Consider the following 72,089-nt stretch of genomic DNA (forward strand, 5'->3'; position numbering starts at 1 on the left):
CCTCTGTGGCAGGGAATTCCACAGGCTCACCACTCTTTGAGTGAAGAAATTCTTCCTCATCTCTGTTTTAAATGATTTGCCCGCTATTTTTAGACTGTGGCCCCTGGTTCTGTGCTCCCCTGCCATTGGAAACATTCTCTCTGAATTCAGCCTGTCCAGGCCTGCCATAATTTTATATGTTTCGATGAGATCCCCTCTCAATCTTCTAAACTCCAGTGAGTACAAGCCCAAACTATTCAATCTCTCCTCGTAGGTCATTCCCGCCATTCCAGGTATCAGCCTGGTGAATCGCCGCTGCACTCTTTCCATGGCAAGAACATCCTTCCGCAGATGGGGCGACCAAAACTGTACACAATACTCCAGATGTGGTCTCACCAGCACCTTGTACAGCTGTAGTAAGGTATCCCTATTCCTATACTCGAACCCCCTTGATATGAAGGCCAACATACCATTTGCCTTCTTAATCGCCTGTTGCACCTGCATGCTCTCCTTCAGTGACTGGTGCACAAGAACACCCAGGTCCCTCTGCACTTCCCCATCTCCCAATCTATTGCCATTTAGATAATAATCTACCCTCCTGTTTTTACCCCCAAAGTGGATAACCTCGCATTTATCCACATTATAGTGCATCTGCCACGTATGATACTGAAGATTGGACCACATATGTGGAAAGGGTGGAGGTATATTGCAAGGAGAATGAAGTAGCGGATGATAAAAAGGCATCGGTACTTCTAAATCTGATGGGCGCAAGGACATACGGGCTGTTACGAAACTTGATCACTCCAGCCACGAAACTTGATCACTCCAGCCAAACCGATGGACAAGAATTTTAATGAGATTGTTGATACCTTAAAGGAGCACTTAAACCCAACAGCGCTGCTGATAGCGGAACGATTCAAATTCTTCAGGAGGAATCAGCACAAGAATGAAAGTAACGCTGATTACCTCACCGAATTACGAAAGCTGTCAAAGCACTGCCAATTCGGGGCAGGCCTGGCAGATTCTCTACAAGACAAATTCGTCTGCGGTCTCCTAAGCGAAGGAACACAGAAAAGACTACTTTCTGAGAAAGATTTAACACTGGACAAGGCTTTCAGTGTGACTGTATCATACGAAGCAGCAGCAAGATGAGCTGCAGAGATACAGCAAAAGCCACAGGACTTCGGCACCCATGAAATGACACGGGGTTTTGAGAGATGTTACCGCTGCGGCAGATCCACCCATGACCAGAAGGACTGCTGGTTCAAGGACAAAGCATGCAGGCAATGCGGAAAGATGGGACACATTGCACGTGTGTGCAGATCCGGAAAGAATCCGCTGACAGTAAAAAGGTCAATAAGGAAAAGTACAGAAAGGTACAAATGATGACGGACAGTAGCTCCGAAGACCAGAAGAGCGATAGCGACTCCGGAAACAAGAGACTAAGCTGTCTCAAATTACATAATGTAATTGCGAAAGAAGATTACCAGACCATTTGGGTTACCCTCACGATAGCGGGGTCCCCAGTCAAAATGGAGCTAGATACAGGATCAGCTCTGACCGTCATGAGTCAACGTGATTACGAGCGGCTATTTCCACATATACCTTTGAAAGACACATCCATTGTCTTGAAGACATATACGGGGTAGAAAGTATACCCCAGAGGGAAAATAAGGGTGCCTGTTGTATACAACGGCAAGGAAATACAGAAGTTGTATTTATACGTTCTGCAAGATGGTGGTCCACCGTTGTTGGGACGTGAATGGATCAGAAAGATAAGTTTAGACTGGCACTCCATTCAGGCACCGACGGTGACCAGTAAGAAAAAAAACGATGATGACGTCATACCTGGACGATTAAAAGAAATTTGGCTAACACCAAAGAAGTGTTTCAACAGGAACTAGGAACCCTGAAAGGCGCCACCGCCTCAATAAAAGTGGAAGATGCGGCAATTCCCAAGTTTTTTAAGGCAAGGCCGGTGCCATACGCAATTCGTCCAGCCATCGAGGCAGAGCTGGAGAATTTGGAAAAAGCAGGCGTGTTATCCAAGGTAGATTGGAGCGAGTGGGCAACACCCATCGTCCCGGTCATGAAGAAAACGTTGAATAATGATAAATCTGAAGAACAGAGAAAAGTTCGCATCTGTGGGGACTTCAAGGTGACTGTAAACCCGGTTCTTCACATGGTACAGTATCCTCTTCCGAGGATAGAAGATATTTTCGCCTCACTATCCGGAGGGAAACGTTTCACCAAAATTGACTTAGCACAGGCATATCTACAGATGGAGGTTGAGGAGGCCTCTAAAAAGTATCTCACAATAAACACACACAAAGGCCTGTACCAGTACAATTGACTGGTTTTCGGAGTGGCATCAGCTCCGGCTATCTGGCAAAGAGCTATGGAGCAAGTCCTGCAAGGGATTCCGGGGACTCAATGCTACCTAGACAACATCCTTGTAACAGGAGAAAACGACAACGAGCACCTTGCCAACTTGGAGCAGGTGCTCACGAGGCTGAGAGAACGGGGCCTACGAGCAAATCGCCCCAAGTGCGAATTTTTCCAGAAACAAATATCATATTGTGGCCATGTCAATAACGAAGAAGGGTTGCATAAGTCACCTGAAAAAATCGAAGCAGTCGTAAAGGCCCCAGTGCCTGAAAATGTCTCACAATTAAGGTCGTTCCTGGGATTAGTAAATTACTATCATAAATTTTTACCAAACTTGTCGACGGTTCTGCACCCGCTTAACGCACTGCTACAAACGGGAGTAGTTTGGAAATGGAGCGAAGACTGTAAACGTGCCTTCCATAAATGCAAAGGCTTGATCACGTCCAGGGAAGTGTTGGCTCATTACAACCCATCACTGCCAATCAGACTGGCGTGCGATGCATCCCCTTACGGTGTGGGAGCGGTATTATCACATAGATTCCCTGATGGCTCAGAGCAGCCGATAGCTTTTGCGTCACGCTCATTGAACTCAGCTGAGCGTAACTATGCCCAGATCGACAGGGAGGCACTCAGCCTGGTGTGGGGGGGTGAAGAAATTCAACCATTACATACACGGACAAAAATTTACCTTGTTGACTGACCATCAACCCCTCGTCTCCATATTCAACCCTAAAAATGGTGTTCCCATTATGACAGCGCAAAGGCTGCAGAGGTGGTCCCTTTTCCTAGGGGCACACCAATATGACATAGAATACAAAGGAACAAAACAGCATGGGAATGCTGACGGATTATCGCGCCTACCATTGCCAACGGTGGAAGAGGCGCCTACAGTGGACCCAGTGGAGGTGTTCCACTCAACCATAGTGGAATGTCTACCGGTGACAAATTCTACCATTGAAAAGGAAACGCGAAATGACCCGACTCTCTCACGAGTCTACGATTTAACGGTGAATGGGTGGCCAGCACATGGCGAACCACTGTTGCCAGCATTCTCGCAAAGAAGAGAACAGCTGTCAGTGTGCCGAGGAACCTTGATGTGTGGATCCAGAGTGGTGATTCCACCCAAACTCAAGGATAGAGTGCTAAAAGAGCTTCACGAGGGGCATCTGGGTGGAGTGAAAATGAAGAACTTAGCCAGAGCGTGTGTGTGGTGGCCAGGTACCGATGGAGACATCGAAGAAATGACCAAGAGCTGTCTAGGATGCCAGAAGGTCCAAAACGCCCCACCACAAGCCCCTCTACATCCATGAGAGTGGCCCTCATCTCCATGGCAAAGGGTACATATCGACTTTGCTGGTCCATTTATGGACTTAATGTTCTTAATCGCGGTGGATGCATACTCCAAGTGGCCGGAGGTAATAAAGATGTCCTCCAGCACCACGGAAAAAACCATCACAGTATTAAGGACCATATTCACCAGGAATGGGCTGCCTGAACAGATCTGTTCTGATAATGGACTGCAATTTGTGTCCGAAGAATTCAGGAAGTTCTTAAAAAACAATGGGGTTAAGCACTACACATCCGCCCCATACCATCCCGCCACCAATGGATTGGCTGAAAGGTTTGTCCAGACCTTCAAGAAGGCCTTAAAGGCCATGGGTAATGAAGACATAAATCTACAACATAAGGTAGATAACTTCTTGTTTGCATACAGGAATGCAACACATGTGGTTACAAACCAAACACCCGCCATGATGTTTCTCAATAGAAGCCTAAGATGCCGGCTGGATTTGGTCAAGCCAAACATCAGAAGGGACGTAGAGAACTGGCAATTTCAAAGCATGAATGAAAGGCCAACTAGAACCTTCCAGATAGGTCAACCAGTTTTGGCCCGGGCCTACCGTATCGAGAAATGGCAGCCTGGAACTATTTGCACACGACTAGGACCACTGATGTATACCGTGGACATTGGAGAAAGCATAATAAGGCGCCATGCTGACCAGATCATAGAGTCATCCGAAAAAGGACAACCTGCACCACAACTCTATATGCCTAGTGATGAAGCAGAGATACCCATAGTATGTACCTCCGATCCGGTGATACTGGAACCAGATGAACCCGACACTGGCATTGAAGCCGAATCGACCTTGCCAAAAGAACCTACTACACCACCGAGGCGTTATCCGGACCGAGTCAGGAAGCCTCCAGAGAGACTGAATTTGTAATTGATTAACTTCAGCAAATGTGTATATTATTGTTCTTGTAAAAATGTTATTTAATGATTACTTAAAATGTTATGAACTATTTATCTAAAAGGGGAGGAATTGTAGTGTATGTACCTTTAAGAGGAACTATGTTTTTGAAGCCACTGTATACTGTAGTACCAGTAGTGACCACTCGGGTATATAAGCCTGTGTAGCGTCTTGTGTTGTTAGTTCACCTCCAGACTTTGTTCAGTAAACACTTGTTAAATCAACTCCTGCATTCCGTGTCTCCATTAACACACGGATCTAACAAAAACTGTATGCAGTATTCCAGGTGAGGTCTCACCAATACCTTGTACAACTGAAGCAATACCTCCCTATTTTTATATTCTATCCCCCTAGCAATGAAAGCCAACATTCCATTGGCCTTCTTAATCACTTGCTGCACCTGCATACTAACCTTTTGAGTTTCGTGCACCAGGACCCCCAGATCCCTTTGTACTTCAGTACTTTCCAGTTTCTTGCCATTAAGATAATAACTTGCTCTACGATTTTTCCTGCCAAAGTGCATAACCTCACACTTTCCAGTATTGTATTCCATCTGCCAAATCTCTGCCCACTTACTTAGCCTGTCTATGTCCCCTTGCAGGTTTTTTATGTCCTCCTCACTCACTACTTTCCCTCCCATCTTAGTATCATCTGCAAACTTTGGTATGTTACACTCGGTCCCCTCCTCCAAATCGTTAATATAGATTGTAAAGAGTTGGGGACCCAGCACTGACCCCTGCGGAACACCACTAGTTACTGATTGCCAGTCTGATAATGAACCATTTATCCCAACTCTCTGCCTTCTGTTAGATAGCCAATCCTCTATCCATGCCAGAATATTACCCCCAATCCCGTGATTTCTTATCTTAAGCAATAATCTTTTGTGTGGCACCTTGTCAAATGCCTTTTGGAAGTCTAAATACACTAAGTCCACTGGTTCCCCTTTATCCACCCTGTATGTTACTTCCTCAAAGAACTCCAACAAATTTGTCAAACATGACTTCCCCTTCATAAAACCATGCTGACTTTGTCCTATTAAATTATGATTATCCAAATGTCCTGTTACTGTCTCCTTAATAATGGACTCCAAAATTTTACCTACCACAGATGTTAGGCTAACCGGTCTATAGTTTCCAGCCTTCTATCTACTGCCCTTTTTAAATAAGGGTGTTACATTAGCAGTTTTCCAGTCTGCCAGGACCTTTGCTGAGTCCAGGGAGTTTTTCAAAATTATTACCAATGCATCCACAATCCCTACCGCCACGTCCCTCAAGACCCTAGGATGTAAACCATCAGGTCCAGGTGATTTATCCGCCTTGAGTCCCATTATTTTACCGAGTACCACTTCCTTAGTGATTTTGATCATGTTTAGCTCCTCCTCCGCTATAGCCCCCTGTTTGTCCAGTGTTGGGATATTTTTAGTGTCCTCTACTGTAAAGACTGATACAAAATATTCATTCAGTGTTTTTGCCATCTCCATATTTCCCACCATTAATTTCCCGGTCTCATCCTCTAAGGGACCAACATTTACTTTAGCCACCCTTTTTCTTTTTATATTTTTTGCTAATTTACTTTCATAATCTATCTTCCCTTTCTTAATCAATCTTTTTGTTATTTTTTGCTGTCTTTTAAAGTTTTCCCAATCCTCTGTCCTCCCACTAGATTTGCCTACCTTATATGCCCTTGTTTTTAGTCGAACACTATCCTTAATTTCTTTACTTAGCCATGGATGGCTGTCTTTTCTTTTACACCCTTTTCTTCTCAGAGGAATATATTTTTTTTGTAAGTTTAAAATAACTCCTTAAATGTACACCACTGATCATGTATCGTCTTACCCTTTAATCTATTTTCCCAATCCACTCTACTCAATTCCACTCTCATACCTTCATAGTCTCCTTTATTCAAGCTTAGCATGCTTGTTTGAGATCCAACCTTCTCACCCTCAACTTGTATCGAACCTTGGTTAGACCACACTTAGAGTACTGCGTACAGTTCTGGTCGCGATAATATAAAAAGGATATAGAGGCACTGGAGAGGGTGCAGAGAAGATTTACGAGTATCATACCAGAAATGCGAGGGTATACATATCAGGAAAGGATGAACAGGCTGGGTCTCTTTTCTCTTGAAAACAGAAGGCTGAGGGGTGACCTAATAGGGGTCTTTAAAATTATGAAACATTTTGATAGAGTGGATACAGAGAGAATGTTTCCACTTGTGGGGAAGAGCATAACTAGAGGCCTCAATATAAGATAGTCACCAAGAAATCCAATGGGGAATTCAGAAGAAACTTCTTTACCCAGAGAGTGGTGAGAATGTGGAACTCGCTGCCACAGGGAGTGGTTGAAGCAAATAGTATCGATACATTTAAGGGGAGGCTAGACAAGCATATGAGGGAGAAGGGAATCGAGGGTTATGCTGATAGATTTAGATGAGGAAAGACGGGAGGAGGCTCGAGTGGAGCATAAACACCGGCATGGACTGGTTGGGCCGAATGGCCTGTTTCTGTGCCGTATATCCGATGTAATCCTATGTCAAGTATCCCAGCTGGCTTAGCTCCAGGCACTTTAGCTCAGTGGGCAGCACTCTCACCTCTGAGTCAGAAGGTCGTGGGTTCAAGTCCCAGTCCAGAGACTTGAGCATAAAAATCTAGGCTGACACTCCAGTACTGAGAGAGTGCTGCGCTGTCAGAGGTGCCGTCTTTCAGATGAGATGTTAAACCGAGGCCCCCGTCTGCTCTTTCAGGTGGATGTTAAAGATCCCATGGCACTACATTGAAGAAGAGCAGGGGAGTTCTCCCCGGTGTCCTGGGGCCAATATTTATCCCTCAATCAACATCACTGAAATAGATTATCTGGTCATTGTCACGTTGCTGTTTGTGGGAGCTTGCTGTGCGCCAATTGGCTGCTGTGTTTCCTACATTACATCAGTGACTACACTTCAGTGGTTCTTCATTGGATGTAAAGCGCTCTGGGACGTCCTGAGGTTGAGGCGCTATATAAATGCAAGTCTTTCTTTCTCAGCAAGAGGGCGAGTGTCAGTGGTTGGAGGGAGGAGCTCAGTGTTGTCACTGGGTGGACACAGACAGATTGAAGCTAAAAGACAGAGAATGCTAAAGTTTGGAATGATAACACCCAAAGTCAGGAGTTGGGCCCTTTGCCTAGATATGGGAGCTGGTTGCTAAGAGACCCACAGACCTAATAACACTGCAAATTGCTCAGGCAGCAGACTTGTTGCAACATGTGAGGTCATTAGTGAGTTGGTGCCCAGACAACAGAGGCTTGCGCATTCCTGAGGGAGACAAACTGGTTCTGTAACCGGGAGAACAGGTTGAGGGACCACGATAGGGTTCCCCTTGTCCTCACCTTTCACCCCACCAGCCTCCACATTCAACGGATCATCCTCCGCCATTTCCGCTACCTCCAAAGTGATCCCACCACCAAACGCATCTTCCCCTCCCCTCCCCTTTCAGCATTCGGTAGGGACCGCTCCCTCCGAGACACCCTAGTCCACTCCTCTATCACCCCCAGCACCCGTTCCCCTTCGCCTGGCACCTGCCCGTGCAAGCGCAGGAGATGTAACACCTGCCCCTATACCTCCCCCCTTCCCACTGTCTGGGGCTCCAAACACCCCTTCCAGGTGAAACAGCGATTTACTTGTACTTCTTACAATCTAGTATACTGTATTCGCTGCTCACGATGTGGTCTCCTCTACATTGGGGAGACCAAACGCAGATTGGGTGACCGCTTTGCGGAACACTTCCGTTCAGTCCGTAAGGGGGACCCCGAGCTTCCGGTCGCCTGTCATTTTAATTCACCGCTCCATTCCCACTCGGACCTCACCGTCCTTGGCCTCTTGCATTGTCCCACGGAAGCTCAACGTAAACTCGAGGAACAGCACCTCATCTTCCGATTAGGCACTTTGCAGCCTTCCGGACTCGATATCGAGTTCAACAATTTCAGATCATAACCTCGGCCCCTATTACATTTTACTTATATTTTTTATCCACCCTTTGCGGTTTCTCCCTTCCCCCCCTTTCCTTTTTTCTCTCTCCCACATGGCAGCTGCCTCTCATTCTGCCAGAACATTTCACACCTAATCTGAGCCGTCTTTTGTCTCCACCATCACCATCTCGTCTGGTTTTGAATACCTCTTAATGTCTCTTCACTTCTTTTGTTCTGTCCCAGCCCTGCCTTTCGATCTATTTCATTTCCTTTCCAGTTTTGAAAAAGGGTTAGACCCGAAACATCGACAATTAATTTCTCTCCACGGATGTTGCCTGGCCTGCTGAGTTTTTCCAGCATTTTCTGTTGTTATTTCGGATTTCCAGCATCTGCAGTATTTTGCTATCGAACAGGTTGAGGGAGTCACCCTACGTGGGACGGCTCGTCCGAGGTGTTAACACAGAGTCAGCTTGGGAATGGGATGATCAATGAATCATAGAATCATAGAAATTTACAGCACAGAAGGAGGCCATTCGGCCCATCTTGTCTGTGCCGGCCGACAAAGAGCTATCCACCCTAATCCCACGTTCCAGCATTTGGTCCGTAGCCTTGTAGGTTACGGCACTTCAAGTACATATCCAAGTACTTTTTAATGTGATGAGGGTCTCTGCCTCTACCACCCTTTCAGGCAGTGAGTCCCAGACCCCCACCACCCTCTGGGTGAAAAAAATTCTCCTCAAATCCCCTCTAAACTTCCGACCAATTACTTTAAATCTGTGCCCCCTGGTTATTGACCTCCCTGCTAAGGGAAATAGGTCCTTCCTATCCACTCTATCTCGGCCCCTCATAATTTTATACACCTCAATTAAGTCTCCCCTCAGCCTCCTCTGTTCCAAAGAAAACAACCCCAGCCTATCCAATCTTTCCTCATAGATAAAATTCCCCAGGCCACATCCTCGTAAATCTCCTCTGTACCCCCTCTAGTGCAATCACATCCTTCCTGTAATGTGGTGACCAGAACTGCACGCAGTGTTCTAGCTGTGGCCTAACTAGTGTTTTATACAGTTCAAGCATAACCTCCCTGCTCTTATATTCTGTGCCTCGGCTAATAAAGGCAAGTATCCCGTGTGCCTTCTTAACCACCTTATCTACCTGTCCTGCTACCTTCAGGGATCTGTGGACATGCACTCCAAGGTCCCTCTGATCTTCTGCACTTCTCAGTGTCCTACCATTTATAGTGTATTCCCTTGCCTTGTTAGCCCTCCCCAAATGCATTACCTCACACTTCTCCAGATTGAATTCCATTTGCCATTGTTCTGCCCACCTGACCAGTCCATTGATATCTTCCTGCAGTCTGCAGCTTTCTTCTTCATTATCAACCACACGGCCAACTTTTGCATCATCTGCAAACTTCTTAATCATACTTCCTACATTCAAGTCCAAATCATTGATTTATACCACAAAAAGCAAAGGACCTTGGAGTGCATGTCCACAGGTCCCTGAAGGTAGCAGGCCAGGCACATAAGGTGGTTAAGAAGGCTTACGGAATGCTTGCCTTTATTAGCCGTGGCATAGAATACAAGAGCAGGGAGGTTATGCTTCAACTGTATAAAACACTAGTTAGGCCTCAGCTAGAGAACAGCGTGCAGTTCTGGTCACCACATTACAGGAAGGATGTGATTGCACTAGAGAGGGTACAGAGCAGATTTACAAGGATGTTGCCGGGAGTGGAGAATCTTAGCTCTGAGGAAAGACTGGATAGGCTGGGTTTGTTTTCCTTAGAACAGAGGAGGCTGAGGGGGAGACCTTATTGAGATGTATAAATTTATGAGGGGCATAGATAAAGTGGATAGAAAGGACCTATTTCCCTTAGCAGAGGGGTCAAAAACTAGGAGGCACAGATTTAAAGTAATTGGGGGAAGGTTTAGAGGGGATTTGAGGGGAAATATCTTCACCCAGAGGGTTGTGGGGGTCTGGAACTCATTGCCTGAAAGGGTGGTAGAGGCAGGAACTCTAACCACGTTTAAAAAGTACTTGGATGTGCACTTGGGATGCTGTAACCTGCAGGGCTACGGACCAAGAGCTGGGAAGTGGGAATAGGCCGGATCGCTCTTTGTTGGCCGGCGCGGACACGATGGGCCGGAATGGCCTCCTTCCGTGCTGTAACTTTCTATGATTCTATGAAACGGCCCTCAACAGAAGTCACGAATTACATCCTCCGCGGTGGTAACCGGTGGACTATCTCTCTTCATCCTTCTCGACCTGTCTGCGAGCTTCACCACGGTTGATCACAGCATCCTCCTCCAACGCCTCTCCTCCATTGTTCAGCCCAGTGGGACTTGTTGGTGTGATTACAGGATAGTCGCTGAGCCAGACCCCCGAAACAAGCTCGTGGAACAGGAAACATTGAGATGTCTGATTGATAGACTTTATTTCACAAATCAATGGTAAAAGGTAGCTGTTGACAGTGGCAGAAGGTGGGTGGTGGTGGTCCACAAGGATCAGTGCTGGGTCCACTGTTGTTCACAACTTATATTAACGATTTAGACTTTGGAATCAAAAACACAATTTCTAAATTTGTGGATGACACCAACTTTGAGGAATAGTCAATATTGATGAGGACTGCAACAAATTACAGGAGGACATTAATAAACTTGCAGAATGGGTATATAATTGGCAAATGAAGTTCAACACAGATAAATGTGAGGTATTACATTTTGGTATGAAGAATGCGGAGGTCACTTATCACTTGGAGGGTGCGAGCCTAGGTGGGGTAGAGGAACAAAGGGATCTCGGAGTACAAATGCACAAATTACTAAAAGATGCACCACAGGTTAGCAAGGCCATAAAAAAAGCAAACCAAACACTTGGGTTTATTTCTTGAGGGATAGAATTGAAAAGTAGGGAAGTTATGCTAAACCTGTATCGAACCTTGGTTAGACCACACAGTTCTGATGAAGGGTCCCAGACCTGAAACGTTAACTCTGTTTCTCTCTCCACGGATGCTGCACTGGCCTGCTGAGTATTTCCAGCATTTTCTGTTGTTATTTCAGATTTCCAGCATCCACAGTATTTTGTTATTGAATTTAAGGGGAGGCTGGACAAGCATATGAGGGAGAATGGAATAGAGGGTTATGCTGATAGATTTAGATGAGGAATGACGGGAGGAGGCTCGAGTGGAGCTTGGACTGGTTGGGCCGAATGGCCTGTTTCTGTGCCGTATGTCCTATGTAATCCAATGTAACATAGTAAAAACATCCCAATCAGTTCACAGGAGCACCATCAGACCAAATTTAACACTGACTCTTATAAGGAGATATTAGGACAGGTGACCAAAAGCTTGGTGAAAGAAGTTGGGAACCTGTGCAGGGAGACAGAGGAAAGGGAAGCAAGGATAGAAGCAAAAGACAGGAAGGAGAAAAGCAAAAGTGGAAGTCAGAGAAATCAAGGGTGTAAATCAAACAGGGCCACAGTAAATAATAATTCTAAAAGGACTAAGAGTTAAAAAAATCAAGCCTGAAGGCTTTGTGTCTTAATGCGAGGAGCATTCGTAATAAGGTGGATGAATTAGCTGCGCAAATAGATGTAAACGGATATGATATAATTGGGATTACGGAGACATGGCTCCAGGATGACCAAGTCTGGGAATTCAACATCCAGGGGTATTCAATAATCAGGAAGGCATTGCTGGTTAAAGAGATTAACACAATAGTAAGGAAGGATATTAGCTCTGATGATGTGGAATCTGTATGGGCAGAGCTGAGAAATACCAAGGGGCAGAAAACGTTAGTGGGAGTTGTATACAGACCCCCAAACAGTAATGCTGAGGTTGGGGATGGTATTAAACGGGAAATTAGAGATGCGTGCAATAAGGGCACAGCAGTTATCATGGGTGACTTTAATCTACATATAGTTTGGGCTAACCAAATCAGTAACAATACTGTGGAGGAGGAATTCCTAGAGTGTATACGGGGTGGTTTCCTGAACCAATGTGTCGAGGAACCAACTAGAGATCAGGCCACCTTAGATTGGGTATTATGTAATGAGAAAGGATTAATTAGCAATCTTGTTGTGCGAGGCCCCTTGAGGAGGAGCGATCATAATATGATAGAATTCTTCATTAAAATGGAGAGTGAAGTAATTGACTCAGAGACTACGGTCCTGAATTTAAATAAAGGAAACTTGATGCGCTATCAATCACTCAAAAGACTGAGGTTAAGCGAGTAACTAACAGGCTTTTATTAACAAGAGAATGAAGGTGTGCCTCGAGTGGTCGACCAGTCCAGAATACAGAGGGACTGTGGAGCAGTCACCTTTATACCTGGACTCGTGGGAGGAGTCAGGCGAGGCATGTACAGACATGTACACAGTGGAATACAAACAGTGGTTTACCACATTCACCCCTTGTTTAAAAATGAGGCCGGCGGGGTGAAGTGTATTAAAAGTTTGTGTATTGGAGTCTCTCCAGAGGTTTTGTCTGCCGCTGTGATCGACGTGGCGACGGCAGGGGTAGTGAAGCTTCCGGCGTCGAGTCCCGCGTAGGCTGGGGCACTGGTGTGTAGTCCTCGTGGGTGTCGAGCGGGTCGCGGGGCCCAGGCGTGCCGTCTGCTGGGGTTGGATATTGGATCATGGGGGGGGGGTGGTAGTGGGTAGTGGGTTACTGGGGCCTCCGAGGGTGCGAGGTCTCGTATGGAGACTGTGTCCTCCCGCCCGTCCGGGTACGCAATGTAAGCATACTGGGGGTTGGCGTGGAGGAGGTTGACCCTCTCGACCAGGGGGTCCGTTTTATGGGTCCTCACGTGTCTTCTCAGTGGGACCGGCCCTGGGGACGTCAGCCATGGCGGTAGCGGTGTCCCCAATGTGGACTTCCTTGGGAAGACAAACATTTTCTCATGAGGGGTGGCGTTAGTGGCAGTGCAGAGCAGTGACCGAATAGAGTGGAGCGCATCGGGGAGCAGATCCTGCCAGCGGGAGGTTGGAAGGCCCCTAGACTTTAAGGCTAGCAGGGCGGCCTTCCAAACTGTCGCATTCTCTCTTTCCACCTGTCCGTTCCCCCGGGGGTTGTAACTGGTGGTCCTGCTTGTGGCAATACCCCTAGCGAGAAGGTACTGGCGGAGTTCGTTGCTCATAAACGATGAGCCCCGGTCGCTATGGATATAGCTGGGGAAACCGAACAGGGTGAAGAGGTCGTTCAGACATTTAATGACCGTGGCACTGGTCATGTCCGGGCAGGGGATGGCGAACGGGAAATGGGAGTACTCGTCAATGATGTTGAGGAAGTACACATTGTGGTCGGAGGAGGGGAGAGGCCCTTTAAAATCGACGCACAGGCGTTCGAAGGGGCGAGTGGCTTTTATCAGGTGAGCCCTGTCTGGTCTATAAAAGTGCGGTTTGCACTCAGTGCAGACTTGGCAGTTCCTGGTCATGGTCCTGACCTCCTCAATGGAGTAAGGCAGGTTGCGGGCCTTGATGAAGTGGAAGAACCTGGTGACCCCCGGGTGGCAGAGGTCATTGTGGAGGGCCCGCAGTCTATCGATCTGCGCGCTGGCGCAGGTGCCATGCGATAGAGCATCCGGGGGTTCATTTAGCTTCCCGGGCCGGTACAAGATCTCGTAATTGTAGATGGAAAGTTCGGTTCTCCACCTCAAGATCTTGTCGTTTTTGATTTTGCCCCTCTGCTTGTTGTTAAACATAAAAGCAACTGAACGCTGGTCAGTGAGCAGGGTAAATCGTTTTCCGGCCAGGTAGTGCCTCCAATGACGCACAGCCTCCACAATAGCCTGGGCCTCCTTCTCAACAGTGGAGTGTCTGGTCTCCGGGCCCTGGAGGGTTCGTGAAAAGGCAGCCACGGGTCTCCCCGCCTGATTAAGGGTAGCGGCCAGGGCAAAGTCGGACGCGTCGCTTTCCACCTGGAAGGGGATGGATTCGTCCACTGCATGCATGGTGGCTTTGGCAATGTCTTCCTTGATACGGTGGAAGGCTAAGCGGGCCTCTGCCGTCAAGGGAAAAGAGGTGGACTTGATCAGCGGACGGGCCTTGTCCGCATAGTAGGGGACCCACTGGGCGTAATAGGAGAAAAACCCTAGGCACATCTTCAGGGCCTTGAGGCAGTGGGGCAGTGGGAGTTCCATAAGGGGACGCATCCGGTCGGGGTCGGGACCGATGACTCCGTGTTCCACAACACAGCCAAGGATGGCGAGGCGGGTTGTGCGGAATATGCACTTCTCCTTGTTATACATCAGGTTCAGGAGTTGGGCGGTGCAGAGGAATTTTTTGAGGTTTGCGTCATGGTCCTGCAAGTCATGGCCGCAGATGGTCACATTGTCCAGATATGGGAAAGTGGCCTGCAACGCATTTTGATCGACCATCCGGTCCATCTCCCTTTGGAAGACAGAGACCCCGTTGGTGATGCCAAAGGGAACCCTAAGGAAGTGATAGAGGCGGCCGTTTGCCTCAAAGGCAGTATACTGGTGGTCCTCAGGGTGGATAGGGAGCTGGTGGTACGCTGATTTCAGGTCAATGGTCGAGAAGACGCAGTACTGCACGATCTGGTTGACCATATCAGCTATGCGGGGGAGTGGGTAAGCGTCCAGCAGGGTGTAGCGATTTATTGTCTGGCTGTAGTCGATGACCAGGCGCTGCTTCTCGCCGGTCTTAACAACCACAACCTGGGCTCGCCAGGGGCTGGTGCTGCCCTCAATAATCCCCTCCTTCAGGAGCCGCTCCACTTCGGTTTTAATGAAAACCCTGTCCCCGGCACTGTATCGCCTGCTCTTTGTGGCGATGGGCTTACAGTCGGGGGTGAGGTTAGCAAACAGTTGGGGGTGGGGGGTGACTCTGAGTGTGGAGAGGTTGCACCTGGTGCGCGGCGGGCAATTTGGAAGCTGCTGGCTGCGGACTGTGAGTGGGGGGAGGGGTCCACCGTACGCCATCGTAACACTTTTAAGGTGGCACTGAAAATCTAACCCCAGTAGAACGGCAGCGCAGAGGTGGGGCAGGACCAGAAGTTTAAAATTATCGTACACAGTCCCGTCTACTAAGAGTGTCACCACGCAGTAGCCGCCAATGTCCGCCGACTGGGACTCGGAGGCCATAGAAATCCGCTGGTGCGCAGGCAGGACTGGGAGAGAGCAACGCCGCACCGTGTCGGGGTGGATGAAGCTCTCCGTGCTCCCAGAGTCAAAAAGGCAGGTTGTTTCGTGACCATTTACCTTAATGTCCATTGTGGACCGGGCCAGTTGGTGCGGTCTCGCTTGGTCCAGCGTAACGGAGGCCAGCGTAGGGGTCGGTGTGTCGCTGCGGGTATCAGATGAGGTGGTGTTGGGGGCCTGCTGCGTCCCGGCTGGTGTCCAAGATGGCGGCGTCCATGATCCCCATGTGGCTGGAGGCATCCAAAATGGCTGCTGTTCCGGTGGTTTGCACATGGCTGGGGAGGCCCAAGATGGCGGCCCGCACGGCCCACACGCGGCGCTGCTGGGGTTCGGGGTGGCTTTGGCCCTGCAGACACTGGCGTAGTGTCCCTTCTTCCCGCAGCCCGAGCAGATCGCATTTTTCGCCGGGCAGCGCGCTCTGGGGTGTTTAGCCTGGCCACAGAAGTAGCATTTCTGGCCTTGGGACACTGCTGCGGTAGTTGGGCCGTGGCTGGGGTGGCACGGCGCTATGAGACGGTCCTACCGTGTCCCAGGCTGTCATTCCCCGCGGCGTCCACGGTGCAGAGGAGTAGGCATCCATGCCCCGGTAGGCTGCGTCCAATGATAGTACGAGTTCAGAGGCCTTGTTGAGGTCGAGGTCACTCTGCTCCAACAGTCGCTGTCGGGTGTAATTGGACCTGTGGCCCGCCACAAAAGCATCCTGGATAAGTTCCTCTGTGTACACGGCGGCCTTTACATCCTTACAACCACAGGCCCGGCCAAGCACAGACAGTGCCTGAAGGTATTCTTCGGTCGATTCCCCAGGTTGTTGTTTACGACTCCCCAGGAGGTGCCTGGCGTACACCTCGTTCACTGGGCGCGTGTACTGGTCCTTGAGGAGCTTGAGAGCAGCCGTGTATGAGGTCGCGTCCTGGATGACCGAGTACGCTCGGTGGTTCACTTTGGAGATCAGGACATCCAGTTTGTCCTCATCCGATTTGACCGTTGCAGCGGAGGCGATCAGGAATTTTTCAAAGCACTTAAGCCGGTGAGCAAACTTGGTGGATGCGTCCGCCTCCCGATGGTCTAAGTCCAGGCATGCTGGTGTGAGGATCTTCTCCATTATAAAAAAATCTTGTTAATAAAATTGATGCGCTATCAATTACTCAAAAGACTGAGGTTAAGCGAGTAACTAACAGGCTTTTATTAACAAGAAAATGAAGGTGTGCCTCGAGTGGTCGACCAGTCCAGAATACAGAGGGACTGTGGAGCAGTCACCTTTATACCTGGACTCGTGGGAGGAGTCAGCCGAGGCATGTACAGACATGTACACAGTGGAATACAAACACACCCACAGGCAGGTATAACAGTGGTTTACCACACTGTCGATCTCCACCTTAAATGTATTTAATGACCCAGCCTCCACAGCTCTCTGGGGCAGAGAATCCCACAGATTTACGACCCTCTGAGAGAAGAAATTCCTCCTCATCTCAGTTCTAAAAGGGTGACCCTTTATTCTGAAACTGTGCCCCCGAGTTCTAGATTTCCCCACGAGGGGAAACATCCTCTCTGCATCCACCCTGTCGAGCCCCCTCAGTATCTTATATGTTTCAATAAAATCACCTCTCATTCTTCTAAATTCCAATGAGTATAGGCCCAACCTGCGCAACCTTTCCTCATAAGTCAACCCCCTCATCTCTGGAATTAACCCAGTGAATCGTCTCTGAACTGCCTCCAATGCAAGTATATCCTTCCTTAAATACGGAGACCAAAACTGTACGCAGTACTCCAGGTGTGGTCTCACCAATACCCTGTACAGTTGTAGCCGGACTTCCCTGCTTTTATACTCCAACCCTCTTTGGTAGGAAAAATAGAATAGCAGAGTATTTTTTAAATGGTGAGAGATTGGGAAATGTTGGTGTTCAGAGGGACCTGGGTGTCCTTGTACACCAGGCACTGAAAGTTAACATGCAGGTGCAGCAAGCAATTAGGAAAGCAAGTGGTACGTTAGTCTTTATTACAAGAGGATTGGAGTATAAGAGTAAAGTCTTACTGCAATTATACAGGGCCTTGGTGAGACCACACCTGGAGTATTGTGGACAGTTTTGGTCTCCTTACCTAAGGAAGGATATACTTGCCTTAGAGGGAGTGCAACGAAGGTTCACCAGACTGATTCCTGGGATGGGGGGATTGTCCTGTGAGGAGAGATTGAGGAGACTGGGCCTATATTCCCAGGAATTTTGAAGAATGAGAGGTGATGTCATTGAAACATCTACAATTCTTACAGGGCTTGACAGGGTAGATGCTGGGAGACTGTTTCCCCTGGCTGGGGAGTCTCGAACCAGGGGTCACAGTCTCAGAATAAGGGGTCGGCCATTTAGGACTGAGATGAGGAGAAATTTCTTCACTCAGAGGGTGGTGAATCTTTGGAATTCTCTGCCCCAGAGGGCTGTGGAGGCTCAGTCATTGAGTATAATCAAGGCTGAGATCGATAGATTTTTGGACTCATGGGGAATCAAGGGATTATGGGGATCGGGCGGGAAGGTGGGGATGAGGTAGAAGATCAGCCATGATCTTATTGAATGGCGGAGCAGGCTCGAAGGGCCGAATGGCCTGCTCCTGCTCCTATTTCTTATGTTCTTAAGAAAGCTGTTTGCTATAGCCTGCTGCCCCACGACAAATACACAGAGGATTTCAGTTACGTGGAGAGACTGGAGCAGCTGGGATTGTTCTCCTTGGAGCAGAGAAGGTGCAGCGGAGATTTAATGGAGGTGTTCAAAACATGAAGGGTTTTGATAGAGTAAATAGGAGCATGGGAACAGGAGGAGGCCATTCAGCCCCTCCAGCCTGTTCCGCCATTCAATGAGATCATGGCCGATCTGTGTCTAAACACCACCCACCTGCCTTGGCTCCATATCCTTTTGCTCCCTTGTCTAGCAAAAATCTATCGCTCTGGGATTTAAAATGATTAATTGAGCTGGCATCGACTGCTTTCTGTGGGAGAGGGTTCCACACTTCTACCACCCTTTGTGTGAAGAAGTGTTTCCCAACTTCTCTCCTGAATGGCCTGGCTCTGATTTTAAGGTAATGTCCCCTTGTCCTCGACTGCCCCACCGGCAGAAGAAGTTTCTCTCTATCTACTCTACCAATTCCTTTCAAAATCCTAAAATCCTCAATCACTCCTTAACCTTTTAGATTCCAGGGAACACAAGCCTAGTTTATGTAATCTCTCCTCATAATCTAACCCTTGGAGCCCGGGTAACATCCTGGTGAATCTGTGCTGCACTCCTTCCAAGGTCAGTATATCCTTTCTGAGGTGCGGTGCCCAGAACTGTACGCAGTGCTCCAGGGAGTTCCTGGGAGTTAATGTGTGTAGGTCCCTGAAGGTGGCAGGACATATTGAGAGAGTGGTTAACAAAGCATATGGGATCTTGGGCTTCATAAATAGAGGTATTGAGTACAAAAGTAGAGAAGTTATGCTGAACCTTTATAAAGCGCTGGTTAGGCCGCAACTGGAGTATTGCGTCCAGTTCTGGTCACCACACTTTAGGAAGGATGTGAAGGCCCTTGAGAGAGTGCAGAGGAGATTTACCAGAATGGTTCCAGGAATGGGGGATCTTAGCTACAAGGACAGGTTGGAGAAGCTGGATTTGTTTTCATTAGAGCAAAGGAATTTGAGGGGTGATTTGATAGAGGTGTACAAGATTATGGCGGGTTTGGATAGGCTAGACGGGGAAAGGCTGTTCCCACTAGTTGATGGTACAAGGACTAGGAGACACAGATTTAAGGTTTTGGGCAAGAGATACAGGTTGGACGTGAGGAAAAACTTTTTTGCGCAGCGAGTGGTGAGGACCTGGAACTCGCTGCCGACGGAAGTGGTGGAAGCGGAGACACTCAATGTTTTCAAGGGGAGACTGGATAGGCACTTGAGGGAAATAAACTTGCAGGGCTACGGGGATAGAGCGGGGGAATGGGACTGACTGGATTGCTCTACAGAGAGCCGGCTCGGACTTGATGGGCCGAATGGCCTCCTGTTGTGCCGTTATGACTCTCTGGGGTCTAACCAGGGCTTTGTATAGCTGTAGCTTATAAGGAGAAACTGTTTCCAGTGGCAGGAGGGTCGGTAACCAGAGGACACAGATATAAGGTCATTGACAAAAGAACCAGAGGCGAGGTGAGGAGAATTTTATTGACGCAGCGAGTTGTTGTGATCTGGAATGCGCTGCCTGAAAGGGCGGTGGAAGCAGAGTCAATAATAACGTTCACTGGGGAATTGGATAAATACTTGAAGGGGAAACATTTTCAGGGCTATGGGGACAGAGCAGAGGAGTGGGACTAAATGGAGAGCTCTTTCAAAGAGCCGGCACAGGCACAATGGGCTGAATGGCCTCCTTCTGTGCTGTATGATTCTAGGAGCCACTCCTAGAGTGGAGTGGTGCCCGCAGGGATCGCTTGGCAGGAAATTGGGAGGAGGTGGTTCACACGCAGACAGCACCTGATTTCAAGAGTCTGTCCTTTTAAAATTGGTCCTCCACAGGCAAGGAAGTACTCGGACCCTTTAATGAAAATCACACTGGAAAGAAGTGTCCCTGTCCCTTTAAGAGCCCTCCGCCCACCACTCCCACCTTTTTCGTAAAGTCTTTGAAATTAATAATAAAAGTTCATGCAGAAAAAATGTGAGTATGTGTCTGACTGTATTTTAGTGAGTATCTGTGTCTGTGTGTCTGTCTGACTGTATGTGTGTGTGTCTGTGTAGAACAGCATCATAGAATGATACAGCACAGAAGGAGGCCATTCGGCCCATCGTGTCTGTGCCGGCTCTTTGAAAGAGCGATCCAATTAATCCCACTCCCCCTGCTCTTTCCCCAAAGCCCTGTAAATGTTTTCCCTTCAAGTATTTATCTCAATCTCTTTTGAATTATAATATCGAATCTGCTTCCACCGCCCTTTCAGGCAGTGCATTCCAGATCACAACAACTTGGTGTAAAAATCTGTTTCCTCATGTCACCTCTGGTTCTTTTGCCAGTCGCCTTAAATCTGGTTTCTGTCCCTTCAGCCATTGGAAACGGTTTCTCCTTATTTACTCTCTCAAAATCCATCCTGATTTTGAACAACTCTATCAAATCTCCTCTTAATCTTCTTTGCTTAAGGAGAACAACCCCAGCTTCTCCCGTCTCTCCACGCAACTCAAGTCCCTCATCCCTGGTCCCATTCTAGTAAATTTCTTCGGCACCCTCTCTAAGGCCTTGACATCCTTCCTAAAGTGTGGTGCCCAGCGGAAGCCTAGCCAGTGTTTAATAAAGGCTTAGCATAACTTGCTTGCTTTTGTACTCTATTCCTCTATTAATAAAGTCAAGGATCCTGTATGCTTTTTTAACAGCCTTCTCAACTTGTCCTGCCACCTTCTAAGATTTGTGTACATACACCCCGAGGCCTCTCTGTTCCTGCACCCTCTTTAAAACTGGACCATTTAGTTTATATTGCCTCTCCTCATTCTTCCTACCAAAATGAATCACTTCACACTTCTCTACATTAAATTTAATCTGCCACGTTTCTGCCCATTTCACCAGTCTGGCTACATCCTCCTGAAGTCTGTTACTAGCCTCATTGTTTGCTATATTTCCGAGTTTCATGTCATCTGTAAATTTTGAAATTTTGCCCTGGATCCCCAAGTCCAGGTCATTAATATATATCAAAAAAAGCAGTGGTCCGAATCAATGTTCACGTTAAGTTGCGCGGCCACGCAGCGGTCTGGAGGTCCCGCGCAGCCGGCTCACCGCCCTATAAATGGAATAAACGCGCATGCGCGGAAATTTGAATGGGCCGTGCAGCCCGTTAAAGGGGCCACGCACCTCAAAAAAATAGAGGGAACATTGAACCTAATACCGACCCCTGGGGAACATCACTGTTTACCTCCCTCCAGTCTGAAAAGAAACCGTTCACCACTACTCTCTGCTTTCTGTCCCTTGGCAGAAAATTGGGCGGGGGCGAGAGCAAACAGCACCTGATTTCTCACCAAGCACTCAGGGGAGCAGGGGATTAGCCCCACTTTAAATGTCAGTCTCTTACATATACATTATAAAAAGGGAGATGCTGTCCCTTTAAAATCGGTCATCCACGGCGACACGGTCTCTTTAATGAAAATCTCATAGAAAAAGAGAGCGCCTGTCCCTTTAAGAGAACCCCCACCACTCCCATATTTCTCTTAAAGTGCTTGAAATTAATAATTAAAAACGCAGAAAATTAATATTTAAAAAATTAATTCAGGGAGAAAAAATATTTTAACTCCCATTTGCTCCACAGGGTTTCTTGTTTCTGTTTTATCAATTTAAAAACAAACTTTTTTTTTATGATCAGCCATGATCGCATTGAATGGCGGAGCAGGCTCGAGGGGCCGAATGGCCTACTCCTGCTCCTATCTTCTATGTTTCTATGTTTAAAACAAGTATCTTCTGTAAAATAAAATTAGTTTGAGCTGTAAAATGTGAAAGGAACGTTAAAAATAAACTTTCCCAGGATCACAGATTCTGACCAGGCCGCTTTACAAAATGGCGGCGGGCCGATCCCAGGTCCCGCCTCCTCCTTCGCCGCGATTGGTTGGAGGACCAAAGCCCCTCGGTCAGTCCTCCAGGCTCCGCCTCCCCTCGCTCTTTGGTGGAGAGCTCACTGTCAGTCAGTGCACGCCGGCGACGTCGTGACATTGCAGCGTGGGCGGTTGGAGCAGTCGGGAAATTAAATTAATTTAAATTAAACCTCCCGTCAGCCTCCTCTGTCCCAATCAGCCGGCGCAAGTCCCGCCCCTCGGGCTCCCCGATTGGTTGGTGGACCTGCCGCCGGCTCGCTCCTCCAGCCCCGCCCCGCTCGCTCCCTATTGGTCAGAAGCTCCCGTCAATCAGGCCCTGGGCCCGGGTCCTATCTTATATGTACTTTCAGTGATGACTTTATTAAACTGGTTTTACAGGAAATTGGAAGAGGAGGGGAGAGATTTGAAGACACTCGGTCCCTTTGTGACTCTAAGGTTGCAGCTAGCCCCGCGCATGCACCTCATGGCCCCGCCCTCTCCTGCTCCACAGGCGCCCGGCCCGCACCGCGCATGCTCAGCACACACCCTGGGCCCCTGTCAATCATCCTCACCCTCTGAACAGTCCCCGCCCCCTCCCCCTACTCCGCATGCGCCGCCAGGCCCCGCTCCCGAAGTTGAGCTTCTACCGCGCCTGCGCAGGGCCTCGCATTCTGGGGAAGGCTCGGGCAACCGCGAGAGTCCGGATCACTGGCGGAAAGTGAGTTTTATCAGGTTTTTTTTATATATAGCGGAGAGAAGCGCGGGCGGGGAGATAAATAAAAAGAAAATACAAACCGCACCGTCCCAGTGCCCTCCCGGCACCGAGCGGAGCGGATTGAGCGGCCGCAGCCCCTTGTCTTCTGCAGGGAGCCGGACTGGGGCACGTCATCAACTCCACGTCGGTGACTGACGGGAGCTCCGACCAATAGGGAGAGAGCGGGCGGAGCTGGGAGGACTGCACTGGGCGGCCTGGTCCTCCAACCAATCGGGGCGTGGCAAGGGGCGGGGCCTCCTCTCCAGCTCAGGTGCGCTGGGGCCGATTGTGACGCGCTGTCCCCAGGTGAGAGCAGCTCAGTCAGCACAGAGCTGGGGCTGGAATCTGGGAGAGGGGCCGCAGGCAGCGGGCCTGGCAAAGGGGCACAAGCTTCACAATACAAGCTTCTTTCAAATGCAAAATTGTTTCCTACCGACATCCTTGGTCACTGTGCAAAAAAAACTGTTTAACAATTCATCATAACTCCCCTGCTTTAGGAGAGGCGTAGAGTGCAAAAGCAAGGAAGTTATGATGAAACTGTGTAAAAGACTGGAGTCAGCTGTGGCTCAGTGGATAGCAGAGTCAGAAGGTTCTGGGTTCAAATCCCGCTCCAGGGACTTGAGCACATAAAGCGAGGCTGACACTCCAGTGCGGTGCTGAGGGAGCGCCGCACTGTCGGAGGGGCAGTGCTGAGGGAGCGCTGCACTGTCGGAGGGGCAGTACTGAGGGAGCACCGCACTGTCGGAGGGGCAGTACTGAGGGAGCGCCGCACTGTCGGAGGGGCAGTGCTGAGGGAGCGCCGCACTGTCGTTGGGGCAGTACTGAGGGAGCACCGCACTGTCGGAGGGGCAGTACTGAGGGAGCACCGCACTGTCGGAGGGGCAGTGCTGAGGGAGCTCCGCACTGTCGGAGGGGCAGTATTGAGGGAGCGTTACACTGTCAGCGGGACAGTGCTGAGGGAGCGGCGCACTGTCAGAGGGGCAGTACTGAGGGAGCGCTGCACTGTCGGAGGGGCAGTGCTGAGGGAGCGCCGCACTGTCAGAGGGGCAGTACTGAGGGAGCGCCGCACTGTCGGAGGGGCAGTACTGAGGGAGCGCCGCACTGTCCGAGGGGCAGTACTGAGGGAGCGCGGGACTGTCGGAGGGGCAGTACTGAGGGAGGGTCTCACTGTTGGAGGGGCAGTGCTGATGGAGCGCCGCACTGTCGGAGGGGCAGTGCTGAGGGAGCGCCGCACTGTCGGAGGGGCAGTACTGAGGGAGGGCCTCACTGTCGGAGGGGCAGTGCTGAGGGAGCGCCGCACTGTCGGCGGGGCAGTACTGAGGGAGCGTTGCACTGTCGGAGGGGCAGTACTGAGGGAGCGTTGCACTGTCGGAGGGGCAGTACTGAGGGAGCGCCGCATTGTCGGAGGGGCAGTAATGAAGGAGCGCTGCAGTGTTGGAGGTGCTGTCTTACGGATGAGATATTAAACCGAGGCCCCCGTCTGCCCCTCAGGTGGACGTAAAAGATCCCGTGGCACTATTTCGAAGAAGTTATCCCCGGTGTTTTGAGCCCAATATTTATCCCTCAATCAACATGACGAAAAAGCAGATTATCTGGTCATTATCACATTGCTGTTTGTGGGAGCTTGCTGTGTACAAATTGGCTGCCGCGTTTCCCACATTACAACAGTGACTACACTTCAAAAGTACTTCATTGGCTGTAAAGTGCTTTGGGACGTCCAGTGGTCATGAAAAGCAGTTAAGGCGGCAAATGGTATGCTGGCCTTCATTACAAGAGGATTTGAGTACAGGAGTAAAGAAGTCTTACTCCAATTATATCTTCTTAGGCAGTCCCTCGGAACCGAGGATGACTTGCTTACACGTTAAAAATGAGTTCTCAGGTGACTGATGAATCCAATGCCGGACCGACAGCCTCTGTCACAGGTGGGGCAGACGGTGGTTGAAGGGGCGGGTGGGTGGGGTGCTTGGGTTGACGTGCGCTCCTTGCGCTCCTTGCGTTTGGCTTCCCCTTTCTCCCGGCGGAGAGACTCGAGGTGTTCGGCGCCTTCCCGGATGCTTCTCCTCCACTTTGTGCGGTCTTGGGCCAGGGATTCCCAGGTGTCGGTGGGGATGTTGCACCTTTTCAAGGAGGCTTTGAGGGTGTCCTTGAAGCTTTTCCTCTGCCCACCTGGGGCTCTCTTGCCATGCCGGAGCTCCGAGTAGAGCGCTTGTTGTGGGAGTCTCGTATCGGGCATGCGGACGATGTGACCCATCCATCGGAGCTGATCAAGCGTGGTCAAAACTTCGATGCTGGGGATGTTGGCCTGAGCGAGAACACTGGCGTTGGTGCGTCTATCCTGCCAATAAATTTGCAGGATCTTGCGGAGGCAGCGTTGGTGGTACCTCTCCAGTGCACCTCAAATCACTGGAGAGGTACCACCAACGCTGCCTCCAATTATATAGGGCCTTGGTGAGACCACACCTGGAGTACTGTGTACAATTTTGGTCTCCTTACCGAACAAAGGATAAACTTGCCATAGAGGGAGTGCAACAAAGGTTCATGAGATTGATTCCTGGGATGGCGGGACTGTCGTATGAGGAGAGATTGAGTAAACTAGACGTGTATTCTCTTGAATTCAGAAGAATGAGAGGGGATCTCATTGAAGCATACAAAATTATTACAGGGCTTGATAGGGTGGATGCTGGGAGAATGTTTCCCTTGGCTGGGGAGTCCAGAACCAGGGGCCACAGCCTCAGAATAAAGGGTAGGCCATTCAGGACTGAGATGGGAAGAAATTTCTTCACAGAGGGTGGTGAATCTTTGGAATTCTCCACCCCAGAGGGCTGTGGAGGCTCAGTCATTGGGTATATTCAAAACAGAAGTCGATAGATTTCTGACCAGTAAGGGCATCAAGGGATATGGCGATAGGGCCGGTGAATGGAGTTGAGGCAGAAGATCAGCCATGATCTCATTGAATGGCGGAGCAGGCTCAAGGGGCCGAATGGCCGACTCCTGCTTCTATTTCTTATGTTCTTATAAATGCAAGTCTTTCTTTCTTATTGTGTCCAATTCTGGGCACCGCACTTTAGGAAGGATGTGAAGGCCTTAAAGAGGCTGCAGAAAAGATTTACCAGAATGGTTCCAGGAATGAGGGACTTCAGTTATGTGGAGAGACTGGAGAAGCTGGGGTTGTTCTCCTTCGAGCAGAGAAGGTTAAGGGGAGATTGACCAGAATGGTACCAGGGATGAGGGACTTCATTTATGTGGAGAGACAGGAGGAGCTGGGGTTGTTCTCATTAGAGCTGAGAAGGTTGAGAGGAGATTTGATGGAGGTGTTCAAAATCGTGAGGGGGTCTGGACAGAGTAGATAGAGAGAAACTGTTCCCATTGGCGGAAGGCTCGAGAACCAGAGGACACAGATTTAAGGTGATTGGCAGAAGGTCCAAAGGCTCCTCACAGCTTACTGTCCCACCTAGCTTTGTATCATTAGCAAACTTGGATACATTACACTCGGTCCCTTCATCTGGGTCATTAATATAGATTGTAAATAGCTGAGGCCCCAACACTGATCCACGCGGCACCCCACTAGATACAGCCTGCCAACCTGAAAAAGATCTGTTTATCCCTGCTCTCTGTTTTCAGTCCATTAACCAATCCTCTATCCATGCTACTATATTACCCCCAACCCCATGAGCCCTAATCTTGTGTAATAACCTTTTATGTGGCACCTTATCAAAAGCGTTTTGGAAATCCAAATATACTACATCCACTGGTTCCCCTCTATCTACCCTGCTAGTTACATCCTCAAAAAACTCTAATAAATTTGTCAAACACGATTTCCTTTTCATAAAACCATGTTGACTCTGCCTAATCATGTTATGATTTTCTAAGTGACTTGATACCACTTCCTTAACAATGGATTCCAGCATTTTCCCGATGACTGATGTAGCTTTCAAAAGCTCTTACAATAATGTGTCCCTGACTACACAAACCACTCTGGGTCCAGGTATATTGTGTATCAGTAAAACAGTCCGTGACTACACAAACCACTCTGGGTACAGGTATATTGTGTATCAGTAAAACAGTCCGTGACTACACAAACCACTCTGGGTACAGGTATATTGTGTATCAGTAGAACAGTCCGTGACTACACAAACCACTCTGGGTCCAGGTATATTGTGTATCAGTAAAACAGTCCGTGACTACACAAACCACTCTGGGTCCAGGTATATTGTGTATCAGTAAAACAGTCCGTGACTACACAAACCTCTCTGGGTCCAGGTATATTGTGTATCAGTAAAACAGTCCGTGACTACACAAACCACTATGGGTACAGGTATATTGTGTATCAGTAAAACAGTCAGTGACTACACAAACCACTCTGGGTACAGGTATATTGTGTATCAGTAAAACATTCCGTGACTACACAAACCACTCTGGGTCCAGGTATATTGTGTATCAGTAAAACAGTCCATGACTACACAAACCACTCTGGGTCCAGGTATATTGTGTATCAGTAAAACAGTCCGTGACTACACAAACCACTCTGGGTCCAGGTATATTGTGTATCAGTAAAACAGTCCGTGACTACACAAACCACTCTGGGTCCAGGTATATTGTGTATCAGTAAAACAGTCCGTGACTACACAAACCACTCTGGGTACAGGTATATTGTGTATCAGTAAAACAGTCCTTGACTACACAAACCACTCTGGGTACAGGTATATTGTATATCAGTAAAACAGTCCGTGACTACACAAACCACTCTGGGTCCAGGTATATTGTGTATCAGTAAAACAGTCCGTGACTACACAAACCACTCTGGGTCCAGGTATATTGTGTATCAGTAAAACAGTCCGTGACTACACAAACCACTCTGGGTCCAGGTATATTGTGTATCAGTAAAACAGTCCGTGACTACACAAACCTCTCTGGGTCCAGGTATATTGTGTATCAGTAAAACAGTCCGTGACTACACAAACCACTCTGGGTACAGGTATATTGTGTATCAGTAAAACAGTCAGTGACTACACAAACCACTCTGGGTCCAGGTATATTGTGTATCAGTAAAACATTCCGTGACTACACAAACCACTCTGGGTCCAGGTATATTGTGTATCAGTAAAACAGTCCATGACTACACAAACCACTCTGGGTCCAGGTATATTGTGTATCAGTAAAACAGTCCGTGACTACACAAACCACTCTGGGTCCAGGTATATTGTGTATCAGTAAAACAGTCCGTGACTACACAAACCACTCTGGGTCCAGGTATATTGTGTATCAGTAAAACAGTCCGTGACTACACAAACCACTCTGGGTACAGGTATATTGTGTATCAGTAAAACAGTCCTTGACTACACAAACCACTCTGGGTACAGGTATATTGTATATCAGTAAAACAGTCCGTGACTACACAAACCACTCTGGGTCCAGGTATATTGTATATCAGTAAAACAGTCCGTGACTACACAAACCGCTCTGGGTACAGGTATATTGTGTATCAGTAAAACAGTCCGTGACTACACAAACCACTCTGGGTCCAGGTATATTGTGTATCAGTAAAAGAGTCCGTGACTACACAAACCACTCTGGGTACAGGTATATTGTGTATCAGTAAAACAGTCCGTGACTACACAAACCACTCTGGGTACAGGTATACTGTGTATCAGTAAAACAGTCCGTGACTACACAAACCACTCTGGGTACAGGTATATTGTGTATCAGTAAAACAGTCTGTGACTACACAAACCACTCTGGGTACAGGTATATTGTGTATCAGTAAAACAGTCCGTGACTACACAAACCACTCTGGGTACAGGTATATTGTGTATCAGTAAAACAGTCCGTGACTACACAAACCACTCTGGGTCCAGGTATATTGTGTATCAGTAAAACAGGCCGTGACTACACAAACCACTCTGGGTACAGGTATATTGTGTATCAGTAAAACAGTCCGTGACTACACAAACCACTCTGGGTACAGGTATATTGTGTATCAGTAAAACAGTCCGTGACTACACAAACCACTCTGGGTACAGGTATATTGTGTATCAGTAAAACAGTCCGTGACTACACAAACCACTCTGGGTCCAGGTATATTGTGTATCAGTAAAACAGGCCGTGACTACACAAACCACTCTGGGTACAGGTATATTGTGTATCAGTAAAACAGTCCATGACTACACAAACCACTCTGGGTCCAGGTATATTGTGTATCAGTAAAACAGTCCGTGACTACACAAACCACTCTGGGTACAGGTATATTGTGTATCAGTAAAACAGTCCGTGACTACACAAACCACTCTGGGTACAGGTATATTGTGTATCAGTAAAACAGTCCATGACCACACAAACCACTCTGGGTACAGGTATATTGTGTATCAGTAAAACAGCCCGTGACTACACAAACCACTCTGGGTACAGGTATATTGTGTATCAGTAAAACAGGTTTATTAAGCATTAAAAATCCAGTACAAAGAAGTAGTACTTAACAAGAAGATAGTCACAGTCTGTTCGTTCAAACCCCGGCGTTCCTTCCGAGTGAGTGCGGCGCAAGTCTCCTGATGTATGTTGCTATGTTCTGTTGACCCATGCGCGCTTCCTTGGGATCTTGCTGTGTTCTGTTGACCGAAGCTCCTATCAGTCTCTGGTTACACGGTGCGCGTTTCGATGTTCAAAACCTGTATCTTTATACCCCTTTTCCCTCTTGTTTTGCCTACATGGCAGTAATTAACCCTCTAACACCTGGTAAAAAGTCTTGCTCCCTCGTTACCCATCTTATGACCTTGTTTGATCCTTCTGACTTTTTCTCTCTGCATTACAAAGTACCCTTATCTCAGATCTTCACTTTTCACAGAACACTTCCTAGAATGTTGACGACACAGTCGGTCCATCCGATAGCTGGACCAATGAAGGATGTCTCCAACTCTTATCTATCTCTCTAGTTTTTATCTCTTTAAGCATAATATTGCTGAATTCCTCGTCTCCATAAACTTAGCACAACATTCCATTACTTCAGTAATTTTAAACAGACGTTTTTAGTCAGGTTGGCATAATCCCATCCTGCTTTGCTCTCAGCCATTCTCCATTTTATACAGGCTTTTAGGATCTTAACATACAATTTCACATATTATAGTTATATTAGAATGGTTATCGAATCTTAATAATGTTTACTAAATCCTACAGGTACTCCCTATCCTACATATCCCCACCTTGAGGGCAAGGCATTTGCTGACCCCTCAAAACTAAAATCTTACATATGGATTATTTTTCTTCCGTTTATGTAACTCTAACATGTTCTGGGCTGTGATCATATTTAAATGGGATTGGGCATTGGACTTTAGGTGTTTCAGGTAGCAGGTGTAGAATAGTAAGCACATCATTACTACAAGTTGGGATATGACCAGTACATGGGAAATTATCCTAATCCAATGAGGAATTTCCATGTTTGTCCCTATGTTGTCTTATTAGTCCTAACAGTTTTTGACTCCCTACCTTGTGACATTTGTGTTTAACTGGTTAGATCTTAAACAAACTTCTGATCTTACATAGTTCCAAGTTTTACTACATGGGTTACATATCTCAAATACAAAATCATTACAAGTTGGAGAACAACCAGAGCGTGTGAAATAATACGAGCCTAAGGGCATGCTGATGTATTAAGCCCAATATCCCACCAGTGTGTGTTGTCCCTTCTGCTTTCAATTTCAATATCTATTCTCCAGTTGTCTTGCTCCAAAACATAAAAAATGCTTTAGGGAGGAGTTCAGTCGTATCATGAGCTCACTGAAACCCTCAAACAATCGGGGAATGTCGGGTCTGAATTGTGCCACATAACTGTGCAGCTCGTACTTAAAAACGTGTTGGTTGATGGACAGGTCCTGTTAGACCCGTAAAGCATGGTAGTTGTGGTGGTAGTGACACAGGAGGCACCACCAAAATCACCTCATACTGGATTCGTACTGGTTTTTCCCCACGCTCTGTTACCTACAAAACACGATTATTACAGTCACAGTTAAATTCAGTCTTACAATCATTTCAAGCGACATTCCAGTTTCACATCTACTTCCTGATCTTCCAAGTCGAGATCCATTCTCGCTTCCGTTTTTCAAAATAGCGGCCACGGGATCTTTTACATCCACCTGAGAGGGCAGACGAGGCAGTGGTTTAACGTCGCATCCGAAAGATGGCACCTCTGACAGAGCAGCTCTCCCTCAGTACTGCCCTGGAGTGTCAGCCTAGATTATGTGCTCAAGTCTCCAGAGTGGGACTCAAACCCACGACCATCTGACTCTAGAGGTGAGAGTGTCGCCCACTGAGCCGAGGCTGACCCCTCTTAAACTCCAGCCTAGTTACTGGGGTTATTATCAGCATCTTCAAACCGCCCACCCACCCCCCAACCCCCTAATTGCCATTATTAACACAGAACAGTCCTTCATGTGATTAACAGCAGAATGGGACCAGTGTGCTCAGGTGTGAACTCGCTGGTGTCTCAGCAGGTGAAATGAACTGGTGAATCCCTTTTCACACACTGAGCAGGGGAACGACCTCTCCCCAGCGTGGGCGAACTGGTGTTTCCGAAGATTGGATGAGTGCGTAAACCTCTTCCCACAGTGAAAGCAGCTGAATGGCCTCTCCCCGGTGTGGATGCATCGATGCTTCTTCAGGTCCTTGCTTCTTCAGGTCCTTGGAGCATTTGAAACTCTTGTCGCAGTCGGAACATTTAAATGGCCTCTCGTCAGTGTGAACCAGCTGGTGTTCCCGCAGAGAGTCGGAACGTGTGAATCCTTTCCCGCACTCGGAGCAGGAGAACGGCCTCTCGTCAGTGTGAACTCGCTGGTGTTCCCGCAGAGAGGAGGGACGAGTGAACCCTTTCCCGCACTCGGAGCGGGAGAACGGCCTCTCGTCAGTGTGAACCAGCTGGTGTTCCCGCAGAGGGTCGGAACGAGTGAATCCTTTCCCGCACTCAGAGCAGGAGAATGGCCTCTCGTCAGTGTGCCCACGTTTGTGTACCAGCAGAGTGTGGGACTGGACAAATCCCTTCCCGCACACAGACAGGTGAACGGCCTCTCGTCAGTGTGAACTCGCTAGTGTTCCCGCAGAGTGGAGGGACGAGCAAATCCTTTCCCGCACTCGGAGCAGGTGAACGGCCTCTCGTCAGTGTGAACTCGCTGGTGTTCCCGCAGAGTGGAGGGACAAGGGAATCCTTTCCTGCAGTCAGAGCAGGTGAACGGCCACTCGTCAGTGTGAACTCGCTGGTGTTCCCGCAGAGAGGAGGGACGAGTGAATCCTTTCCCACACTCTGAGCAGGTGAACAGCCACTCATCAGTGTGAACCAGCTGGTGTCTCAGCAGGGTGGAGGAGAGACTGAATCCCTTCCCACACACGGAGCAGGTGAACTGCCTCTCCCCGGTGTGAACTCGCTGGTGCTGTATCAGGTCGCTGGATCTTCTGAAGCCCTTCTCGCAGTCGGAGCACTGAAAAGGTCTCTCATCGGTGTGAATACGCTCGTGTAGCAACAGCTGGCAAGACTGGTTAAACCTCTTCTCACAGTGAGAGCAGGCGAACGCCTTCTCCCCGGTGTGAACTCGCCGGTGTCTCAGCAGGCCGGATTGTTGAGTGAATCCCTTCCTACACATGGAGCAGGTGAACGGCCATTTCACGGAGTGACTGCGTTGATGAGTCTCCAGCTCGGAGAGGCAACTGAATCCCTTCCCGCATTCCCGACATTTGCACGGATTCTCCTCGCTTTGGTTACACTTGTGCCTCCCCAGGCTGCACCTTCCGTTTAATCCACGTCCACACACAAGACACGTGTGCAGTTTGCCCGCACTCTGATTGCTGCTTTCCGATTCCATATGTCGATGATATTCAGGTCCTGATGAATCAAGTGACTCTGTCAGATCTTCGTGTGAAGTTTGCATTAAGCTGCCCTTCTGCAATTCCTTCCCTTGCAAGAGACGGTAAAACAGGTTTATATAAGTAATTAATATAAATACAGGAGAGAAAATAAAGAAACGCTGGCCTTTACACAGCGCCTTTCACGATCAACGGTTTTACAGACAATGAATTGCATTTTGAAGTGTAGTCGCTGTTGTAATGTGGGAAACACTGCAGCCAATTAGCATCATAAATAATGGCCAGGACACCAGGGATAACTCTCCTGCCCTTCTTCGAAATATTGGGATCGTTTATGTACACCTGAACGTCTCATCTGAAAGACAGCCCTCCGACAGTGTGGCGCTCCCTCAGTACTGCCCCTCCGACAGTGCGGCGCTCCCTCAGTACTGCCCCTCCGACAGTGCAGCGCTCCCTCAGTACTGCCCCTTCGACAGTGCAGCGCTCCCTCAGTACTGCCCCTCTGACAGTGCAGCACTCCCTCAGTACTGCCCCTCTGACAGTGCAGCGCTCCCTCAGTACTGACCCTCCGACAGTGCAGCGCTCCCTCAGTACTGACCCTCTGACGTGCAGCGCTCCCTCAGTACTGACCCTCTGACAGTGCGGCGCTCCCTCAGTACTGCTCCTCCGACAGTGCAGGGCTCCCTCAGTACTGCTCCTCTGACAGTGCGGGGCTCCCTCAGTAGTGCCCCTTCGACAGTGCAGAGCTCCCTCAGTACGTTCCCTCCGACAGTGCAGCGCTCCCTCAGTACTGCCCCTCCGATGGTGCAGCACTCCCTCAGTACTGTCCCTCCGACAGTGCAGCGCTCCCTCCGACAGTGCAGCACTCCCTCAGTACTGGCCCTCGCACAATGCAGCGCTCCCTCAGTACTACCCCTCCGACAGTGCAGCGCTCCCTCAGCACTACCACTCCGACAGTGCAGCGCTCCCTCAGTACCGCCCCTCCGACAGTGCAGCGCTCCTTCGGCACTGCCCCGGAGCGTCAGCTTACGTTTATGTGCTCGAGTCGCTGGAGTGGGGACTTTGAACCCACAACTTTCTGACTCACAGACGAGGGTGCTCCGAACTGAGCCACTGGCTGGCTCTCAAGGTCTTTCACATCCTTGCTAAAGTGCGGTGGCCGGGGGAATTGTCACCGTCCCTTTAATCAGAAGAACACACGAGAGGGGGGAGGGTGTCCCTTTAAATGTGGAGGGGGTGGGTGTCCCTTTAAATGTGGAGGGGGTGGGTGTCCCTTTAAATGTGGAGTGGGTGGGTGTCCCTTTAAATGTGGAGGGGCTGGGTGTCCCTTTAAATGTGATGGGGGAGGGAATCTCTTTAAATGTGGAGGGGGTGGGTGTCCCTTTAAATGTGGAGGGGGTGGGTGTCCCTTTCAATGTGGAGGGGAGGGAGTCTCTTTAAATGTGGAGGGGAGGGGGTGGCTCGTTAAATGTGGAGGGGGTGGGTGTCCCTTTAAATGTGGAGAGGCGGGGCCGCGCATGCTCATTCGGCCTCCACACAACACCAGGCTACCAGTGCGCCTGCGCGGGGCCTCTGGGGAGCAGACGGAAGGCTGGGCCCGGGGAAGAGGCTGAATCAGCGGCGGGGGTAAAGTAAAGTGTTTGGGGAATCGATTTAAATCAAGGTGAGGGGGGGAGCGGAGAGCGAGATTATAAAGTAAAATACGAGAAAAACCAAACCTGAGAGTCGGGCGGGACCTCCACGGACGCCGAACGGAGCGGATGGAGCCGCGCGGGGTGGCGGAGTGAGCCGGAGCAATGTGATTCTGAGTGACGGGAGCGCTGACCAATAGGAAGAGGGCTCAGCTGGGAGGCCTGAACTGGGCGGCCTGGTCCTCCAACCAATGGCGGCGCGGCAAGGGGGCGGGGCCTCCTCTCCAGCTCAGGTGCGCTGGGGCCGATTGTGACGCGCTGTCCCCAGGTGAGAGCAGCTCAGTCAGCACAGAGCTGGGGCTGGAATCTGGGAGAGGGGCCGCAGGCAGCGGGCCTGGCAAAGGGGCACAAGCTTCACAATACAAGCTGCTTTCAAATGCACAATTGTTTCCTACAGACAGCCTTGGTCACACTGCAAAAAAAACTGTTGAACAATTCATCATAACTCCACTGCTTTAGGAGAGGCGTAGAGTGCAAAAGCAAGGAAGTTATGATGAAACTGTGTAAAAGACTGGAGTCAGCTGTGGCTCAGTGGATAGCACAGTCAGAAGGTTGTGGGTTCAAATCCCGCTCCAGGGACTTGAGCACATAAAGCGAGGCTGACACTCCAGTGCGGTGCTGATGGAGCGCCGCACTGTCGGAGGGGCAGTACTGAGGGAGTGCCGCACTGTCGGACGGGCTGTACTGAGGGAGCGCCGCACTATCGGAGGGGCAGTACTGAGGGAGCGCCGCACTATCGGAGGGGCAGAACTGAGGGAGTGCCGCACTGTTGGAGGGGCAGTACTGAGGGAGCGCCGCACTGTCGGAGGGGCAGTACTGAGGGAGCGCCGCACTGTCGGAGGGGCAGTACTGAGGGAGAGCCGCACTGTCGGAGCGGCGGTACTGAGGGAGCTCCGCACTGTCGGAGGGGCGGTACTGAGGGCGCGCCGCACTGTCGGAAGGGCAGTACTGAGGGTGCACCGCACTGTCGGCGGGGCAGTGCTGAGGGAGCGCCGCACTGTCGGAGGGGCAGTGCTGAGGGAGCGCCGCACTGTCGGAGGGGCAGTAATGAGGGAGCACTGAACTGTCGGAGCGGCAGTACTGAGGGAGAGCTGCACTGTCGGAGGAGCAGTACTGAGGGAGCGCCGCACTGTTGGAGGGGCAGTACTGTGGGAGCGCTGCACTGTTGGAGGGGCAGTACTGAGGGAGCACCGCACTGTTGGAGGGGCAATACTGAGGGAGCGCTGCACTGTCAGAGGGGCAGTAGTGAGAGAGCGCCGCACTGTCGGGGGGGCAGAGCTGAGGGAGCACCACACTGTCGGAGGGGCAGTGCTGAGGGAGCACTGCACTGTCGGAGGAGCAGTGCTGAGGGAGCGCTGCACAGTCGGGGGCAGTACTGAGGGAGTGCCGCACTGTTGGAGCGGTCGTACTGAGGGAGCGCTGCACTGTCGGAGCGCCAATACTGAGGGAGCGCCACATTGTCGGAGGGGCAGTACTGAGGGAGCGCCACACTGTCGGAGGGGCAGTACTGAGGGAGCGCTGCACTGTTGGAGGGGCAGTACTGAGGGAGCACCGCACTGTCGGAGGGGCTGTACTGAGGGAGTGCCGCACTGTCGGAGGGGCAGTACTGAGGGAGTGCTGCACTGTCGGAGGGGCAGTGCTCAGGGAGCGCTGCACTGTCGGAGGGGCAGTACTGAGGGAGCGCCGCACTGTCGGGGGAAGCAATGCTGTGGGAGTGCCACGTTGTCGGAGGGGCAGTACTGAGGGAGCGCCGCATTGTCATAGGGGCAGTAATGAAGGAGCGCTGCAGTGTCGGAGGTGCCATCCTACGGACGAGACGTTAAACCGAGGCCCCCGTCTGCCCCCTCAGGTGGACATAAAAGATCCCGTGGTGCTATTTTGAAGAAGTTATCCCCGGTGTTTTGAGCCCAATATTTATCCCTCAATCAACATGACGAAGAAACATTATCTGGTCATTATCAATTGCTGTTTGTGGGAGCTTGCTGTGCGCAAATTGGCTGCTGCGTTTACCACATTACAACAGTGACTACACTTCAAAAGTACTTCATTGGCTGTAAAGCACTTTGGGACGTCCAGTGGTCGTGAAAGGCAGTTAAGAAGGCAAATGGTATGCTGGCCTTCATTACAAGAGGATTTGAGTACAGGAGTAAAGAAGTCTTACTCCAATTATATCTTCTGCTTTCTTCTTAGGCAGTCCCTCGGAACCGAGGATGACTTGCTTCCACATTAAAAATGAGTTCTCAGGTGTAAGGGTAAACTGGGAGAGCTTCTTCTCCCCGAGACGGACCCTCTGATATAAAGGGTCGACTGGATCCATGTTTATCTGTAATTTAAACAGAGGTCTGGCCGTGTTCCGAGCTCTTTCCCCTAGAGGAGAGGGTAGAATGGGGGTCTTTAGTGTTAAATGGTTTCACCTGGGTCCATTGCTTCCATCGCATACCCATCGGTTCCTGTAGATAAACACACGTATCACTTGTCATTAATACAGTACATGGCCCCATCCAACGGGCCCCATTCCCTTTCTTCCGATAAGTTGCGTCATTACTTGTTGACCTATTCTGGGCAACTCGTCTGGTTTAAGTCCAGCATTCTGCCTTTCTAGATCTTTAATCTGTTGTTGGTTCCTCACTTCTTTATTTAGTGCTTGTACCTCCTGATTTAGTTGTACTAAGTATCGCCTTACTCTATCCTACACTGGTCCTGGTCTTAAATACATACTTTGGTTCTGTCTTCACAAAGGAGGACACAAATAACCGCCCAGAGATGTTGGGGAACATAGGGTCTAATGAAAGGGAGGAACTGATAGAAATCAGTATTTGTAGGGAAATGGTGTTGGGGAAATTGACGGGATTGAAGGCCGATAAATCCCCAGAGCCTGATAATCTACATCCTAGGGTACTTAAGGAAGTGGCCCTAGAAATAGTAGATGCATTGCTGGTCATCTTCCAAAACTGGAAAGTACTGAAGTACAAAGGGATCTGGGGGTCCTGGTGCACGAAACTCAAAAGGTTAGTATGCAGGTGCAGCAAGTGATTAAGAAGGCCAATGGAATGTTGGCTTTCATTGCTAGGGGGATAGAATATAAAAATAGGGAGGTATTGCTTCAGTTGTACAAGGTATTGGTGAGACCGCACCTGGAATACTGCATACAGTTTTGGTGTCCATACTTAGGAAAAGACATACTTGCTCTCGAGTCAGTACAAAGAAGGTTCACTCAGTTAATCCCGGGGATGAGGGGATGGACATATGAGGAGAGGTTGAGTAGATTGGGACTCTACTCATTGGAGTTCAGAAGAATGAGAGGCGATCTTATTGAAACATATAAGATTGTGAAGGGGTTGGATCGGGTGGATGCGGGGAGGATGTTCCCGATGATGGGTGAAACTAGAACTAGGGGGCATAATCTTAGAATAAGGGGCTGCTCTTTCAAAACTGAGATGAGGAGGAACTACTTCACTCAGAGGGTGGTAGGTCCATGGAATATGCTGCCCCAAAAAGCTGTAGAAGCTACATCATTACATAAATTTAAAACAGAAATAGACAGTTTCCTAGAAGTAAAGAGAATAAAGGGTTATGGGGAGCGGGCAGGAATTTGGACATGAGTCTAGGTTCGGATCGGTCATGGCCCTGTGGGTAGTGGAGTGGGCCCAGGGGCCGTGTAGCCTGATCCTGCTCCTATTTCGTGTGTCTAATTCTGTTAGATTCAGGAGATGGTTCTGTGATAGTAGATTGGCGGTTAGGATCAGATCAGCCATGATCTTATTGAATGGCGGAGCAGGCTCGAGGGGCCGATTGGCCTACTTCTGCTCCTATTTCTTATGTTCTTATGTTCTAAAATTCGATTAGACTCTGGAACAGTATCCATGGATCGGAGGGTAGCTAATGTTACCCCACTGTTCAAAAAAGGTGGTAGAGAGAAAACGTGGAATTACAGACCAGTAAGCCTGACATCGGTAGTGGGGAAAATGCTAGAGTCCATTAGAAAAGATGTAATAGCAGAGCACTTGGAAAACAGTGACAGGATCTGTAGTGTATGTAAAATAACAACAGAAAATGCTGGAAAAACTCAGCAGGTCAGGCAACATCCGTGGAGAGAAATTTGAGTTGACGTTTCGGGTCGAGCCCTTCTTCAAAACTGGAAAGAAAAGAAACTAGATCGAAGGCAGGGCTGCAATCGGACAAAAGAATAAAAGAAACAAAAGAAGTAAAAGAGATTAGAAGCTAGACGAGATGGTAATGGGCTGGGATTAGGTGTAAAGTGTACTGGCAGGGCAAAAGATAGCTGCCAGGTGTGAGAGAGAAACAAAAGGAAAGTGTGGGGGGGAAAGGAGTGGAACAATTACAAGAGAAAATGAAATGGGGGCCGAGGTTATGATCTGAAATTGTTGAACTCGATATTGAGTCCGGAAGGCTGCAAAGTGCCTAATCGGAAGATGAGGTGCTGTTCCTCGAGTTTATGTTGAGCTTCCGTGGAACAATGCAAGAGGCCAAGGACGGTGAGGCCCGAGTGGGAATGGAGCGGTGAATTAAAGTGACAGGCGACCGGAAGCTCGGGGTCACCCTTACGGACTGAACGGAGGTGTTCCGCAAAGCGGTCACCCAATCTGCGTTTGGTCTCCCCAATGTAGAGCAGGCCGCATCGTGAGCAGCGAATACAGTGTACTAGATTGCGAGAAGTACAAGTAAATTGCTGTTTCACCTGGAAGGGGTGTTTGGGGCCCTGGACAGTGGGAAGGGGGGAGGTATAGAGGCAGGGGCAGCCCTGCCTTCGATCTAGTTTCTTTTCTTTCCAGTTTTGAAGAAGGGTTCAACCCAAAACGTCAACTCAAATTTCTCTCCACGGATGTTGCCTGACCTGCTGAGTTTTTCCAGCATTTTCTGTTGTTGTTTCGGATTTCCAACATCTGCAGTATTTTGCTATCGTCTGTAGTGTATGTACCTTGAAGAAGGAACTATGGCCTAGAAATTCAATTGGTTGCGCCAGCCGTTAGCGCCTTAGGAGGAGTAGATGTCGGACGCTATGTGGGTAGTGCCCGGGCGCAGCGCGAACTGCGCCTCGCCCCAACTTCACTAGAGATTTAGCGACGGCGCAAAGTCTTTGCGCGCACTCAGCTGCGCGCGCAGATCATGACGTCATTTCCTCGTGCAACGCCCTTTGTGCGCCCCCAACCGGAACTTCAGTCGCGCCGCCCCATTGTGCGCCTGGCGCCCCTAGCGACTGTTAAGTGGAACGGTTCTCAGCTGATGCGGGGCACGGGGGGCGCAAATTAAAGGGCACTCATCCTGCAATATAAAAGGCTGCCATTTTGCAGCACACCTTCTTGCGAAACGGATCTTTGGAGAGAGACCAAGGTAGATAGCTTTCTGCTTTGGCCCAACACTCGGACAGGTACTTCTGGCTTCAGGCCACAGCTTTCCAAAAGTTTTTGCCTTCATTGACATCTCATTGTTTGCCAGCATACTATGGGGGCTGCAATGGGTGTCAACACTGGCTTTCTCAATTACATCCAAAGGGCTCAGAGACGCCGTGAGAGACTGGCAGCCCTGGCTAGACAGAGAGGGGGCAACAGGCGTCGGCAAAGGAGGCCTTACCCACCCAGGGTATACCGCCAGCAGTTCTCCTATCTCAACATGTCTGAGGAGCAGTGTGTTCGGAGGCTGCGATTCAGAAGGGACGTGGTCACAGAGATCTGCCAGCTGCTTGCCGGTGATCTGCAGCCACAGCTGAGGAGCAGGACGTCTCTGTCGGTGGCAGTGAAGGTGACGGTGGCTCTCAACTTTAATGCCACCGGCTCATTCCAATCCGCTACTGGGGACATTGCCAACATCTCCCAGTTCGCCGTGCATTGCTGCATCCGCCAGGTGACCAATGCCCTTTTCAAAAGGAGACGTCAGTTCATCTCCTTCTCCATGGCCCTTGACAAGCAGCAACAGCGTGCAATGGGCTTTGCAGCATTCGTGGGCTTCCCCATGGTGCAGGGCGCCATTCACTGCACGCATGTGGCTTTGCGGGCACCTCTGGAGAATGCAGAGGATTACCGCAACCGGAAGGGCTACCATTCGCTGAACGTACAGCTGGTGTGTGACCACAGGCAGCTCATCCTAGCTGTCAATGCCCGCTTTCCAGGCAGCAGCCACGATGCCTTCATCCTGCGACAGACTTCTGTGGCAGACATGTTCCAGGCCCAGCCTCACCCACGAGGATGGCTTATCGGGGACAAAGGCTATCCTTTGTGTACCTGGCTGATGAACCCGCTCCGTGCGCCCAGCACCCCTGCTGAAGAGGGATACAATGAGAGCCATCAAGCGACCAGGAACATCATCCAACAAACAATCGGCGTCCTGAAGCAACGGTTCCGCTGTCTCGATCATTCCGGGGGAGCACTGCAGTATTCGCCGGAGTGAGTCTCCCATTTCGTGGTCGTTTGCTGCATGCTGCACAACCTGGCTATCCGCAGGACTCAGCCACTGCCACCACAGATTGGAGGACCACCTGAGGAGGAGGAGGAGGAGGAGGAGGAGGACCAGCACAGGAGGGAGGCACAAAGTGCAAGGGCCGCCCGTCGCCGGCTTATTGAACGTCGGTTCTCGGCCCCCTCTCAGGGACTGGCTTGTGCCAATGTCAGCAGATGAATGTAGCCGCTCCACAAGCCCTCAGCCAAGCAGGGCAACCAGGACTTAACCAAAAAACCATGCACACTGCAATTTAACAGCAATAATTTATTGAAAACCTCTGCCCTTCCCACATTACATGCTCATGTGGAGAAGCCCCCTCCAAAAACACAAAACTACCAGTCTCGGCCTTACAAAAAGAAAGAAACACACCAGTCTCGGCCTTACACAAATAAAGATAGACACCAGTCTCGGCCTTACACAAATAAAGATAGACACCAGTCTCGGCCTTACACAAAAACAACTGCACCAGTGTCGGCCTTCCAACAAGCACCAGGCATTTGTTCATACCTCTACTTTTTGGCCTGCGAGGGCGATGCCTTGCGCATCCTTGCCTGGTCCCTGCCCGCCCTGCTGCTCCTCCTCAATGGGAGCCCAGTGGCTGCAGCAAGGCTGGGGGAAGGCTGCTGAGGGGCAGATGGCGAGACGGCAGATGCCCTTGGGGGTCGGCCTGCACCAGCTCTGGCCTTGGAGTGTCCGGCTGCTGACTGCTCCAACTCTGGCTGGGCGGCAGCAGTGTGTCCAGCAGCTGCAATGGCGGAGTGGCAGTGTCAGCTGCAGGAATGGTGGCAACCTGGCAGATCGCAGGTGCTCGCTGGTCGCCTGAGACATTGGCACTCGCACGGGCCAGCACTGCAGCATGCGCAGCAACCAGCTGAAGGACAGACTGCTGGGCTGCTGCTGCGCGGCGAGTGCCCTGGCGATGCTTGGCTGATCCAGCGAGGGTGGCAGCAGTTAGTGCCCGTGTGGCCCTGGTCTGTGTCCGCATGACACCAGCCAGTGAATGGACGGCACGACTGAGCACTTGGCTAGAAGCCGACTGTGCTGCCGCGAAGTCCTGCAGACTCCTGGCCTGTGCTGCATTGAATTGTTGCAGACTCCTGGCCTGTGCTGCACTGAATTGTTCCAGACTCCTGGCCTGTGCTGCACTGAATTGTTCCAGACTCCTGGCCTGTGCTGCCCCGAATTCCTGCACACTCCTTGCCAGTGACTCTATGGAGTCAGGCATCCTTGCCACTGCAGCCATGAGCTCAGTGTGCCTGCGCTCAGCCTGGATGGCCATTTCCTCTAGGAGGCGCACCTCCTCTGCGCTCACCGTCGCAGGACTGGAGGCCGCACTCACCCTCTGGGGAGAAGTCTGCCGAGCTTCCCCACCCCTCCCGCGTTGCTGCAGGCCGCTGGGCCCCAGATCTTCATTCTCCTCCGGCCCTTGCCCCTGGCTCCCCTCCAGGGAAGACGTGTCCCCTACATCGGCATGGGCTGGCGCGGCTGAGGGTGGCACTGATGGGCCGGCTTCCTCTTCCTCCTCCTCGTCTTCCGAAGGGCTGACAGTGGCAGCTTGAGGGCCCGCCTCCTCACCTGGCGATTCACCATCTGAAAGCAGGAAGGCACAAGAGTAGCTTTAGAGTGAGGACAGGGCGGCAGCGAGGGAGGCATGAGTGGTGCCATTCACCGCATTGGTCGGACAGTGGCAAAGGATGCTGATCTGAGGTGCAAGTGGAACGAGTGAGGTCCAAAAGGTGATGCCCTTACCATTGGTGCCCAGAACAGGGTCGGCATCTCCACTGGCGACGGGGCCAATCAGCCGGCCTCCCATAATGCGCTCCACACGCTGGTCGAGGTCGGAGAGCTCTTTGAAGTCAGGACGGCCTCCGTTTGGTTGCGCCGGTTGTGTGCAACCTTGGCCTGCAAGAGAAAGGACGGCCTCTAAGTACAGTGTGTAGCCCTGATCTTGTCTGCACTGCCTCCCATGGTCGAATAGCTAGTACAGTGTGTAGCCCTGATCTTGTCTGCACTGCCTCCCATGGTCGAATAGCTTGTACAGTGTGTAGCCCTGATCTTGTTTGCACTGCCTCCCACGGTCGAATAGCTTGTACAGTGTGTAAAGTGCTGAATGTGCAATTGATTTTCATGCCAGTCCCATAGCTGCTGGATGAGGGCTGGCCATTAGGGATTTCAGGTCCCTTTGCCCATAATGTGAGGTGCACATGCAGGGATGAGGAGGACACTGGAAAGGGTACTCACCCTGACAACCCGAGTGAGGTCGTTGAACTTCTTTCGGCATTGCACAGGAGTCCTGGCAACCACGCTGTTGGAAGACACCCTGTTGGACACCTCCCTCCAGGCTTTCCGGTAGGCGCTGGGCAGCAGCCTCTTGCCACCTTCTGGGTACAAAACATGGCGCCTGCGCTCCACTCCTCCAACCAGCACCCTCAGGTCACCGTCGCTGAAGCGCTGCGCTCTCTCCCTGGCCTTCTCCATAGCCCTGGGCATTGTACAGGTGAAGCTGAAGTGGTCAGGCCTAGGTTGAGGGCTTCAGTGTGCAGGGCGTAGCAGGCAAACAAATCCACCCTCCCCCTTTAAGAGATGACCGGCGCCAGAGTGTCTGCCGTCAATCAAGATCTCGCCGCACCTGCGCTGCGCCCAGCCTCGGGGCTATCGCTCAGCACCGCCGGCTTAGCGCCTAAAGATAGTCATGCATCGCCTGTTTTTGCGCAGCAGCAACCTCTTGGGGCGATGCGACTGAATATCGGCGAAGGGGGCGCGACTTTGCGCCGGGCGCAAACTTTAGCGGCCGCCCGACTTTACCGCCCCAAAAGTGGCTATACTGAATTTCTAGGCCTATATTCTGCAGCCCCTGTATACTGCAGTACCAGTAGTGACCACCCCTGTATATAAGCCTGTGTAGTAACTTTGTATAGTAGTTCCAGTTTTGTCTCCATTCAGTAAACACCTGTTATAACCAACTTCTGCAGTCCGTGTCTCAATTACACACGGACATTACATTGGCGACGAACAGATCCAAACTTACCTGCAGTTCTGCACCACCTCACGGGGATCCATCCCTGAAGCGAAGTTATTAGAGGTCGAAGCCAGAAGGAAGAAATCCAAAAAAACAAACAAACAGAAGAAACGGGTGTTGACCGTGGGCAACCGCCCACTGATTCATCGAATCTGAAGATTTGCAGGAGAGGCTGTCGAGAGCTGGGCTTGGTTCTCCAGTCTATGGTGTTCCAGCTAATCGGGCTGGTGGCAGGTAGTACACTGATCCTTCCTGGGCTGCGGCAGGCTAGAGCTCGATCGGGTGGCTTTTCAACGGGGCCGAGCAGCGTTGTCGGGAAGAGGAGAGAGAGAGAGAGGGTGGAGCACACAGGGCGCGGCCGGTGCTATGAAGCCGGGCAGCGTACAGACCCGAGAAGAGGGAGGAAAGTGTCCCATAGGGTCTGCTCTGACGATGGGAACAGTAATTAAAATAAAAGAAAAAGAAATTAGAAGCGCAGAAAGTCGTGAGGAGCTGCAGTTTGCCACGGGGACCGCGGAGAGCGGCGTTGGAAGCAGCGCGGGGGGAAGTGCGCGAAGACCATAGGGCGTAGCCATCAAGGCACAAAAACGCCAGCAACAGCATTGGCAGCAGCGGAAAAGACAGAAAGCGCGGGAGGCGCCATCTTAATCCAGCGGGGAAGAAGGAAACGCGCGGGAGGCGCCATTTTATTCAATCGGGGAAGAAGGCAAAGCATGGGAGGCGCCATTTTGTTCAATCGGGGAAGAAGGAAAAGCGCAGGAGGCGCCATCTTAGATCTCTAAGATGCCGAAGACTGGCAATATCACTGCCTTCGATAATGAAATAGAAGACTGGACCACGTATGTGGAAAGAGTCGAAGTATATTGCAAGGCAAATGAAGTAGCCGATGAGAAAAAGGCATCGGTACTACTAAACTTAATGGGCGCAAGAACGTACGGCCTATTGCGGAACCTAGTCAAACCGATGGAGAAGAGTTTTAACGAAATTGTTGATATCCTACAGGAACACCTAAATCCTACACCGCTGCTGATAGCAGAAAGATTTAAATTCCACAAGAGAAATCAGCATAAAGATGAGAGCAATGCTGATTACCTTACGGAACTATGCAAGCTATCAAAGCACTGCCAGTTCGGAGCAGGACTGGCAGATACCCTACGGGACAAATTTGTCTGTGGACTCCTGAGTGAAGGAACCCAGAAGAGGTTACTCTCAGAGAAAGAGCTGACGCTAGATAAGGCTTTCAGCGTGGCAGTATCGTACGAAGCAGCAGCAAGGGGAGCTGTGGAAATACAGCAAAAGCCACAGGAATACGGCACCCATGAAATGACACGGGGATTTGAAAAATGTTATCGCTGCGGCAGAACAACCCATGACCAGAAGAACTGCTGGTTCAAGGACAAAACATGCAGGCAATGCGGAAAGATGGGACACATTGCACGAGTTTGCAGGTCCGGGAAGAAGACGAACGATAACAAAAAGACTACTAAGGAAAAGTACAGGAAAGTACAAAAGATGACGGACAGTAGTTCCAAAGACCAGAAGAGCGATAGTGAATCCAGGAACAAGAGGCTAAGCTGTCTCAAACTACACAATGTAATCACAAAAGAGGATCACCGAACCAGTTGGGTCACCCTCACGATAGCAGGGTCCCAAGTCAAAATGGAATTGGATACAGGATCAGCCCTGACCGTCATGAATCGACGAGACTACGAGCGGCTATTCTCACACATACCCTTGAAAGACACATCCATTGTCTTGAAGACATATACGGGGCAGAAAGTATACCCCAGAGGGAAAATAAGGGTGCCTGTCGAATTCAACGGCAAGGAAATACAGAAATTGTATCTGTACATACTGCAAGATGGTGGACCACCGTTATTGGGACGTGAATGGATCAGAAAGATAAGTTTAGACTGGCACTCCATTCAGGCACTGACTGTGGCTGGTAAAAAGGATGATGACGTCACACCTGAATGATTGTCAAAAATCTTAGCTAACGCTAAAGAGGTATTTCAACAAGGACTGGGAACTCTTAAAGGTGTAACCGCCTCGATAAAAATAGAAGAGAATGCAATTCCCAAGTTTTTCAAAGCAAGACCGGTACTGTATGCAATTCGCCCAGCCATCGAGGCAGAGCTGGAGAATCTGGAGAATGCAGGCGTGTTATCTAAGGTAGACTGGAGCGAGTGGGCGACACCCATCGTTCCTGTCATGAAGAAAACGTTAAACAATAAGTCTGAGGAGCCAAGGAAGGTTCGCATCTGTGGGGACTTCAAGGTGACTGTGAACCCAGTCCTTCACACAGTACAGTATCCTCTTCCGAGGATAGAATATATTTTCGCCTCACTATCTGGAGGGAAATGTTTTACAAAAATTGACCTAGCAGAAGCATATTTGCAGATGGAGGTTGAAGAATCCTCTAGGAAATATCCTGCGATAAAAACTCACAAAGGTCTTTACCAGTATAATCGACTGATATTCGGAGTAGCATCAGCTCCGGCTATATGGCAAAGAGTGATGGAACAAGTCCTGCAAGGGATTCTGGGGACTCAGTGTTACTTGGACGACATCCTAGTGACAGGTGAAAATGACAGTGAACACCTTGCCAACCTAGAGCAGGTGCTCACTAGACTAAGAGAACATGGGCTATGAGCCAATCGACCCAAGTGCGAGTTTTTAAAGAAACAGATATCGTATTGTGGCCACGTGATTGATGAAGAGGGGTTACATAAGTCCCCTGACAAAATTGAAGCGGTAGTTAAGGCTCCAGCGCCTGAAAATGTGTCGCAACTGAGGTCATTCCTCGGATTGGTGAATTACTACCATAAGTTTTTGCCGAATTTGTCCACAATTCTGCACCCACTAAACGCCCTGCTACAAACTGGAGTAGCATGGAAATGGAGCGATGAATGTAAGCAGGCCTTTCAGAAGTGTAAAGGCCTGATCACTTCAAGAGAAGTATTGGCTCACTACAACCCATCACTACCGATAAGACTGGCGTGTGATGCGTCTCCCTACGGCGTTGGGGCGGTACTGTCACATAAATCTCTTGATGGTTCAGAGAGGCCGATAGCTTTTGCGTCATGCTCGTTAACTTCAGCCGAGCGTAACTACGCCCAGATTGACAGAGAGGCCCTCAGCCTGGTGTGGGGGGTGAAGACGTTCAATCACTACCTGCACGGTCAAAAATTTACTCTACTAACTGATCATCAACCTCTTGTCTCCATTTTCAACCCTAAGAAGGGCATCCCGATAATGACAGCACAACAGCTACAGAGGTGGTCCCTTTTCCTAGGGGCACACCAATATGACAGAGTACAAAGGAACTAAACAGCATGGGAATGCTGATGGATTGTCGTGCCTACCGTTGCCGACGGTGGAAGAAGCACCTGCAGTGGATCCTGTGGAGATATTCCACTCGACCATAGTCGAATGTCTACCTGTGACGAATGCAAACATAGAAAAGGAAACACGAAATGACCCGACACTCTCCAGGGTCTATGATTTAACGGTGAAGGGATGGCCAGCACATGGCGAACCACTGTTGCCAGCACTCTCGCCAAGAAGAGAACAGCTGTCAGTGTGCCGAGGAACCTTGATGTGTGGATCCAGAGTAGTAATTCCACCCAAATTGAAGGATAGAGTGCTCAATGAGCTTCATGAGGGTCATCTGGGAGGGGTAAAAATGAAGAACTTAGCCAGAGCGTTTGTGTGGTGGCCGGGAATCGATAGAGAAATCGAAGAGATGACCAAGAGCTGTGCAGGATGCCAGAAGGTCCAAAACGCCCCACCACAAGCTCCTCTGCATCCATGGGAGTGGCCCTCATCTCCATGGCAAAGGGTACACATTGATTTTTCTGGTCCATTTATGGACTCGATGTTTTTAATTGCGATGGATGCACATTCAAAGTGGCCAGAGGTAATAAAAATGTCCTTAACCACCACAGAAAAAACTATCACAGTCTTACGAACCATATTCGCCAGAAATGGGCTGCCTGAACAGATTTGCTCCGACAATGGACCACAGTTTGTGTCTGAAGAGTTCCAGAGGTTCTTAAAGAACAATGGTGTTAAGCATTACACATCCGCCCCATATCATCCAGCCACCAATGGATTGTCTGAGAGGTTCGTTCAAACATTCAAGAAGGCTATCAAGGCAATGTGTAATGAAGACATACCCCTACAGCACAATCACAGAATCACAGAAACCCCACAGTGCAGATAGAGGCCATTTCGGCCCATCGAGCCTGCACCGACACATATCCCACCCGATCCCCGTAACCCCTACACCAACACATATCCCACCCTATCCCCGTAACCCCACGTATTTAATCCCCCTAACACTAAGGGTCAATTTATCATAGCCAATCAACCTAATTCGCACATCTTTGGAGGTGGATAACTTCTTGTTTGCCTACCGGAATGCGACACATGCGGTTACCAACCAAACTCCAGCCATGATGTTCTTCAATCGAAGACTAAGATGCCGCTTGGATTAGGTTAAGCCAAACATCAGAAGAGATGTGGAGAACAGGCAGTTTCAGAATATGAATGAAAGGCCAACCAGGAGTTTCAAGATAGGTCAACCAGTTTTGGCCCGGGACTACCGCACAGAGAAATGGCAGCCAGGAACGATCTGCACACGGCAAGGACCTCTAATGTATACCGTGGACATTGGAGAGAGCATTGTAAGATGCCATGCTGACCAGATTCTAGAGTCACTGGAAAACGTCAAATCTACACCACGATCCTATACACCTGGTGATGAAACCGAAGTACCAATTGCATCTACCTCAGAATCGGTGATATTGGAAGCAGACGAACCAAACAACGACGTTGATCCCGAATCAACTTTGCCAGAAGAACCTGATACCCCAAAGAGGCGTTATCCGGACAGAATCAGGAAGCCTCCTCAAAGACTGAATTTATAATTGATTAACTTCAGCTAATATATATAGCAACTGTAATTGTAAATATGTTATTTAATTATTAATCGAATGTTATGTACTGTTTAGCTAAAAGGGGAGGAATTGTAGTGTATGTACCTTGAAGAAGGAACTATATTCTGCAGCCCCTGTATACTGCAGTACCAGTAGTGACCACCCCTGTATATAAGCCTGTGTAGTAACTTTGTATAGTAGTTCCAGTTTTGTCTCCATTCAGTAAACACCTGTTATAACCAACTTCTGCAGTCCGTGTCTCAATTACACACAGACATTACAGGATCAGACAAAGTCAACATGGAGGGTCCCTAAACTTACATAGAAACATAGAAGATAGGAGCAGGAGTAGGCCATTTGGCCCCTCGAGCCTGCTCCGTCATTCAATGTTCAAGTTTCTGGAGTGGGACTTGAACCCACAACCTTGTGCCTCAGAGGCGAGAGTGCTACCAACTGAGTCACTGGCTGACACTAAAGAACATGCAGTTCTGACGAAAGGTCATCGACCTGAAACGTTAACTCTGTTTCTCTCTCCACAGATGCTGCCTGACCTGCTGAGTATTTCCAGCATTTTCTGTTTTTATTAAAGAAACGAGGGAGTGATTGCTGACAGGAGGAATGTTGGGTCATCCTGCACATGCGCACCTCCCTGGCGGCTGAGGCGAAACATCGACCCGCCCCCACCTGAGCCACGCACGCATACCAGATGTTGTGGCTCCGCATGCGCGCCTGATGTTCCAACCGCGTGGTTTTGTGTGCTGAGCATACGCGCTGTGGGCCGATCGGGACGGGCGATTGTGGAGCAGGAGGGAGAGCGTGGGGGCCATGAGGCGCATGCACGGCACTCAGCATCAACAGAGCGCTTTCTGGAGCGCGGGATCTTGTGGGTATTACAGCCGCCATTACTGCTGATCCTTTCAGCCAACCTGTGCAGCAGCTGGAGCCTGAAAATCAGCTTCACTGCCCCTAGGTTCGGAAAGGGGAAAATTAAACAAGTTTGCCTCTGATCCTTTTCTGAACTTATTTTACAGGGTTTTCAAAGTGGAGCAGTTACAGGCAGGAAGCTCAGACCAAACATCACGTCAACATCTGACAGAGTCGCTCGATTCATCAGGACCTGAATATCATCGGCCTTTGCACATGGAAGGAGAAAGCAGTGATCGCAGCGATGACAAACCGCACACGTGTTCGGTGTGTGGTCGCGGATTCAGACGATCGCCTGACCTGGCGAGACACGTGCACCATCACACCGGGGAGAAAACGGGTAAAGGTGGGGACGGCGGGAAGGGATTCAGTTTCCCGTCTGCATTGGAAGTTCAACGGCGCAGTTGCAGCAGGGACAGTCCGTTCACCTGCTCTGTGTGTGGAAAGGGATTTGTTTATTCATCCCACCTGCAATCACACCAGAGAGTTCACACTGACGAGAGACCATTTCAGTGTTCTGACTGTGGGAAGAGTTTTAAAAGCTCCGGGAACCTGAAGGGACACCAGCTTGTTCACACTGATGAGAGACCATTCACCTGCACCGAATGTGGGAAGGGATTCACTCAGTCATCCAACCTCCTGTCACACCAGCGAGTTCACACTGGGGAGAGACCGTTCACCTGCTCCATGTGTGGGAAGGGATTCACTCATTCATCCAACCTCCTGTCACACCAGCGAGTTCACACCGGGGAGAAACCGTTCACCTGCTGCACGTGTGGGAAGGGATTCACTCATTCATCCACCATGCAGACACACCAGCTTGTTCACACTGACGAGAGACCCTTTAAATGTTCTGACTGTGGGAAGAGTTTTAAAAGCTCCGGGGAGCTCAAGCGACACCGGCTCCTCCGCACTGGAGAGAGGCCATTCACCTGCTCCGTGTGTGGGAAGGGATTCACTGTGTCATCCACCCTCCTGTCACACCAGCTTGTTCACACTGACGAGAGACCCTTTAAATGTTCTGACTGTGGGAAGAGCTTTAAAATCTCGAAGAGCCTTAAGGGACACCAGCGTCTTCACACTGATGATAGAATCTAACAGCACAGAAGGAGGTGATTCGGCCCATCGAGTCTGTGCTGGCTCTTTGAAAGAGCTGTCCAATTTAGTCCCACACCCCAGCTTTATCCCCAGAACTCTGCAAACTAGTCTTCTTCAAGGACATGTCCAATTACTGTTTGAAAGTTCCTGTGGAACCTGATTCCAGCATCCTTTCAGATGGTGCGTTCCAGATCTTAACAACCCTCTGTGTGAAAACAATTCTCCTCATTCCCCTCTAGTTCTTTTAGCAACATTTTAAATCTGTGACCTTTGGTTACCGACCCACTTGCCAGAGTGAACAGTTTCTCCCTACTTGCTCGATCAAAACCCCTCATCATTTTGAACACCTCTATTAGGCCTCCTCTTAACCTTCTCTGCTCTAAGGGGAACAATCCCAGCTTCTCCAATCTCTCCACATAACTGAAGTCCCTCATCCCTGGTACAATCCTGGTCAACCTCCTCTGTACCCTCTCCAAGGCCTTGACATCCTTCCTAAAGTGTGGTGCCCAGAACTGTACACAAGACTCCAGCTGAGGCCAAAACCCTGCAGCTGCACAAAACCCTGGTTAGACCACACCTGGAGCACTGTGAGCAGTTCTGGGCACCACACCTTAGGAAGGATATATTGGTCTTGGAGGGAGTGCAGCGTAGGTTTACCAGAATGATACCCGGACTCCAAAGGTTAAGTTACGAGGAGGGATTACACAAATTAGGGTTGTAGTCCCTAGAATTTAGAAAGTTAAGGGGTGATCTGATCGAAGTTTTCAGGATATTAAGGGGAACAGATAGGGTAGATAGAGAGAAACTATTTCCGCTGGTTGGGGATTCTAGGACTAGGGGGCATAGACTTAAAATAGAGCCAGACCTTTCAGGAATGAAATTAGGAAACATTTCTACACACAAAGGGTGGTAGAAGTTTGGAACTCCATTCCGCAAACGGCAATTGATGCTCGATCAATTGTTAATTTCAAATCTGAGATTGATAGGTTTTTGTTACCCAAAGGTATTAAGGGATATGGGCCAAAGGCGGGTGTATGGAGTTAGGTCACAGATCAGCCATGATCTCATTGAATGGCAGAACAGGCTTGAGGGGCTGAATGGCCTCCTCCTGTCCTATGTTTCTCACTAGTGATTTGTAAAGGTTTAGTGTAACTTCCTTGTTTTTGTTTTCAATGGCCCTATTTACAAAGCCAAGTATCCCACACACTTTCTGAACCGCCTCACCAACTTGCCACGGCACTTTCTAAGATTTGTGATTATGGACCCCCAGGTCCCTCTGCTCTTGCACCCCCTCAAAATAGTCCCATTTAGATTATACGGCCTCTCCCTGTTGTTTCTCCCAAAGTGCATCACTTCACACTTATCCTCAATTTCATCTGCCTTGTGTCTGCTCATTTCACAGTCTGTCTCTGTCCTTCTGAAGTCTGCTACTACTATGCTCACTATTTACTACGTTGCCAAGTTTTGTATCATCTGTAAACTTCAAACTTGTACACCTATACCCAAGTCCAGGTCAGTTATATATAACAAGAAAAGCAATGGTCCTAATCCCGACCCCTGGGGGACCCACTGCATACTTCCCTCCAGTCAGAAAAACATCCCTCAGCACTGCTCACTGTCTCCTATCCCTCAGCCAATTATATACCCAAATTGCCATCAGCCCTTTAATACCATGTGCTTCTCTTTTCCGAGTAGGTCTCTTGTGTGGTACTTTATCAAATGCCTTTTGAAAGTCCATAAGAACATAAGAAATAGGAGCAGGAGTGGGCCATACGGCCCCTCGAGCCTGCTCCGCCATTCAATAAGATCAGGGCTGATCATCAACCTCAACTCCACTTTCCCGCCCGATCTCCATATCCCTTGATTCCCCGAGAGTCCAACAATCTATCGATCTCAGCCTTGAATATACTCAAAGACTCAGCATTCACAGCCCTCTGGGGCAGAGAATTCCAGAGATTCACAACCCTCTGAGTGAAGAAATTCCTCCTCATCTCAGTCTTAAATGGCCGACCCCTTATCCTGAGACTGTGCCCCCTAGTTCTAGACACTCCAGCCAGGGGAAACAACCTCTCGGCATCTACCCTGTCAATCCCCTTCAGAATCTTGTATGTTTCAATGAGATCACCTCTCATTCTTCTAAACTCCAGAGAGTATCGGCCCAGTCTGCACAATCTCTCATCATAGGACAGCCCTCTCATCCCAGGAATCAATCCAGTGAACTTTCGTTGCACCGCCTCCAAGGCAAGTATATCCTTCCTTAGATAAGGAGACCAAAACTGTGCCCAGTACTCCAGGTGTGGTCTCACCAAGGCCCTGTTCAATTGGAGCAAGACTTCCTTACTCTTATACTCCAAACCCTTTGCAATAAAGGCCAACATGTCATTTGCCTTCCTTATTGCTTGCTGTACCTGCAGGCTAGCTTTCTGTGTTTCTTGCACGAGGACACCCAAATCTCTCTGAACACCAACATTTGAAAGTTTCTCACCATTTAAAAAAGATTGTTTTTCTATTCTTCCTACCAAAGTGAATAACCTCACATTTCCCTACATTATACTCCATCTGCCACCTTACTGCCCACTCACTCAGTCTATCTATATCCCTTTGCAGAGTCTCTGTGTTCTCCTCACAGCTTACTGTCCCACCTAGCTTTGTATCATCAGCAAACTTGGATACATTACACTCGGTCCCTTCATCTAGGTCATTAATATAGATTGTAAATAGCTGAGGCCCCAACACTGATCCACGCGGCACCCCACCAGTTACAGCCTGCCAACCTGAAAAAGATCCGTTTATCCCTACTCTCTGTTTTCTGCCTGTTAACCAATCGTCTATCCATGTTACTATATTACCCCCAACCCCGTCAGCCCTAATCTTGTGTAATAACCTTTTATGTGGCACCTTATCGAATGCCCTTTGGAAATCCAAATATACTACATCCACTGGTTCCCCTTTATCTACCCTGCTAGTTACATCCTCAGATAACTCTAATAAATTTGTCAAACACGATTTCCCTTTGATAAAACCATGTTTGCTCAGCCTACCCATGTTATGATTTTCTAAGTGCCCTGATACAACTTCCATAACAATGGATTCCAGCATTTTCCCAATGACTGATGTCAGGCTAACTGGCCTGTCGTTCCCTGTTTTTTCTCTCCCTCCTTTCTTGAATAGCGGTGTTACATTTGCGGCCTTCCAATCCGCTGGGACCGTTCTAGAATCTCGGGAATCTTGGAAGATCAAAACCAATGCATCCACTATCTCTTCAGCCACCTCTTTTAGAACCCGAGGATGTAGGCCGTCAGGTCCAGGGGATTTGTCGGTTTTTAGTCCCATTAGTTTCTCTAGTACTTTACATTAAATTCCTCACCCTCATTAAACACTCAGTTCCCCACCATCTTTGGTATGCTTTTGTGTCTTCTACTGTGAAGAGATACAAAATATTTGTTTTAACGTTTCTGCCATTTCCTTATTCCCCATAATAATTTCTCCTGTCTCTACCTCTAAGGGACCAACGTTGTCAGCTGTGGCTCAGTGGGCAGCTCACTCGCCTCTGGGTCAAAGGGCGGTGGGTTCAAGTCCCACTCCAGAGACTCGAGCACATAAAGCTAGGCTGACACTCCAGTGCAGTGCTGAGGGAGTGCGGCACTGTCGGAGGGGCCGTCTTTCAGATGAGACGTTAAACCGAGGCCCCGTCTGCTCTCTCGGGTGGATGTAAAAGATCCCATGGCAGTATTTTGAAGAAGAGCAGGGGAGTTCTCCCCGGTGTCCTGGGGCCAATATTTATCCCTCAACCAACATAACAAAACAGATTATCTGGTCATTATCACATTGCTGTTTGTGGGAGCTTGCTGAGTGAAAATTGGCTGCTGCACTTCCCACATTACAACAGTGACTACACTTCAAAAAGTAAAGCGCTTTGAGACGTCCAGTGGTCGTGAATGGCGCTATAGAAATGCAAGTCTTTCTTTACTTTTGCTACTCTCTTCCTTTTTGATGCTTTTGATTTAATGATTAAACATTTAAGAAATTATTGCAGTGACAAAGGCTGTCTGTGAAACTGGAGGAAATTTGTCTTTAAATAATGTTATTTTAAAAAAAATTTTTAATGTAAGATTGAACATTTTATTTACAGTAAATGACATTTACAGAGCTCAGGTCTCAGCTCTTTGTACAAAGTCACAAGCCCTCATGCCTACAAGGCAGGGGTCCCAGTCTCTACAAGCTTCTTGGTCATCTTCACTTGTTCATCTGGATAATGGGTCTCCAGGAATTCACACAGTTGAGGGTCGGCGCTCCCAGTGGAGAGTTTGTGCAGATCCAGCAGACTCTGGTTGACATTCTTCTCCATCGCCGAGCGGAGCCTCTCGCTCTCCCGGCCGAACAAGTGGACTGTAATGAAACTTAAAAACTTAAATTCATTTTTGAAACTTATCAAATTAAATTAAATTCACCCCAGCCGGGGTGACAATGCACTCCAGTCCTCGCGGCACCCACCAGTCTCGGAAGGTCTCAATTGTGCCGGCAGACACCGCGTGCTCCATCTCCAGGGCCACCCGGGCATGAACATGGCCGTGGAAGAGAGGCAGGCAATCGGGCCGAACGACCCCCTCGACTGCCCGCTGCCTGGACCTGTTTATTGCCATTTTGGCCAGGCTCAGGAGCAGTCCTACAAGGAGGTCCTCCGATCTGCCTGCTCCCCTTCGCACCGGGTGGCCGTAGATCAGGAGCGTGGGACTGAAGTGCAACCAAAAATCGAGGAGCAGCCCCTTCAAAAAATGGAACAGGGGCTGCAACCTCTCACATTCCACATAAACATGGAACACAGACTCCTCTAGGCTGCAGAAAAGGCAGGCAGCCTGGGAGTCTGTGAACCTACTTAACATTTTATTGCAAGGGACGGCTCCGTGCAACACCCTCCAGGCCAAGTCCCCAATAGAACAAGGGAGGACTCCCGCATAGAGAGCCCTCCATTGGGGACCTCCGCCTCCACCAGATGGCAAGATGGCACGCCAAGGCGTGTACGGACGGCAGACGATGATGGCAAAGTGGAAAGTGTGCAGCAGCAGCCCGTACAGGAAACCCCTCCATGCAGAGCTCAAGGGCACGGAGGACATTTCCCCGAGGCGGCTCAAGTTGTGAGGCGCCATTTCCTGAGAGGGGTTTCAGGGTCGTGCGCCGATGAGGAATTCTGTCCGAACGGGGGTCAGTTCGGACGGGATCACTTCATGTGCTTGAGCCTCCTCGATACACCTAGTGGAGTCAGGGCCCACTGCCGCTTTCAGCAACTCGATGGCTTTGGCCGTGCACCAGACGTTGGCCAAGGACAGGCGCTGTGCCAGCTCTTCTGGCACCATCCAGCCCACTCCTCCACCATATAGCAGGTCCCTGATTCTAGTCACCTTGCCAGGCACAGCCCTGCTCTCCGCCAGCCACCCGATCCAGCAGTCACGGAGGTGCGGATTCCTGAGCAGCGGCTCCCGAAGGAGAACCGCCACTCCTGATGGGGGAGAACTCCGCCTGGAGGCGACGCTGTTCCAGACCCATAGCAGTTCCTGGTAGAAGACAGGCAGCTCCCGCAGGTAGGCATGTGTACCACCCAATTCCACAAACAGGAGCTGCGTGTCGTAATTGAGGCCATGCAGCTGACAGAAGAAATACGTCGCCAGCGCACACCATCGAGGAGGATTCTCGATGTACAGGTATCTCTGCAGGAGCCAAGTGGGTTTGGGAGGTGCTGCTGAAGAAGTATTGGCGAGTTGCTGCAGTGCATCTTGTAGATGGAACACACTGCAGCCACGGTGCGCTGGTGGTGGAGGGAGTGAATATTTAAGGTGGTGGATGGGGTGCCAATCAAGCGGGCTGCTTTGTCCTGGATGGTGTCGAGCTTCTTGAGTGTTGTTGGAGCTGCACTCATCCAGGCAAGTGGAGAGTATTCTATCACACTCCTGACTTGTGCCTTGTAAATGGTAGAAAGGCTTTGGGGAGTCAGGAGGTGAGACACTTGCCACAGGATACCCAGCCTCTGACCTTTGGAATTCTCTTCCCCAGAGAGCTGTGGAGGCTGGGTCATTGAGTGTGTTTAAGGTGGAGATAGACAGATTTTTGAACGATAAGGGAGTCAAGGGTTATGGGGGGCGGGCAGGGAAGTGGAGTTGAGGCCAAGATCAGATCAGCCATGATCTTATTGAATGGCGGAGCAGGCTCGAGGGGCCAAATGACCTACTCCTGCTCCTACGTCTTCTGTTCTTGTGTCTCTCATCAGCTCCGGCCGCTGAGTTGTGTCACAGCTGGAGTACTGTGTGCAGTTCTGGTCGCCTCACTATAGGAAGGATGTGATTGCTTTGGAGAGGGTGCAGAGAAGATTCACCAGGATGTTACCTGGGATGGAGCGCCTCAGCTATGAAGAGAGGCTGGACAGGCTGGGGTTGTTTTCCTTGGAGCAGAGAAGGCTGAGGGGGGACCTGATTGAGGTGTACAAAATAATGAGGGGCATAGATAGGGTAGATAAAGAGGAACTTTTCCCCTTAGTGGGGGGGTCAATAACAAGGGGGCATAGATTCAGGGTAAGGGGCAGGAGATTTAGAGGGGATTTGAGGAGGAACTTTTTCACCCAGAGGGTGGTTGGAATGTGGAACTCAATGCCTGAAAGGGTGGTAGAGGCAGGAACCCTCACAACATTCAAGAAGCATTTGGATGAGCACTTGAAATGCCATTGCATACAAGGCTATGGACCAAATGCTGGAAAATGGGATTAGACTGGACAGGGATGGATGGGCGGCGCAGACACGATGGGCCGAAGGGCCTCTTTCTGTGCTGTAAAACTCTATGACTCTATGACACCGCGCATCCGTCCCATGGCCTCGCCCTCTCCTGCTCCACAGGCGCCCGGCCCGCACCGCGCATGCTCAGCACACACCCTGGGCCCCTGTCAATCATCCTCCCCTGCGCCTGCGCGCTGGGCCCCTGAGCTCCAGGCTGCCGCACGGGGCTTTCTTTGTAAAGTCGGTGTTGGTGAAGAGCCGCAATCAATGAGGGAAAGTGAGTTTTGCGAGGGGGCGGAGTGAACCGCAGCACGTGATCGCAGGGCCTGTGACTGACGGGAGCTCTGACCAATAGGACGAGGGCTGCGGTGGGTGGACTGAACTGGGCGGCCTGGTCCTCCAACCAATGGCAGCGCGGCAAGGGGGCGGGGCCTCCTCTCCAGCTCAGGTGCACTGGGGCCGATTGTGACGCGCTGTCCCCAGGTGAGAGCAGCTCAGTCAGCACAGAGCTGGGGCTGGAATCTGGGAGAGGGGCCGCAGGCAGCACAGAGCTGGGGCTGGAATCTGGGAGTGGGGCCGCAGGCAGCGGGCCTGGCAAAGGGACAGTCACTGATTGAATAATAAACAGGGGTAAGGGGACACTAACCTCACATCATATATATATTAATGAATACTTTACATCTGTTTTCACAAAAGAGAGGGACGATGCTGACATCACAATCAGGGAGGAGGAGTGTGAAATATTAGATGAAATAAACAGTGAGAGAGGAAGTATTAAAGGGGTTTAGCATCTTGGAAAGTGGATAAATCCCCAGGCCCGGATGAAATGTATCCCAGACTGTTAAGAGAAGTAAGAGAGGAAATAGCAGAGGCCCTGACCATCATTTTCCAATCCTCTCTGGCTACAGGGGTGGTGCCGGAGGACTGGAGGACTGCTAACGGGGTACCGTTGATTAAAAAGGGAAAAAGGGATAGACTGAGTAATTACAGGCCAGTCAGCCTAACCTCAGTGGTGGGAAAATTATTGGAAAGAATTCTGAGGGACAGGATAAATCTTCATTTAGAAAGACACGGATTAATCAGGAACAGTCAGCATGGATTTGTTAAGGGAAGGTCGTGCCTGACTAACCTGATTGCATTTTTTGAGGAGGTAAGAAGGAGGGTCGATGAGGGTAGTGTGTTTGATGTAGTCTATATGGATTTTAGCAAGGCTTTTGATAAGGTCCCACATGGCAGACTGGTCACGACAGTAAAAGCCCGTGGGATCCAAGACAAAGTGACAAGTTGGATCCAAAATTGGCTCAGAGGCAGGAAACAAAGGGTAAAGGTCGAAGGGTGTTTTTGTGACTGGAAGGCTGTTTCCAGTGGGGTTCCACAGGGCTCAGTACTGGGCCCTTTGCTTTTTGTGGTATAAATCAATGATTTGGACTTGAATGTAGGAAGTATGATTAAGAAGTTTGCAGATGATGCAAAAGTTGGCCGTGTGGTTGATAATGAAGAAGAAAGCTGCAGACTGCAGGAAGATATCAATGGACTGGTCAGGTGGGCAGAACAGTGGCAAATGGAATTCAATCTGGAGAAGTGTGAGGTGATGTATTTGGGGAGGGCTAACAAGGCAAGGGAATACACTGTAAATGGTAGGACACTGAGAAGTGCAGAGGATCAGAGGGACCTTGGGGTGCCTGTCCACAGATCCCTGAAGGTAGCAGGACAGGTAGATAAGGTGGTTAAGAAGGCACACGGGATACTTGCCTTTATTAGCCGAGGCATAGAATATAAGAGCAGGGAGGTTATACTTGAACTGTATAAAACACTAGTTAGGCCGCAGCTAGAACACTGCGTGCAGTTCTGGTCACCACATTACAGGAAGGATGTGATTGTACTAGAGAGGGTACAGAGGAGATTTACGAGGATGTTGCCTGGGCTGGGGAATTTTAGCCACCAGGAAAGATTGGAGAGGCTCGGGTTGTTTTCTTTGGAACAGAGGAGGCTGAGGGGAGACTTAATTGAGGTGTATAAAATTATGAGGGGCCTAGATAGAGTGGATAGGAAGGACCTATTTCCCTTAGCAGAAGGGTCAATAACCAGAGGGCACAGATTTAAAGTAATTGGTCGGAAGGTTAGAGGGGATTTGAGGAGAATTTTTTTCACCCAGAGGGTGGTGAGGGTCTGGAACTCTGCCTGAAAGGGTGGTAGAGGCAGAAACCCTCATCACATTAAAAAGTACTTGGATATGCACTTGAAGTGCCGTAACCTACAAGGCTACGGACCAAGTGCTGGAAAGTGGGATTAGGGTGGATAGCTTTTTGTCGGCCGGCACGGACAAGATGGGCTGAATGGCCTCCTTCTGTGCTGTAAATTTCTATGATACATTGATCATCCCATTCCCAAGCTGACTCTGTGTTAACACCTCAGACGAGCCGTCCCACGTAGGGTGACTCCCTCAACCTGTTCTCCTGGTTACAGAACCAGTTTGTGTCTCTCAGGAATGCCCAAGGCTCTGTTGTCTGGGCTCCAACTCACTCGTGACCTCACATGTTGCAACAAGTCTGCTGCCTGAGCAGTTTGCAGTGTTATTAGGTCTGTGGGTCTCTTAGCAACCAGCTCCCTTATCTAGGACAAAGGGCTCATCTCCTGACTTTGGGTGTTATCATTCCAAACTTCAGCATTCTCTGTCTTTTAGCTTCAATCTGTCTGTGTCCACCCAGTGACAACAATGAGCTCCTCCCTCCAACCACTGACACTCGCCCTCTTGCTGAGAAAGAAAGACTTGCATTTATATAGCGCCTTTCACAACCTCAGGATGTTCCAGAGCGCTTTACAGCCAATGAAGTACTTCTGAAGTGTAGTCATTGTTGCAATGTAGGAAACGTGGCAGCCAGTTGGTGCACAGCAAGCTGCCACAAACAGCAATGTGACAATGACCAGATAATCTATTTCAGTGATGTTGATTGAGGGATAAATATTGGCCCCAGGACACCGGGGAGAACTCCCCTGCTCTTCTTCAATGTCGTGCCATGGGATCTTTTACATCCACCTGAAAGAGCAGACGGGGGCCTCGGTTTAACATCTCATCCGAAAGACGGCACCTCTGACAGCGCAGCACTCCCTCAGTACTGGAGTGTCAGCCTAGATTTTTATGCTCAAGTCTCTGGACTGGGACTTGAACCCACGACCTTCTGACTCAGAGGTGAGAGTGCTGCCCACTGAGCTAAAGTGCCTGGAGCTAAGCCAGCTGGGATACTTGACATAGGATTACATCGGATATACGGCACAGAAACAGGCCATTCGACCCAACCAGTCCATGCCGGTGTTTATGCTCCACTCGAGCCTCCTCCCGTCTTTCCTCATCTAAATCTATCAGCATAACCCTCAATTCCCTTCTCCCTCATATGCTTGTCTAGCCTCCCCTTAAATGCATCGATACTATTCGCTTCAACCACTCCCTGTGGCAGCGAGTTCCACATTCTCACCACTCTCTGGGTAAAGAAGTTTCTTCTGAATTCCCCATTGGATTTCTTGGTGACTATCTTATATTGAGGCCTCTAGTTATGCTCTTCCCCACAAGTGGAAACATTCTCTCTGTATCCACTCTATCAACATTTTTCATAATTTTAAAGACCTCTATTAGGTCACCCCTCAGCCTTCTGTTTTCAAGAGAAAAGAGACCCAGCCTGTTCATCCTTTCCTGATATGTATACCCTCGCATTTCTGGTATCATCCTTGTAAATCTTCTCTGCACCCTCTCCAGTGCCTCGATATCCTTTTTATAATATGGCGACCAGAACTGTACGCAGTACTCTAAGTGTGGTCTAACCAAGGTTCGATACAGGTTTAGCATAACTTCACTACTTTTCAATTCTATCCCTCTAGAAATAACCCCTAGTGCTTGGTTTGCTTTTTTATGGCTTTGCTAACCTGTGTCGCAACTTTTAGTGATTTGTGTATTTGTACTCTGAGATCCCTTGGTTCCTCTACCCCACCTAGACTCGCACCCTCCCAGTGATAAGTGACCTCCCCATTCTTCCTACCAAAATGTAATACCTCACATTTATCTGTTCAGCCTTGGTCACTCTGCAAAAACTCTGAAATGTTTAATAATGAAATCAGAGAGTCAAAAAGCTCAGGTGAGGCAGTTTAAAAAGACAGTCCCTGACCAGAGATTGCTGGATGCTGACACTCGGTGCTCACGAGGATAGAATGTCCCATTCCCCAGGCACGGACATCCAGCACCTCGATCACAGCAACAATTCACAAAACACTGGCAATATAACTTGGAGCAGAGACGGTTAAGTGGAGCTGTGATCGAGGTGCTCAAAATTATGAGGGGTTTTGATCGAGCAAACAAGGAGAAGCTGTTGTCACTGGCAGGAGGGTCGGTAACGAGAGGACACAGATTTCAGATCATTGGCAAAAGAATCGAGAGAGGAAATGAGGAGACTTTTTTTACACAGCGAATTGTGATGATCTGGAATGCACTGCCTGAATGGGAGGTAGAAGCAGATTCAATAGTAACTTTCAAAAGGGAATTGGATATATACTAAAAGCAGAAATTTGCAGAGCTGTGGGGAAAGAGCAGGGCAGTGGGACTAATTGCATTGCTCTTTCAGAGAGCTGGCACCAGCATGATGGGCCGAAAGGCATCCTACTGTGCTCTATGATTCTATAACATCAGCTTCTCTCTGCTCACGAGTACTGAGAGAACAGGGAATAATCTTAAAATCCAGCCCAGATATTGGGGGCTCTTAACATTAACAAGCCCCAGTTGCCTGAATTAACATGGTTCCCTCCTGGATGTGATTAAAGGCATCGGAAACAGTGGAATCGAACCACCGCAGTCACACTGTGGACACTCTGGTGTGTCAGCGGGTGGGATACACCAGGGAATCCCTTTCCACACACTGAGGTTGACTCTAATGATCAGGAGTCCCAGGATTTCAGATACCAGATAATCAAGCTCACAAGAACACAAATTGTCTCTCCAGACTTTATTAAGAGCGCTGCATAACACAGATCGGGTGATAATTCCCTCAATCTGGAGAATAGAAGTACAGTGGATTCACGCGCGATCTTCTCGAGTCTGTTCCAACTGACAACGGCTTAAGTGGCCTGTTCTTGTACACAAGCTTGGTTACCGCTCAGGAAATGGGATTGTTTGGACCCATCTGTTGACTGCCTCCTGAACTCCTGATAATTCAGGGAATTTAGTCCATCTGTGGCCAGACTATAACCACAAGCCCGTCTGGTTATCACACCTATATGGTCCGTGAGGTTATTATTATTCACACCCAGACGTTGTGCCTTCACTTGTCTGGCACTTCATCCCATAACACGGGTACAGGGGCTCAGTAATGTTTCATTCATCAGAAAAAGACAAAGTACAATATACTGGTCAGCTTAACAGAATCTCATCATATTTATGTGGCTCTAAATATAAAAGTCACTAATAAATCCAGGAGGGAATTCAGGAGAAACTTCTTTACCCAGCGAGTGCTAGAATGGGGAACTTGTTACCACAAGGAGTGGTTGAGGTGAACAGCACAGATGGATTTATGGGGAAGCCACACAAGGGAGAAAGGAATGGGAGGAGATGTTGATCGGGTTAATTGAAATAGGGTGGGTGTGGGGCATAAACACCGGCATGGACCAGTTGGGCCGAATGGCCTGTTTCTGTGCTGTACATTCTATGTAACACCATCTAAGGATAAGGGGTAAGCTATTTCGGACTGAAATGAGGAGGAATTTCTTCACCCAGAGAGTGGTGAACCTGTGGAATTCTCTACCACAGAAGGCAGTAGAGGCCAATTCATTAAATATATTCAAGAAGGAGTTAGATATATTTCTTAAGGCTAAAGGGATCAAGGGATATGGGGAGAAAGCAGGGACAGGGTACTGAATTTGGATGATCAGCCATGATCTCATTGAATGGCAGAGCAGTCTCGAGGGGCCGAATGGCCTACTCCTGCTCCTATCTTCTATGTTTCTATGAAGAGTGAAACAAAGGGAATCATCAGCACAACAATCTTAAAGATTAAACAGCAGTACAAGAATTTATAAAACATTCATCCATTCCACGTTCATATCACCCCAGCTGTCTGCAGGGCCCTGCGCTGCAGAACAGTGTGAACTTGCTGGTGTTTCAGCAGTTTCGAGGACCAAGTGAATCCCTTCCCACACACAGAGCAGGTGAACGGTCTCTCCCTAGTGTGAACTCGCTGGTGTCCGTTCAGATTCCTGGAGCTTTTAAAGCTCATCCCACAGTCAGAACATGTAAATGGTCTCTGATCGGAGTGAACTCGCTGGTGTTGCTTCAGATCTTCAGAGGTTTTAAAGCTCATCCCACAGACAGAACATTTAAATAGTCTCTCATCAGTGTGATATCGCTGGTGTTTCAGTAGGTTGGATGACTGAGTGAATCCCTTCCCACACATGGAGCAGGTGAATGACCTCTCCCCGGTGTGAACTTGCTGGTGTGTCAGTAGGTGGGATGACCGAGTGAATCCCTTCCCACACACAGAGCAGGTGAATGGTCTCTCCCCAGTGTGAACTCGCTGGTGTCCGCTCAGATTCCTGGAGCTTTTAAAGCTCATCCCACAGACAGAACATGTAAACGGTCTCTCATCAGTGTGAACTTGCTGGTGTGTCAGTAGGTTGGATGACCGAGCGAATCCCTTCCCACACACGGAGCAGATGAATGGCCTCTTTCCTGCTCTCTCCAGCTGGTGTCCCTTCAGCTCCTGGGACATTTGAAAGCTTTTCCCACAGTCGGACTGTTTCACCGGCCACTCCCCAGTGTGAACTCGCTGGTGTGCCAGCAGATTCAAGGACCGAGTGAATCTCTTCCCACACACTGAGCAGGTGAACAGAATCTCTCCTGCTCGTGTCTCTTCAGATCCTGGGACCTTATAAATCTCTTCCCACAGTCAGAACATTTAATCGGTCTCTCATCACTGTGAACAAGCTGGTGTCTCAGGAGGGTGGCAGAATGAGAGAATCGCTTCAAAAACACAGAGCAGGTCAACGGTCTCTAATCGGCGTGGACAAGCTGGTGTCTCAGCAGCACGGAGGGTGCAATTAATCCCTTCCCACACACGGAGTGGGTTAAAGGTCTCTCCCTCGTGTGAATTTGCTGGTGTATCATCGGAGCGGATGACTGAGTGAATCCCTTCCACACACGGGGCCAGTGAACGGGCTCTCCCCAGTGAGTAGCCACTGGTGTCTCTTTGGGTACTTGGAGATTTTGAAGCTCTTCCCACACTCAGAACATTTAAAAGGTCTCTCATCAGTGTGAACTCTCTGGGGTGCCAGCAGATTGGAGGAACGATTGAATCAGGTCCTGATGAATCGAGCGACTCTGTCTGTTCTTGACGTGATGTTCGGTCTGAGCTTCCTGTCTGTAAATGCTCCACTTCTAAAACCCTGTTAAAGGAGTGCAGAAAGGGGTAAGAGGGAGAATGTTGTCTCATGTCTCCCTTTCCCAGCCCAGGGGCAGTGAAGCTGATTTTCAGGCCCCAGCTGCTGCACAGGTTGGTTGAAAGGATCAACAGTAATGGCGGCTGCAATCCCCACAAGACCCCGCGCTCCAGAAAGCGCTCCGGCCGCCGCGCTGAGTTGTGACTGACCCCGCGCATGCGCCCCATGGCCCCGCCCTCTCGTGCTCCACAGGCGCCCGGCCCGCACTGCGCATGCTCAGCACACCCCCTGGGCCCCTGTCAATCATCCTCCCCCGTGCCTGCGCGCTGGGCCCCTGAGCTCCAGGCTGCCGCGCGGGACTTTCTTTGTAAAGTCGGTGTTGGTGAAGAGCCGCAATCAGTGAGGGAAAGTGAGTTTTGCGAGGGGGCGGAGTGAACCGCAGCACGTGATCGCGGGGCCTGTGACTGACGGGAGCTCTGACCAATAGGAAGAGCACGGGCGGAGCTGACTGGTGGCGGGTCCTCCAACCAATGGCGGCGTGGCAAGGGGGCGGGGCCTCCTCTCCAGCTCAGGTGCGCTGGGGCCGATTGGGACACGCTGTCCCCAGGTGGGAGCAGCTCAGTCAGCACAGAGCTGGGGCTGGAATCTGGGAGAGGGGCCGCAGGCAGCGGGCCTGGCAAAGGGGCAATCACTGATTGAATAATAAACAGGGGTAAGGGGACACTCGCCTCACATGATATATATCTATAGCATAAGTAGACAGATTTTAAGCCAAACAATGGGACCGATGGCTGCAATTCCTGTGCCATGCGGGAACTCCGGGACGCTTCATGTGTCCTGGTGAACCACGTGTGCAGGAAGCACCTCCCATGGCAGGAACTCGCGCTCAGGGTCTCTGAGCTTGGGGAGTGGCTGGAGTCACTGCTGGGCAGACGGGAGGCTGAGAGTTTCCTGGAGCGCACGTTCCAGGAGGTGGTCACCCCGCAGCCACAGAGAGTTTGTGGGAATTGTAACTGGGTGGCCAGCCAGCAGGGTTTGAGGAGGCGAGGCAGTGCAGGAATCCCCCGGGAGTGCGGCGCTCTCAAACCGGTTTTCAGTGCTGAATCCCGGTGAGGGTGACGACACCTCAGGGGGAGAGTGCAGTCTAGAGCCCATCCACTGCACTGTGGGGCGAGGCCAATTTCAGTGGGGTGAGAATGGATCTGGCCCGGGTAAATTGGAATCAAAGATTGGCAGGAAAAACTGTAGAGGAACAATGGGCTGCCTTTGAAGAGGAAATAATTCGGGTACAGTCGAGGTACATTCCCACTAGGGGGAAATGTAGGGCAACTAAAGTCAGAGCTCCCTGGATGACGAAAGAGATAGAGAGTAAGATGAAGCAGAAAAAGAGCGTGTATGACAGATGTCAGGTCGAGAATACATCGGAGAATCAGGCTAAATATAGAAAGTTCAGAGGAGAAGTGAAAAAGAAAATACGAGGGGCAAAGAGAGGGTATGAGAATAGAATGGCAGCTAACATAAAAGGTAATCCAAAAGTCTTCTATAGGCATATAAATAGTAAACGGGTAGTAAGAGGAGGGGTGGGACCGATTAGGGACCAAAAAGGAGACCTACGCACGGAGGCAGAGGGTAAGGCTGAGGTACTAAATCAGTACTTTGCATCTGTCTTCACCAAGGAAGATGCTGCCATAGACATAGTGAAGGAGGAGGTCGAGGAGATACTGGATGGGATAAAATTAATAAAGACAAGGTACTAGAAAGGCTGGCTGTACTTAAAGTAGATAAGTCACCAGGACCGGATGGGAAGCATCCTAGTACGGTGAGCGAAGTGAAGGAAGAAATTGCAGAGGTACTGGCCATAACCTTCCAAATCCTCATTAGAAACTGGGGTTGGTGCCAGAGGACTGGAGAATTGCAAATGTCACACCCTTGTTCAAAAAAGGGTGCAAGGACAAACCCAGCAACCACGGGCCAGTCAGTTTGACCTCGGTAGTGGGGAAGCTTTTAGAAACAAAAATCAGGGACAAAATTAACAGTGTGGATTAATTAAGAGATTAGCGTGCAAAGTTAAGGCACATGGGATTGGGGGCAAGGTATTGACTTGGATAGAGAACTGGTTGGCGGACAGAAAACAAAGAGTTGGAATAAACGGGTCATTTTCCGAGTGGCAGGCAGTGACTAGTGGGGTACCGCAAGGATCGGTCCTTGGACCCCAGCTGTTCACAATATATATTAATGATCTGGACGAGGGAATTGGATGTAATATCTCCAAATTTGCAGACGACACAAAGCTGGGTGGGAGGGTATACTGTGAGGAGGATGTCGTGAAACTCCAGTATGATTTGGACAGGTTGGGTGATTGGGCAGAAACATGGCAAATGCACGATAATGTGGATAAATGTGAGGTTATCCACTTTGGTGGCAAAAACAGGAAGGCAGATTATTATTTGAATGGCAATAGATTGGGAGAATGGGAAGTGCAAAGAGACCTGGGTGTTCTTGTGCACCAGTCGCTGAAGGTAAGCATGCAGGTGCAGCAGGCGGTTAAGAAGGCAAATGGTGTGTTGGCCTTCGTAGCAACAGGGTTCGAGTACAAGAACAAGGATGTCTTGCTGCAGTTGTACAGGGCCTTGGTGAGACTACACCTTGAATATTGTGTGCAGTTTTGGTCGCCTTACCTGAGGAAGGACGTTCTTGCCATGGAGGGAGTGCAGCGAAGATTCACCAGGCTGATACCTGGGATGGCAGGAATGACGTATGAGGAGAGATTGTGTTGATTGGGCTTATACTCACTGGAGTTTAGAAGATTGAGAGGGGATCTCATCGAAACCTATAAAATTCTGTCAGGCCTGGACAGACTAGATGCAGGAAGGATGTTTATGATGGCCGGTGAGTCCAGAACCAGGGGTCATAGTCTAAGGATAAGGGGTAAGGCATTTAGGACTGAGATGAGGAGCAATTTCTTCACCCAGAGAGTGGTGAACCTGTGGAATTCTCTGCCACAGAGGGCGGTGGAGGCCAGTTCATTAAATATATTCAAGAAAGAGTTGGATATATTTCTTAAGGCTAAAGGGATCAAGGGATATGGGGAGAAGGCAGGGACAGGGTACTGAATTTCCAACATCTGCAGTATTTTGCTATCGTACTGAATTTGGATGATCAGCCATGATCTCATTGAATGGCGGAGCGGGCTCAAAGGGCTGAATGGCCGACTCCTGCTCCTATCTTCTATGTTTCTATGTTTCTATGTACAAGGCATAATTTCAAAATTTGCAGATGACACAGAACTTGGAAGTATAGTGAACAGTGAGGAGGATAGTGATAGACTTCAAGTGGACATAGACAGGCTGGTGGAATGGGCGGACACGTGACAGATTAAATTTAATGCAGAAAAATGTGAAGTGATACATTTTGGTAGAAAGAATGAGGAGAGGAAATATAAACTAAAGGGTACAATCCTAAAGTGGGTGCCTGAACAGAGAGAGCTGGGGGTATATGTGCACAAATCATTGAAGGTGGCAGGGCAGGTTGAGAAACCAGTTAAAAAAGCTTACGGGAACCTGGGCTTCATGAATAGAGGTATGGAGTACAAAAGTGTGGAAATTATGATGAACCTTTATAAAACACTAGTTCGGCCTCAACTGGAGTATTGTGTCCAATCCTGGGCACCACACTTTAGGAAGGATGTGAAGGCCTTAGAGAGGGTGCAGAAAAGATTTACGAGAATGATTCCGGGGATGAGGGACTTCAGTTACATTGATAGACTGGAGAAGTTGGGGTTGTTCTCCTTGGAGCAGAGAAGATTGAGAGGAGATTTGATAGAGGTGTTCAAAATCAAGAGGGGTCTGGACAGAGTAGATGGAGAGAAACTCTTCCAATTGGCAGAGGGGTCGAGAACCAGAGGACACAGATTTAAGGTGATTGACAAAAGAACCAAAGGCGACATGAGGAAAAACTTTTTGACGCAGCGAGTGGTTAGGATCTGGAATGCACTGCCTGAAAGGGTGGTGGAGGCAGATTCAATCACCGCTTTCAAAAGGGAATTGGATAAGTACCTGAAAGAGAAATATTGCAGGACTTCAGATTCCTGGGGCAGGAGGGACCTGTTCTGGGGCATAGATAAGGGAGAACCAGTGGATGTGGTGTATTTGGAATTTCAGAACGCTTTCAATAAGGTCACGCAGAAGAGATTAGCGTGTAAAGTTAAGGCACATGGGATTGGGGGCAAGGTACTGACTTGGATAAAGAACTGGTTGGCAGACAGGAAGCAAAGAGTTGGAATAAACGGCTGTTTTTCCGAGCGGCAGGCAGTGACTAGTGGGGTACCGCAGGGATCGGTTCTAGGACCCCAGCTATTCACAATATATATAAATGATCTAGACGAGAGAACTAGATGTAATATCTCCAAGTTTGCAGACGACACAAAGCTGGGTGGGCGTGTGTGCTGTGAGGAGGATGCCGAGAAACTCCAGTATGATTTGGACAGGTTGGGTGATTGGGCAGAAGCATGGCAGATGCAGTATAATGTGGATAAATGCGAGGTTATCCACTTTGGTGGCAAAAACAGGAAGGCAGATTATTATCTGAATGGCAATAGATTGGGAGAAGGGGAAGTGCAACGAGACCTGGGTGTTCTTGTGCACCAGTCGCTGAAGGGAAGCATGCAGGTGCAGCAGGCGGTTGAGAAGGCAAATGGTATGTTGGCCTTCATAGCGAGAGGGTTCGAGTACAGGAACAAGGATGTCTTGCTGCAGTTGTACAGGGCCTTGGTGAGACCACACCTTGAGTATTGAATATTGAAACTTATAAAATTCTGACAGGACTGGATAGACTAGATGCAGGAAGGATGTTCCCGATGGTCGGGGAGTCCAGAAACAGGGGTCACAGTCTAAAGATAAGGGGTAAGCCATTTAGGACAGAGATGAGGAGGAATTTCTTCACCCAGAGAGTGGTGAACCTGTGGAATTCTCTACAACAGAAGGCAGTAGAGGCCAATACATTAAATATATTCAAGAAGGAGTTGGATATATTTCTTAAGGCTAAAGGGATCAAGGGATATGGGGAGAAGGCAGGGACCGGGTACTGAATTTGGATGATGAGCCATGATCGCATTGAATGGCGGAGCAGGCTCGAGGGGCCGAATGGCCTACTCCTGCTCCTATCTTCTATGTTTCTATGAATCCCAGGACCAGGCCCCTATGGGGAATAGGTATGCAGATCTAGGCGCAAAACTAGCTGCGGAAGAAATGCAACCAGAGGACGCGTTCAAAAATGAAATAAATATGGTCATGATAGTCAGTGGGGTACAGGAAGTGAATATAATGGAGCTACAAGAAAATACTAGTAAAGAGCAAAAGGAGAAATGGAGACAAGCTGGCGCGCAATTACAAGATGGAATTTGGAAATGGGCCTCACGTAACCAGGTGGTGGCACCGGAATGTTGTAGACAACAACTGATGGCGCTATACCATGGTGTAGCACATGGTCCACCCCAGGACGAACGACCGGACTGACCCCCTATGAACTAATGACAGGACGAACTATGAGACTACCAGAGGATTTGGCTGGAGGGGTGGGAGAACCAGGACTTGAACAAGATAGATTAAGGCGATACTTAGTACAACTAAATCAGGAGGTACAAGCACTAAATAAAGAAGTAAGGAACCAACAACAGATTAAAGATATAGAAAGGCAGAATGCTGGACTTAACCAGACGAGTTGCCCAGAATAGGTCAACAAGTAATGACGCAAGTTATCGGAAGAAAGGGAATGGGGCCCGTTGGATGGGGCCATGTACTGTATTAATGACAAGTGATACGTGTGTTTGTCTACAGGAACCGATGGGTATGTGATGGAAGCAATGGACCCAGGTGAAACCATTTAACACTAAAGACCCCCATTCTACCCTCTCCTCTAGGGGAAAGAGCTCGGAAGACAACCAGACCTCTGTTTAAATTACAGATAAACATGGATCCAGTCGACCCTTTATATCAGAGGGTCCGTCTCGGGGAGAAGAAGCTCTCCAGGTTTACCCTTACACCTGAGAACTCATTTTTAATGTGGAAGCAAGTCATCCTCGGTTCCGAGGGACTGCCTAAGAAGAAAGAAGATATAATTGGAGTAAGACTTCTTTACTCCTGTATTCAAATCCTCTTGTAATGAAGGCCAGCATACCATTTGCCTTCTTAACTACCTTTCACAACCACCGGACGTCGCAAAGCACTTTACAGCCAATGAAGTACTTTTGAAGTGTAGTCACTGTTGTAATGTGGGAAACGCGGCAGCCAATTTGCACACAACAAGCTCCCACAAACAGCAATGTGATAATGACCAGATAATGTTTTTTCGTCATGATGATTGAAGGATAAATATTGGGCTCAAAACACCGGGGATAACTTCTTCGAAATAGCACCACGGGATCTTTTACGTCCACCTGAGGGGGCAGACGGGGGCCTCGGTTTAACGTCTCATCCGTAGGACGGCACCTCCGACACTGCAGCGCTCCTTCATTACTGCCCCTCCGACAGTGCGGCTCTCCCTCACTCCTGCCCCTCCGACAGTGCAGCGCTCCCTCAGTACTGCTCCTCCGACAGTGCAGCGCTCCCTCAGCACTGTCCCTCCGACAATGCGGCGCTCCCTCAGTACTGCTCCTCCGACAGTGCGGCGCTCCCTCAGTACTGCCCCTCCGACAGTGCGGCGCTCCCTCAGTACTGTCCCTCCGACAGTGTGGCGCTCCCTCAGTACTACCCCTCCGACAGTGCGGCGCTCCCTCAGTACTGCCCCTCCGACAGTGCGGCGCTCCCTCAGCACCACACTGGAGTGTCAGCCTCCCTTTATATGCTCAAGTCCCTGGAGTGGGATTTGAACCCACAACCTTCTGACTCTGCTATCCACTGAGCCACAGCTGACTCCAGTCTTTTACACAGTTTCATCATAACTTC

The sequence above is a fragment of the Somniosus microcephalus genome, unplaced genomic scaffold (assembly GCF_052327205.1).
Source record: "Somniosus microcephalus isolate GS21.2 unplaced genomic scaffold, FLI_Smic_1.0 scaffold144, whole genome shotgun sequence".
Taxonomy (NCBI): Eukaryota; Metazoa; Chordata; class Chondrichthyes; order Squaliformes; family Somniosidae; genus Somniosus; species Somniosus microcephalus.